The 62,405-nt window shown below is 46.8% G+C and overlaps 1 protein-coding gene across 1 annotated transcript; it reads left to right on the top strand.

Moving 5' to 3' along the window:
• The first annotated feature begins 52,237 nt into the window (after nucleotides 1–52,237).
• Nucleotides 52,238–58,073, top strand: LOC115319107. The gene is made up of 3 exons (XM_040207770.2): nucleotides 52,238–52,250; nucleotides 52,554–52,925; nucleotides 57,829–58,073. Exons 1-3 carry the CDS (start codon nucleotides 52,238–52,240, stop codon nucleotides 58,071–58,073), a joined length of 630 nt encoding a protein of 209 aa, XP_040063704.2.
• The last annotated feature ends 4,332 nt before the right edge of the window (nucleotides 58,074–62,405 follow it).

A 62,405-nucleotide genomic window follows, 5' to 3' on the forward strand; every position in this document is an offset into this window, starting at 1 on the left:
ATGGCTGAGCTTGGCGAAGCAAGCCTGATTTATGGATGTATTGCTCCGCTGCCCAATAAATAGGTGGCTGGTCAGCGCCGGCCGCGGATCGATGCGGTACGGCGCGAGCTTTTCCGACCGATGACCAGAGACTTTAGATTTCGGAGAGGTAGCAACTCAAACCACGGAGAGCGTTTGCAATTTAATGGCGGACGTCTCCTGGGCATATTTGTGGTAAGTGCGCCTGCACTGCGTTCTCGCGTGGCAAGGAGGAAGGCGGAAGGAGATGTTGACACGCTTGGAGACATTCGACGCGTTCGTCACAGCCTCGCCGCTCGTATTGCAGACGTTGCCCTTAAACCACGTGACCCCGACCGAGCAGTTGAAAACACTGATGGTGAATTCACGTGGTGCTTTCAGTTCTTCAGGGTGTGCTCTTGAGGGAGGGGAGCCTTCGAAATGAGCCACGCGGTAACGTCACCACGCTCTCTTGTCACCACAGGACCTGGCGCGCTCTCGAAAGAGCGCTCTAGAGCGCGCTAGAAGCTCCAAGCGAATCCATCACAAGAATTCTACGCACACTGTTGAGGACCGTAGGACCGCCATCTTGAGTCTTTATTTGTGCAATTGCGCTGCGTCTGGTGATTATGGATCGTGCATTGTCTCGGCTGTCCCTTGGGCGACCGGGAAAGCGGTGATACATGTTTTCGCCGATATCCATTCGACAAAGTTGGAGGCGCCATCGTGTTACACCATTATCGTATATTCCATTCACTATTTTGAGATCCTGACTTAAATCCCATTTCCACCGGTTTCGATCTAATCAATTGAATGTGTCCATGAGCGATTCCTGAAAAGACCAGATTCGTCATTTAAGGGGTGATGCAACGATTGTTGTACTTTGCGCAAATATCGCTTAAGAGGAATCCCTCGCGCTAATGTCGTATGAAACACGTGTTCATTTTTCACCACACAAACAATGAACTGGACAAAGAAATGAAAGAAAAAGGAGCGGCGTTTACTCGCTCAACTCGCAGCCAGAACAAGTGGGCACGTGATCTGTAGGCGATTATACACCGCCAATGTTGATCATACCACGCGCTGGGGTTGGCAAACAACAGGACCCGCGCTGAGTTCTCGACATAAGGGTTCGGCTATAGACCCTTTCCGAAATTCAGTACCATATGGTGGGTTGTAAAGCAGTTTAGGTTTTGCCATATCAATGGCGGAAATGAACTTGTATCGGCACCGTTACTTTCGCAAGTCAACGGCACGCGAGGAATTGTTCAGTGTGAGTTCTTTCTCGATCACTATGAGATCGATGGTGACCAAGAACCTGCGTTCAGAACAAAGCTCCAACCAACTCACGTGCCTCGAAAAATGTCTATACACCAAAGTGCTTTAAAGCCGATTGCGTGCCGCCCACAGATTGACTGAATCTGAGTTATTAGAAATAAACGCTCTTGTGTTCGATTTCTACGTCGCGTCGTACCGACACCCCGAATGTACAGGTCTCGCAAGATCCGCTTAGGAACATCTTCAACGTCTTTCTTTATCAGTTACTAGAAGGCCGCCATTGGTATGGCACACATGCCGTTCCATAGATGATGATAGTGATCAAAGTGGCCAGACTGAATTTCGGAAAGGGTCTATTGTCGTCATTGCAGTCAATGAGCATGGGTCACTTCCCGAATGCTTGTCAGCCCAAATCGAACGCTCGTGGAATGCTCGGGTCCAATCTAGCAGCCGTATTCAAATATCGTCCCTGGGGGGGTAGTGAGCAAGCACAGCTACGTCATTAAGTTCTGCTAAGAGATCGAAAGAAAACGCGCGCTTTCATGCTTAAAATTACAGCGTAACAAAAGCGCTTCTTGGTGAGTGTAGTTACGTGCGAGTGTGCTTGGTTCGCACTAGTGCCAGTAAGCTCGTGTAGTGTGAAAAACATTCCGAGCGGATGTCGCTGCACGACCTAGAGCGACATTCGCTCGTTGTTGTCTATACGTGCGTATAGACAACTGTCTATACGCGTTGTATAGACAGTTGTTTAACAACTGTCTAAACATGCGTTGCACGTGACCTCACTCAAAGAGCGCTCCGATGACCACCAGAGAAGAGAGGAAGAGGGAGCTCCCCGCTTATCGGGATCCTCTTTTGTGCCTCCCGGATTTCCACCAGTCGTCGCTACTCTCCTCCCAGAAGATTAAAGAAGAAAACCCGTCGCTCAAAATTCTTACAAAAGCAGCTTCCCTCTCCCCCTCTTACATGGTGGTCAAAAGTATGCGATGTGATGGCAGTCAATAGCCGCGGGCAATCCACGGCTGTTTGTTCAACATCAAAGGTACTTTTTTATTTTGCTTGCGGGCGGAAACAAAAACGACACATTGACGAAAGTTTAAGTAAGCGAGCAGGATTACAATCGCAACTATCCAAACAAGAGACAAATATAATCGAGCAATAAGCTGATGACCGCACACATTGCAAGCGCGGTAGAAAGAAAAGGAACTATGTATAGTCAACAAAAAAATAACGCCGGGCATAGCTCATTATGTTCACACTTCTTGTTCGGTGATTAGTAACTCGGCGTCCTTGTGAGCTATAACACAGCCTCAATAGCTGGGGAGTGATAATAAGATGTCTGAGACTCGCCGCACTTTTAGCTTCTCAAGTGGTCGTCGGCCATCGGTGACTCTATAATTATAAACAGCTCGGCGGGTTTTTATCGATCGAGTTAATTTCCTCCGCGGTCAGTTTTATTTTCACTCTCTCCGTATTCCTGTTGGGAACGCGGAGGAAGCCTGGTGGCGGGCTTATGAACGATTCCTGGAAGCCCAAAATGGTCACTTCAATTGGACAAGAATTAAGCGCAGCGGAAGCCTGCACGTTCTCCTGGTTCCCTCTCCACTTCCTCCTTTCCCTCCCGGCTATCTTTCCCTTTTTTCCCTTCGATCCCGCCGGCCCTATTTTGGCCTCACGCCACGCATCGTTCATTTTGGTGCATGTCGCTGTCACGCGCGATTCCGCGGTGTCCGACCGGAAATTAAGTGGTCTCTTAATTATGCCCGTGAGTTTGCGTAACGAGGAACCGCTTTTTTGGGGGAGGTGGAAATTAGGGGAAGCGCTTTATGATGGCAGTTGTTGTCGCCACCCACAGAAGGAGAACAGCGGGGCGGGTCTTTCGAACACCCGGCTTTCTAGCAAGCGGTCCGTGCCTCCCGCCATATATCCTTCAAACTGCGCGTGCGCGCTCGAGGTGCACGAAACTCTGAAGCATTGACGAAGGCCAGGAAGCTTACGCTGGACGCGGAAAAGCTTACGCTTCGCTACCCTGCCGTTCTCACCGTACTAGTCACTATAGAAGAGTCACGTGGAAACAATTGTAGCCTCATCTCTAAAGTAGCGTTCCTCTAGCTGCTAGCACATCGCACAAGAGACAGTCTGAAGAAGATGTCTAGGGCGCGTGTCTTGTATGACGATTGTGTCGCATTATTATACAAAACAATATCTGCATGCATATTCGAAGCCTGCATATGTATGACGCAAACGCGCTTCGAACATGCCTCAGGCGTTGTCCGCGGATATTTCTGTCATCGTGTCTGCGGAGAAACTCCGTGTCTCTTGTACGATCTGTGACCGGTGTGACCACGGATTAATGAGCACAAAAACTGGAATATCTGCAGTTCGCTCCCGGTGTGTGTACCGAATGCAAGTGAAGATCGTAGCCTACAACGACAGCTACGGCTCCTACGAAATGGCTCGTGCGAACGAAAGTGAGCGCAGAAAAACTGCTGGACATTGGTCAAAGATCGCGCCGTTTTCGAGTCCTTTTGACTACTTTCATTTTAGAGCGCAGCCCTTAAACTCCCGTTTTTGGATTGAGCCGCGACGTCGTCGCCGTCGCCCCACGCCGTATCAGTCGGCGTAACCACCCGTTGCATTATGGGACCTTTCCCATAATGACGTCACACGTGACCCTCCCCTCCTCCTCCTCAAGAGTTGCGCTCTATTTCGGCATTACAGAGAATTGTAAACGTGTTTCATTTTTTGATTTACGTTCTGTGAATGCGTTACTGTATATCGCTGACTTCGTGTATTTGATTCGTTTTCGCTCTTTTTTTTTTTTGTTTCCAAAGGGCCCGCGCAATCAGAAATCTATTATATCCAAAAAACACAATAGCGCCCTGCTCTGATTTTAGGCGCGCGCATTTTTTTAATGGCGTCCATTTGCATTCCTGCAGTGTTCTCGCTGCTTTCACCACATCCGCACCGAAACTTTCGAAAGTCGTCGATATTAACTCTTTAAATCGGTGTATCGCGTTGCTCGACGATTCTGCATCGAACGATCTGTAAGATTCGGCGACGCTCTGCTGAGCCAATGCGGGTAGAAATCGGGGGAGAGGAAGAGACGAGAGCGCCGGGACGCCAGAACGCCCAGCTCTGGTCCGAATGAATACTGGCATAGCCTCCTCTATACTCACAAAGCCTGGTAATTCTACGACGGAGCCATAGAGTACCAGGTCGGAGATTTGAAGCCCGAGGATCTGGTAGCACAGATCATCCAAGAGCCATTTCTCGGGGAACCTGGACGTCAACGCACAGCTTTTGCAGCGGCGAGGACCGGAAACACACTTGTTCGCTCGGAAGTATGTTTCGGCGTCTCGCCGCAGCGGGGCGCCCGTCACGTGGCTCTTCTATCATCCGTTGTCTGCCACTCCGCCTTTCAATTTCGGGGGCCGCTTCTCGTTGGGATCTGCAGTCTTTGTCTGTATAAAGGAGGCTATACTAGTGCGCAGACAAAAAGCTAGCTGCTTGTGTCTTTACTCAATCTTCGAACGCGTCTGAACGCCGGTTCGCGGTTAAACGCGTTCAAACAGCGAGGAGAGACAATGGCAGCTAGCTTTACACCTGCCCAGCTTTTGTAATTTTTACTTACCGCTTAAAAAACCCTGCGGAACACTAAAGAGCAAGCGGAAGAAGTTCTTGAACTTAAACAAACAGTACAATTTTCAATTTTGTCATTTAGATACCTTAACAGTTACGTGTCTTAAGTTTTATTTCAAATAACCAATTAAAATTTTGACGTAGACACGCCCGTTGCGTCGCGTCGACGATAGGAAAGAGCGAGAGCGAAGAGAAAAAACTAGCGGAAGTGACGTAATCAGCGGGGTCAGATGACCCGCGCTCGCCACTAAGCTGGCTCCGGGATGCCGTCAACGATCTCATAAAGCACTGTACAGATGACAGGTGACGGAGAGGATCACCGCTTGCCCTGCGGCAATCGCTGCACGTGTATTTTCAAAATAAAGGCGGTTTACATTTACTTTTTCCGAAGATAAGGGCGATAACTGAATTTACGGGACATAAAGCGATAAAGTCTGCTCTTAACTGAAATTTCGTTAAAAGTGATTCAGCTGGCTTTTAACCGTCCATCGGAAATGACGAATTTATGTGGGTGCAATATGTCTTCTGTAAAGTACGCACATTCGGAGTGCATAATATTCCGTGCATTAAACGCCGATACTAATCCTTTAGTCTTCGCGAATGTGACTGGCGCAAACCACGTGAATATTCGCGCAGCGGATTATCTTCGGTGGGGACAAAACTCCGTCTTCCCGGTGTCTACGAAAGGACTTAAACTCCCGAAAAGTGGTTCTCGAGCGACGGGCGATCATCGACTCCGAACAGTGAGCGTCCGCTGCCGCCGCCGCCGCTTCCTTGCCTCGAAAATGTCGGCGGTGGTGGCTTCGCGCTGAAGTGCCAAGGAAATGTAGTTAGGCGCATGTCTGTGAAGCCGTCAAAGTTTTACTCTGCAACTGCGGATGGGGGCTGGGGAAGCAGGCAGTCGTAAAACATGGCACCCTCTTTGTGCTGGTCGATGCTCGGTGCTCGTGCAGAAGGAGTGTATGAAGAAGGGGTTCGCCTTGCCGACACCCACAGACCAAGACGTCTCCAGCACACATCGAGTGAGGACGTCCAGTGTTCCCAAGAGATACCCGCTAACGCCAGCACTTCTGAGGGTCGCCTAGGCTCTATAAAAAGCGCCTCAACATTCATAACAATAATGAAAAAAAAAAAACAACACAAAGCGTCAGCGTCTTGCCCACTATAGACGGTGTGCAGGCCCGAATGTGAAGGTTTTATTCAGTAATGTCGGCTCTAAGTTTAGAGTTGTCGCGCGAAGGGGTCTCAGATTTAGTAAAATAAGTAATACAGCGTGCATTCCGAGGGCAAACAAAAAAATATTTTAAAAATTCAGTTTGAAATACGAATTTAGTTTTAAATGTAGGAGATTAAATACTACGGGACTACTTACTCGCGCATACCGACTTCATACCTCAGGGCGGTCTCTCTCTTATTAAAAAGCAGAAACGCACTTGCGCAGCGTACTGACACCTAAAGCCATTCCAGTTACTCTGTACGTATGTACGCGTCAGCCTCTAAATAAGGTCTTGAAAAACCACCCGCTAAATTTATATTACTCGACAATAAGAAAAAAAAAAAAACAGTAATTTTTAGACGACAGCTTTTCGTCAGTGTTGCCATTCCTAAAGCGTGTGTTGCAACATCTATTACAATCTGCAAGAACGCGCGCTACCCAGTTTTTTTGCGTTCAGTGCCCAGCCTGCTCCAAGCAAGATGTGCGGAGCAGAAAACGAAATAAAACGAGTCAACAAAGGCGTCCTCTAAATAGCTGGCGGCGTATCTGGCGCTCGCAGATTCAAATTTGGGGGCATCGGAGCCGAGCGACTGGCAATTTAGGCGCGCGCTGTTTGTACCCCGTATTGTCGCGCGAGGATGTCAAGCGGGAATGGGCATTGCGAGCAACCCTGCGCGTGCATTTTACTATTTGTTGCACATTTTTTTCGATTTATACTTTGCTAAATAAACGAGGACGCCTGTTACGCCTCGTTGGCTTTCAACGCGAGGCGGGAAGATTGCAGCACGGCATCTTAAAGAGCGGGAGAGGGGACGCCCTCTTCTGGGGGTTTCCCTAAATTTTCCCCAAATGGAACGCAATCTTCAAACAAAGGAATGCCTGAAATCGTTTTCGGGTGAGGATGTCAGAACGCCTGGCCTAATGCCGCAGATTGATTTCACGCTGAAATGAGTCTGAAACTTTAACAATCTATAAGGGGGTTAGGGCTTTGAGGTTTATTTTGATAGCACAATTATTAAAATGTGGATAGAGGTACAGATAACTGATACTGAGAAAGCACGTAAACCTTTTTTTTGTATTGTGCTTTTTGCGTTGCTTAAACTGGATATTTCGATTTCACAAAAAACAATTCGCAGATTGTGCTCCAGGTAAATGAATTTAGCTACACAACTGAGATTTCTATAATGAGACACGAGCAGGGAACACCGAAAGCCCGGGACGCAGACTGTAAGATTGTTTCCTTTATTTGCGACTGAGGTCCACCAGGCGTCGCAAATGAAGTAAACTATAATAATATATTAAATTTAGGTGATTTTATGGGAAATTTAAATCTAAAAAGCAACGAACGAACTGCCGCAATTAGCACCCGTGCTGTGATAAAGGGCCTGATACAATAGGAACATTTTTTTTTGCAATTGGAACTTTCTACATACGCCTAAAGTTAATTAAATTACTATTCTCGCACCAAAGTAACATTACTTGCCCCTTTTAGTATTGTTTAACCACGACTCTTAGTAACACTAACCCAGACTATAGGAATTGACTCTTTAAATGCTTTAATAGAGCAAGCGTGTGATAGGTGGGTGTGGCCTCACGTTCTTTGCTCTAAGTTGCTTGGATTCGTTTTTTCAATATGGCGCTAAATTTCTTTTTTTCAATAAGGTGCTAAAATATCTGGTTGGTAGCGGTGTAAAATAATGATATATCTAGCTTAAATCTAACTTGATGTAAAAAACGGGGTTACCAAGCCCCGCGACAAGCATCCTGGTAACGGCCGATTTGAGACCCTGACACAATGAATGAGATGTAGGCTCCCCACTTCGTACTGTATGGGCAGTTACAACACTCGAGACAGCCGTTTCTGCTGCGTCGCAGCCTAGCTTCTCTTTCGGCCCCACGCGACCTCCGGACAGTGGGTGGACAGCGCGTCTAGCGTGCGTGTTTCTTTACGCGAACTGTCCACACCACCAAGGGGCAGACTCCTGCTCGTGGCTTGAAAAATGTAGTGAATTACAATTACACATTACCGAGCCTCAAATGTAATGGATTACCGTTAGAAAATACTTTCGCTGAAAAGTAACGGATTTCTTTACTCGTTACGTTACAAATTACTGTCACGTTACTTTTTCCGTGCACTTATCAAGAAAACAATACAAACAATTTTGATATTTTTCAGAAATGTTCTACAAAACTCATTTCGTTTCTTAAGGCCTGTTCACACATACAGCGGAGCGCTAATTTTGCGCTACGTGAGCGCTCCAAGGAGCGCTAATGTGGCGCTTCCTAGCGCGTGGCTTAGTTCTAACATAGCGCGCGATTAGCGCTTCTGTAGCGCCTTGTTAGCGCTCCAGTAGCGCTTTGTTAGCGCCCCAGTAGCGCTTTGTTAGCGCTCCCGTAGCGCCGTGTTAGCGCTTCAGTAGCGCTTCTTGTACCGCGGTGCTGCGGATTAGCGCGTGCCCTGCGGTACCGGTTCCTGTGGTTGGGTGTGCATCAACAGCACCATGGCGGACATGTGGGATGCTGAAATAGAAATGCGACAAATGCTCTTAGATACGCGATTAGTGCATATGTGTGTGGACGGCTTAACGCCCAGAAGAGCCTTCTGCGTGCGCGAAATCTTTCGCCATCGATATACCGACAAGTACCCGGTGAACCTTGTTCCCAGGCTGAGGGACCGAGACACAAGCTCTTTCGAAGGCGATTATTTTTAACTGCGTGTCTTTGAACCCAGGGTCACGGATATCGAATAGAAAGCGATGAGGTCGTACCCAACCAATTAGTCGCTCAGAGTCCATGACTGTGGATCGCCTGCCCGACCCTTTGCTTGGAGAGCGGATCTTTTACTTCCTATTCTTTCGATGCCGAAAGAAAAACAATAAAGGAATCGTCGTGCACGCGCTGTCCCGCAGCAGCAAGCACGGCACAAGGAGCGTGAGAGCGCTAACAAAGCGCTTCTGTAGCGCTAACAGAGCGCTAACAAATCTCTTCTGAAGCGCTAACAGAGCGCTACATCACGCGCTATAGAAGCGCCACATGAGCGCTCCTTCGAGCGCTCACGTAGCGCTGACTTAGCGCTCCGCTGTATGTGTGAACCGGCCTTTATACGCCCGTATTATGGTAGTCCTTGTAGAAATAACATGTTGTATTTAAGAGAAAGAGTGTAGGTGCACTTCGTTCACCAGTAAGCTGACTAGGCACGGAAAGCTGAAACCACACCCACCACCACACTAGCTCACGGCCTGCGGAAATGATCCCTGGAAATGTGCAGACAAAGATAGCGATGCGCATGCTCAGTTGCAGCGTCTACCTCCGCTACGAGATTTGGAGCCAAAGAAGCGATCTACGAAAGCTCCCTTTTGACTTGGTTTTTTCACCTGTTATTCCCTCGAAAAGAAAAAACCTGGTTCTAACCTTACAATGTAAAGCCAATGCAGAATACAGGTGTCCCAGGTTACCTTGGTGTGTTTCCGTAGATTAGAGTTTTTTGTTCTTGCTGATGACAATGCGTGTTTTTTTGGCAAGCAAAGTATGCACTAAAACTCTAGGTTTCCATTCTCCTTAGTGCCCTGAATTTTGAACATCTCACTAAGAGATGGCCACGAAGACGACGGACACTACATGACCGAAAACTCGACCAGTCAGAAAAAAAGTTGCGGTTACGGGTTATCGATCCTCCATCGGTTCTCACTTTCATACCAATATTCGTGGAGGCCAAGGGAGAGGAGGGATAGCGAGCGAGAAAAGCGTGTGGCCATCGGTCACACAAAACAATACAGGATCACACCACTTTTGTGCGTTTTCTCTCTCTCTTGTCAGCACTCCTTAGATGGCCTAACACTCCTCCCTCCCTCCCTCCCCTTCCCCCTTCTATGTTGACAGTTGACTGTAAAGTGGGGAGTGGACTCGACCACCATGCCCAGGCAAGTAAACGAAAAGAAATAACCCTTAGCTCGCACCGAGCGCTTTTCACCCGTGCTTCAAGAGCGTGCTACACACTTAAAATTTTTACACCCTTATTCGTGTAAATGGCTCGTCCTCTGGCTAACGCCTTTATTCGTGTAAGGGTGTTAGCCGCCGGAGGTGGTGAAAATCGTGTTAACTGCTAACACCCTAAAAACAATATGGCGGCCAGTATGCGACAGGCGATACGAGCCTGGCGAGCCGTACGCGGCTTCTCGCCGGAGCAAGAGCATACGGCTCGCACGCTCGTTTGGTGTCATCTGTAGGCGCAAAAAACTTTCCAAACATCTCTATGTCCAAGCGCCAACACCGCAAATAACACGAGTAAGGCCGAAACCGCTGGAGACTGAACAGCCGAGACTGTCGCCGAAGTCTCGCTCGGCCTGCTCAATGCCGGTCGCATTTTCATCGCATCAGAAGCGCTTATAAAGAAGGGATAGCTTTACAAAACACTGACAGGCTGGCTTTATTGAACAAAACGCCCACTTGCCGTGGACGACAAGTTGACAACGAATCGCTCCGACACCCTCTGTCGACAGCGGCTAGGAGGTATCGCACTCGCGCTCCGTGTGGCTCTCGATTAACTATTGCCTGTGCTCACCTCTGTTACGTGCGTTATCCACTCATGAACGTTTGTGCGTGAACAGCGGCATTCAGCACCTAGAACACGCGCTGGGGAAGCCACCTAACCTCCTTTTGTTGCAATCAGGCAGCATAACACGGCGACACAGCGGAACCGAACAACTCGGAGCGATCAACACGACGGATGGACTAATGGCATCCAGCCCTCTAATAGCTATAGATCACCAACCGCCACATTTTTCAAATTGGGCGGCGACAACCCCCATCTAGCGACGAAAAAAAAAGTGATATTTGAAAAGAGAAAACAACAAGTTCTTTTTTTTTGGCTGCCTGCCGCGCGGTTACATCTACTCACGACATGGACATACACACAACACTGTACATACACACGGGGATACAAGCACCGATCAATTGCACAACACACAACAAATAGTACATACATCCTACTTATACAAACCAACAAGTGCCCCGAGCGGTATATATGCCCTCCTATTTCGCGCATCGGTTAGCCCAGTGACCACGCTAGTCTTAATCAAGATATGAAAAGATTACGCCAATTTTATTTCTCAATAATATTTTTTCTGCATTTGTCTTAGGTGGGTACACATATCCCTTAATAACTTCTTACAGCATAATGTATTATAATGATACGCGCCTAACTTCTAGTAACTCAACGTGAGTGACGAGAAAAAAAAAATCGCGTGAATTCTGTCTGGCAACCACACTCGCGGCGTGGTTGCTATGGCGACGCTGTCGGTACGCGCGCCGGCAGCCGTCCAGCTGGTTCGGCCGTCCGGCTACGGCCGAGTGCGCGAGTCCACAGTGAACGCCGCGAACGCAATCGAGAAAACAAAGCGTCGACTACTGAAGCTGTACGTAATCGAGTTTCCGCCCGTTCGCTGCCGAATTCTTCGTAGTCTTCTCCCGCCCGTTCGAAAGGGAACAGCCTACCAGTCCGATTACCGCCGTGGCTTCAGTGGCTTTATCTTCGGAGGGAACTGTCAACTGAATTAGTTCCAAAACGCGGGTGCATCAGGCAGCGCAACGTGGCGCGGTCCACGCACAAAGTCGGTAAGTAAACAAAACACTCAATGCTGTTCCATTTTTTTTTTTTTTTTTTTTTTTTTATTTACGGGCGCGCGCGGTGTTTCTGGGTGGCTCAAGGTATGGGAAAGCAACTGGAAAAATCGGCGCCTGATCGACCATGGGGTGAAAATTTCAAGGCGTATCGTATGCAAACGACAGCGTTTGCCGGCGGAAGACTCGGTCGTCCGTGGCGAACGCATTTTTAGTATTTTTAAGGATGTTCTAGCTGCAAAAGAAAGGAGCGCCTTAAAATTGCACAAGGTAAAATACACTGCTGAGGAAACGACGCCCCTTTGCGTGCGGGTGCCGATTTTTCCGGCAGAGTTTAGCGCGCTGTGAAATGCAGTGTGCACTTAGGGAGAGTTTTGGCATAATATAATGTTGCTCATTGGAAATAAAAAAAAGAAAAAAAAGAAATGCTGGCATCATATGTTTACACACTCTTAGTCATTTTTGGAATCTTAAGTACCCTTTTTGTGGCAGGTATTGGACGCCAGCGCATTTTACGTAGGAACAAAGAGTGGAATCCGGCCAATTCCCTTCCACATTAACATCAAATGAGTGCTGTGAAAGCAAAGAAGAAAGTGAGGGTGAAACAGTTCCTGCAGTAGTAAGTGCCAGAAACAAGAAAAGTGCCCCGAAGTGGAAAATATACTCCCTTGAAAAGGATCCAAAAGAAATAGAGGTTATCAGGTATACCGCCGAGCGTCACAGACCTGGACACTCCATTTCAGTTTTTTAAATGCCCATGCCCTGATGAGCTGTTTACAGCGATATTTAGGGGACCATCCTGTATGAACTCAATGCCACCATGAACACCATTTTCGGGTTCTGGTCACACCTCCACGCAGGATGTCCTGCTTCAGATCAAGGAGGATATCCTTGACAGAATCTCCTGTACGACAACACGGGCGGTCCTGGCCCTGGATATAAAGGGCGCCTTTGACAACGTCAGTCACACGCTGGTGTTCGAGAACTTGTCCTCAACTGGGTGCGGGCCCCGGATGTATGATTATGTGCGGGACTTCCTGAGCAACTGGATGGCCACCATCGGAATCGAGTCCATCCGTACAAGCACCATCCCGATACCGAGCAAGGGCAACCGGCAAGGCTCGGTCCTGTCACCCACCTTGTTACCTGGCGATGTGCAAGCCGCCTCCTCTACTGGAACGGATTCCCCGGATGAAGCATACACTCTATGCCACTCTACGTGGAGGACCTGACGATTTGGGCTACGTCGGGATCGGACAGCGGGAGGCAAGACGTCCTCGAAGAAGTCATCGAGACGGTGCAGAACTACCTCGAGGCCGGCAACCTCCAGCGCGCCCCCGATAAGTCTCAGCTGTTGCTCCTCCGCGCAGGCAAGCCAATTCCCGAAGAAGAAGAAGGCGGACATCCGCCTCACGTTAAAGGATGGTACCCCCGTGCCGGTGGTGAAGCGGGTTCGGATCCTGCGGCCTTCACCTCCAGCGGGACGGCGGAGCCAAGTACACGGTCGACCGACTCGTCAAGACAACCACGCAAGTCATGCGCATGGTGAGAAGGATAACGAGTCACAGACACAGGCTCGAGGAGTCGGACCTGATCCGGCTGACCCAATCACTCGTCGTGAGTCACATCACCTGCGCAAATCCGTATCTCAACCTGCTGTCGAGAGGTAAGGGCAAGATGGACGTGATTATTCGCAAGGGGTACTAGCTGGCACTGGGGGTGCCGCCGTACGCGTCGAACGCCAAGCTCCGGCGGCTAAGTGTAAACAACACCTTCCAGGAACTCATCAACATGCACCTAGCCAGTCAGTGGGAGCACCTGGCCCTCACACTGAGTGGGCGGCATGCCCCGAGCTCGCTCGGCATCCCCATCCCCGCATCGCAATGCGAGGCTATCCAGCTGCTGCTGGCCCTTTGGGACAAGATCCAGGTGGCACCAATCCCGTGGAAGCTGAATTCATCTTTGCATCCAGGTCGCTGGATGGCTCCCGGTCCCTTGATTCCGCTTAGTCCCGTCGTGTAGCATAGGGCCCCTGGTAGCAATTGGTTGCTAGCCCAGCATTTAAGCATACTCCAGCCTTTTTGTATGCAAAGCAAAACAATTATTGCAACTGAATACTTCTTACCTGACAATAATCATAGTTTGCACTGCTCAATGCCCTTCTGTTTTATCTAAAATACCGCAAGTAAGTACTCCGAGTACCGGTCAGAGTACTGCGGTGCAGGTGAAGTTTCTACTTCACCTGTTGCCCTTCTGTTTTATCTAAAGTACCGCAACTAAGTACTCCGAGTACCGGTCGGAGCTCTGCGATGCCAGGTGAAGTTTCTGCTTATAAAAAAGTGTCTGCCCAAAAGCTTGCTTCGGTACCACGAGCTGCAACAGGAAGCCTGATGCAGAGGCTTTAAGAGCAAGCTCCATGCTTTGAATGTTGCTAAGCATGCGTGCTTGTGCAGTGCAACTGTCGTTCAGGACAACATGCTCATTCTTGGCATTTCAGTTTCACTTGCACTTAAAGGGATGTTGAACCGAAATCTGGATTCCATAAAACACGGCTGCAAAAGCGTGTAACAAGATGCTACAAACACTAAAACATCACTCATACAGCGATATTTCGAATGGATGACCTTATTTTTAAAAAAAAGGAGGCGCATTTGACAGATTTGTTTGTCTTGTTTCTCCGAGAAGGAGAGGAAACGACCCCGCGTCTTCTCCGCCTCGCCGCCTTGAGGGGGCGAAGCAGAGAGAGGAGAAAACGAGATATCTCGACGTCACGCGCCTCATCGGCCTCGTTCAATTTCAACCTCTTTCTCCAAAAATACGGCCGTCCATTCGAGATATCGCCTTGTGACTACGAGTAGTGTTTTAGGGATTGTAGCGCCCCGCCTACGGCTTCTGCATCGTTTTCTGAAATCCAAATTTCGGTTCGCCAGCCCTTTAAAGCGAAACGGAGTGTGGCAGCGATGGGATGATTTCTTGTGTCAGCCGGAGTTGCCTACCATTACCACTGTAAGGCAGCAAAGGCTACAGGCATGCAAGAGCGACTTTGCGAAGCGCTTTCGCAGAACAAGAGCTTGCGATAGAGCGTGTACTAGCTCGCACTTGTCGCCTTCGACCGCGCTGTCACCCTGGCCCGCATTCTTCAAGAAAGCCACAATGTTATGAATATACCACAACAATGCCTGGCTTTTATTTTTTTCTAAAAAAGAGCATTTCTGAAACTTTGAAAATGCAGCAGTGCACGCTCATTACCTTCGGTACTGCTTAGTACGTGCTCACTCACGCTCACCTTATCCAGGCCGAAAAGCTTGTGCTCGGACGGGGCGAATTTGAACACTGGTGGTGTCTTTTGACTGAAGTAATATACAAAGTATGAACAGGATTGATAAAGAAACACAACATTTAATGCCGGTCATCTCCACTTTTAAAAAGTATCTTAAAGTGAGATTAATTTGACATTTCGTAGTAAGGGTGATGAATTCCACACAGGGTGACACAAACCGTTTTGATAAAAACGTAAAAACAGACTGTAACTACTCCATACAGGTGTCTAATAGTTTGATAACTAGGAAACAACACGGAGGACTAGAGAAATGTGATGAATATAAACGAATAAAGCTGGTCATGAATTGAAGCATACTTAGGTATGTGAGCCACACAACTTGCAGCTGCCATCTCAAGAAAAACAAACAAAGCCTTTAATGATTTCGAAAATCGGAACAATCCTGGCAGGAGTTTCACAGACTTTGGCAATTGCACTATGTGATCAGCAATCAGGCTACAGGTGTTTTCTTGATTGTATTAATCACCTTGATTGCAACTGGCCGTAGCTGTGAGTAGATTAGAATAAGACAAAGCCTCTCAAGAAGGCAGCTCGTATTGTACGTCTTCTGGCCATGGGCGAAGCCGAAAAGCCAGTAGGCCGCCATGACCACAGTAAAGCCTTCGAAAAGCCAAATGGTTCCCTCCTGCAAATGGTTCCCTCCTCAGTCAGAGAATAATAAAGGCCGCACTGATGAGTATGGTTTTAAGTATGAAATGCTTTTAGCTCCCGGCGACCAAACTGATGACATATCTTTTCGGGAACTAACGCCAAAAATCACTTCAAAACATCCCAGGTTTCGAAGTTGACTTTTGCGTTGGTTTTCTTATTTGAAACCGGCTTTGAAACCTACTGGGTCTCGAAGTCAGTTTTGGATCAGAAAGGTGTGCACTAGCAGGGTTCAAAATTTGCTGTCAAAATTTTGTTTCCTTGAGACAAGGGAACAAAAAGGAACATACACACCACCGTCTCAAAACCAGCACAGCATACAGCTGTCATTTATTTCCACAAGTCTTCTTCCTTGTCATCCCACACGCTACACATGCTATGGAACCTATTCCTACACACGCTATGAAACCTATTAATTCCGAACTACAGCTTTAAAAAAATTATCCAACATTCAAATTACTTTTTTGTATGCCATCTCACTACCGAATTCTAAACCAAGAGCGCATCATTCGTTTAAACCGTTTGAAGCAATGGCCTGACGAGGAGCCCGTTGTCGTCACGCTTTGACGGCGCACTTTAGTTCACCTTTCTGCCGCCGTCTTGGGGGGGGTCTCAGGCATCGTCCCCGCGCAAATATTACCACAACTGTTTAATTGATTGGTGCGGCACACAAACTTCTGTTCGGGCTGGAACTTGGTCAACAGTGTCTGAGATGAGCCCGACGCCCATTTTAGACGTCAAATAAAATTTCGAAATTGCTTTTATAATCTTTTTAAGAGTTTGAATGCATGCGTCTGGAATTCGCAAAATTTAGTGGCCGCGATTATGTCCTCTGTGACCGATTTGCAAAAATAAATGGTTTTACAGTAATGATTCAGATTGTGGTTTATTGGGAATTAACCAGTGCTGTGAATAACATGCTCTGTATTGTCCGCTCTGCTGTTGTTTTTTCTGCTGTCATTGCATCCACGAAGCTTGAAAGTGCACTGCTTTATGCGACATGTGGCACGCACACACCGTGGCACTCCACTTCATAGCGTGGCATGTGGTGGCAGCAAAAGCCTCTGCCAAAAACATGCTAAGCACAGCATTTGTGGCGGCAGAAAAGATACAAGGCTATTATCTTGTTCCCGAGAGTATAGTATGCTGCAGGTGAAGACGGTGCGGTGAGGGGAAGAAGCTCCGTCTACACTCTTTCCACTTTAGCAGAAAGGATGCTATAGAGAGAAGAAGGAAACCGCCAATCGTGGCAAGCAAACCCTTTTTGGACTGGCAGAAGTGATGGGAGACGCCAGGCAGTGTAAAAAAAGGGGAAGGGGGGGGGGGGGGGGGTGGACTGCAAACGTGTTTACCAAGAATAAAAAGGGGGAAGAGTGAAAAGAGGTATTCTTCTGTAGATTCCTTTTTCTCCCGGAGCTGTGAATGTGCCATGGCCGGACTGGGCTCAACTCAATGCCCCAAATCATATTTTAAAAAAAAAATATTGCCGGCAGAGTTTTGCGGACTCCTAAAATGCCTTTACGGAGAGGTTCCACAAACCCTCTTTCCAGAACCGTTGGCCTAGATTGCGGGCATGGGCATCTGCAGTACGCTTTGCAGGAAAAGGAGGGGGAGGGGGGCAAACCTCGTTTTCTTTCAAAGTTATAGGTTTGAAAGCTACACCCCTTCAGAATAATCCCCCCCCCCCCCTTTTCCGCCACTTTGTTGACGCCCATGATTGTGGGCACCTTATCACTTACAAAATGTTTCCTAGGACCCATGTGTAGAAAGTAGGAGCCACCATTCAAGCCCCTGTCATGACTACAGTGCAGACATATCACAATAGCAGGGAAGAACAATAAATAATAATGGACAGTCTGACCGGAAACAATACTGGTACAGTTTCAGACTCGCCGCTCAGCTTGCCAGCTGAGCCAGGCTAGAAAAACGAAATTGGCAAAGTGAATGAGTTGCGAGTATAAAGATGCAACAACAATGGAAATGGAAAAAGCACTCAGTAATTAAATCCAATACTCTTTCGGATAGTGAGATTGATATCGCGGTAAGGTGGGTGCTTGTCCCAAGCTCTTGTTTTAGCACCAGTGGGTGTCAAGTTACACACAGCCAGAAAACAAATCAGCATAGCCAAACGAAGCACAGGACAATCGCATCCGTAAAATAGCCGATGTTCCATATTTCAATTAGTTTTTGATCTCACTCTGCGCAGCACACAATTCATAGCAGACGAATGTCCCTTTTTGGCTCTGTTCGCAGATGACTTGCCAGTCTGTTCGTCGTTTTGTTTCTGTCAGAGAATGATACCTACCTAGTAGCAAACAAACTCATTATTATTCCCTCATGTTAGGAGACGATGCGTCTGGTAGCGGTATTTTATAGCGAGTTTGTTTCACACGCACTGGCACCGTTCGAGTTCTCTCCCAGAATGCATCGCACTCGCAGAGTGTTGCACGGAGAACTGGACTCAAACGAATTCGCCAAATGCACCAAGTGCAGAAGACTGATGCTGCCGCCATCTATCTTGTAGAAAGAATACCGACCTCAAACCGAAACTGGCGCCTTGCTGTTCGGAGTGTTGGGTGGGAATGCGAGAGTACAGTCGCTACCAACGAACGTTGGTCGCTGCAGCCTGTAGTTTATAGTTGCGATGACTTCGAGCAACTCGGCTGTCATAGGGATAGCTACAGACGGCGTAAATTTCCGCAACCAGCTGTCTACAAAGCAGCTGGTTGCGATCTTTCAATTCTCATAACCGTTCACACTGAAGAAAATGGATGATGCTGTCCGAGCAGAAGCTTGATCCATTTGAGTATGGCATTATGCGTGGACCACTGAAAGGGTACGCCTTAAAACTAGTCTGCTGGAATACCCAGCAAAACTTTTCCATTTCGATCGTCATTACAGGTGGATCAGATATTAGCTTTGGTGAGGGCGTCAAGAACGAGAGCTTTCTCGAACAAAATATGACGGGGCAAGTTAGCTGAAGTAGGTAAATGTTAAACATGATGATGTTGCCCAAGCCTCGGGTAAAATCACTAAATTTAGCTTTCTCTGATGCTTATTGGGCAGTCAAAGTTTCTGCTGGGACAGTTTTGTCGACAAATGTTAAATTTTTCACCCGCACACGTTGGTGATAAACATCTCGGGGGCCGCTGATGCATTTGTTCTGAGCATTTCTTTACACACTGGTATATTTCAGCGTTTTTACGGCAACAGAGCGACTTAAAACCTCCAAATAAAGCACGGTTTGTCAACTGCTTCCTTCATGAAATAGGAGACGCTCACAGTTCAAGCTCGCGTTTGATTCCGTTGCCCGCGGGACGCAATTTCTATCAGAAAATCTACTTTTTTTCCTTTCAGTTCCGCGACACATCGTAGCAGACAAACTTTCGTCATCTGCTCCAGCACCTTGCCGGCCTAGCCGGAGCGAGGCATGACGGGAGTGCATTTTGGCGCAATCTCGATTTTCTCAGTGCAGCGAGTGCATGCACGCGTGGGGTGTCAGCAATGAAACGAACTCGGAGAGTGCAACCACTCGTGGAGTGCCAGCTGAAACGAACCCGCTCCACGCTGCGAGTGGACACGCGTGGGCACGAGTGCCGTGAAACAAACTCGCTAATACTTCTTCAGTGCAAGCCGGTTGAGACCTCAATGACCAAAATCGGGCTCTCGGTGAGATGGAATGGCAAACTGAGAATGATTTCATAACCAGGGGCCAAACAAATAACAGGTGCATTGTATGGTGAGAGTATTAGCACCGAAAAGTTTGGGTGGCGACCTTTTACAGCGAGCCGGGGTGACGTCATGCTGAGGACAAAATTTACCCCCTCACTCGCCCTACAAAGGCCGAGACGGCGTTAGCTGTCGTCATATTACTTTCGTTTTTTTTTTTTTTTTTTTTTTGCGCATTTTACGTAGGAAATGTGAATTATTATATGCGGCCTTATTGAGGTATGGTCTGTAGCTGCAGGCGAAACTTCAACCAACATTCCGAGCATGGTTTCCAGGGCAGACAGTGCATGAATCACAGCTGGTATATGAAAAGGAAGAAATGCCACCACACTTGCAGGAGCATTGCAATATATTTACATCTCGCACAATCAACGCTGCTGATGATTTGAATAAATTAAGAGGTTTTTTCAACTTTGTTTCTAAACAAAAACGTCTCAGCGAAAAAGCTGCACTCTGCTCGAGCAACATGTTAAATATATTCTGGGCCATGGGGAGAAAATTACAAGTGAGACCGCCCAAAGGCCAAAGCGCGAGACAAATGGACGGCAGAATTGTCCGATCCGACAGTCCGAACGCCGCTCCGAATTGAGACACACGCACACGCTTCCGACCTTGCAAGCGACACAACGATCCGTTCGGCTCCGCCCAGGAGATCCAACTTCCAAGCCGTCTATGAACTTCCATCTATGAACGCGGACCTCCAGCGGAGGTCGGCGTTCATAGATCTCTGGTCCCAGATTGATGGTTTAGCTCGCATGAGCGAAGCTAGGAGCTCGTTCTTGTTAGCGCGTGCATTCTTTGCCGGGGCCATCTTTCGCGAATGGATCAGCGGGATCCACGCGTCCGGCTTCCCGTCGCCCGTCCCGTTTTCTTATTCGTCCCGACAGACCAAGTACGTCATCATGACGTTCGCGCTAGCTGTGCTGTCATTGGCCGGACACATCCGACAATCCGTCCGCTGTGCGAAACTATCTGGCGCGTTTGACGCATGTCGGATCGCCGATCTGACGCCTGAAGCGACCAAATTTTTCGAATCAGGCAGTAGTACTGTCGGATCGGACGTCGGATCGGATGGATTTTTCGCGCATGTGTCTCGCGCTTAACTCATGAATCTGCAAAGAACAGAATTTCAGTGTCTGAAACACTTACACCGCCGCTTCCACAACCCCTTGCACAACCGCTTTATATCGTGTGGAGGGGGCGGGGGGGTTCATCGACGGAGTTGCCTCCACCGATAGCTTTCCATACTTATAACCCAATTATAAAGGTAAACGTGACAAAAACGGTTGGAAAAGCTATGAAAATTCTGTCGGCATAAGTCTCACCCAGTGCCTTGTACACTGGGTAAACGAAGCCCCGCTTCTCAATGTGCTTACAGCTCACAATGGCCGATGTTGACGGTGCCTTTCCCATCCTTAGTCTGACTGTCCATGCTCTCTTTAATCTCGAAGTTTTCGGGTGGTAGAATATGATACCAGCTTCTTTTTGGAAATTGCATTGCAGCGCTGAACAGTAGGTCAGCATGATCACAAACCTCCGATCGTGAGGAAACGGGCGCAGGGAAGCCAGCCAGATGCCAGAACGCGAAGCGGAGTCCGTCACCAGACGTCACGGTGCACCTCACCCAATCAAGACGTGGCGACCGCAGCGACACTTGTGTTTGCTCTGAAGACTAATAGTACGCCGTGCAAGCAATACCATTGATCTCCACGACAATTTGCTGGATCGCGTGTCTCCGCTTGGTCGTTGCAGCTCAGGTGCGGCCACCGGATGGCCACCTTGGGACAAAGATTATCAGTCAACCTTTTGGAGCGTTGCGGAGGCTGGGCGGCAGTAAGCTGAAGACATGTTTTCTGCTCGTTCGTTGTCATTTACTGAAGAAGTTTGTTAAAATCCCGAACGGTGAGAATTGCGTTTGAGAACACGTGGAAATTTTTACGAAAGCTCAGCACCGCAAAAAAGAGGGGCAACTCGTCTAACGCAAGTCTTACCGTTCTGGCGGCATGATCAAAGCTTCCTTGGCATGCCAAAATGCTGCATCTTTGTCTTCGCACGCTTGAATACCGATCAAGAATTAACGCCGTGTGGATTTGTTTCGTGAGTGCAAAGTGCATGAAGATGCATGTGCCTCTGGAGCAGCATTTTACTTTACTCTTACGACTGTATTTGTAACTTGCGGCACTTGCAGTCCAGAAACGGGCATGATCCAGTGGCGACAAAGGAGGGGTGGGAGGCTATGGCGACGGCGACAGATTGCACACAACCATATGGACGGGCCACGTTTGACAAACTTCAGATATCGCCGCTTCAAACTTTTCCCTTTGAAAACCTACCTTCTTCCACAGCATTGATCTATTTGTGCTGTCATGTGATCCATTTGAGTAGATTTGGAACATAGCCATGGTTAATACATAATAGCAACCACCGATTTCGTTTCCTATTGATAGCAACTCGCTGGAACAGCTGGGTGATAGAGAAGACGCCTATGTGCGACATACCTTCAAAGCTCTGCCATGGCATCGATTCTTGATAAGTATCCAAGCGTGAAAAGGCACAGAGACGCAGCAGTTTGGCAGGCCAAGGAAGCTTTGATCACGCCGCAAGACCGGCGAGACTCGACGTTCGGCAAGTTGTGCCTTTTTCTTGCGGTGCCACGCTGTTGCAAAAAAATTTCATGCGTTTTCAAAGGAAATTCTCATTTTTTACACATTGCGAGCGTTTGGCACTCCTTTCACTAAACAGAGGGGAGCGCCGCCGGAGACTGACACTCGAGCGTGCTCTTCGTGCTCCGAGCATTTCTTGGAGCACAAGTGACTTCTTTGCGCTCCATGATGTCACGTCCACAAACAAGATGGCTGTGATATTGTTGAGATTGTTGAAACAAAAGGCGTAGCCGGACAGCTGCTCCTTTTCAGTCCATTAGTGGCTAATCCAGCAGGTAAAAACAATTTGATTTGAAAGCCAAGACAACAATTAGCATTCCGGAAAAGGTTTGTTCATGTGCCTTGCCTGAGAACAAAGTGATCTATCGAACGAGCGTGCTGATAGCTCAGCGACAGAAAATTTGCCGAGAAGACAGTGGGACGGCTGCCCTTTTTAAACTGCTTAGTCCAGCTGCAGCGAATAAAGATACTTAGATTGGAAAGCCGAAGCATCAGTTAGCATTGCGGGAAAGGTTTGTTCGTGCATCTCGCCTGAAAACGAATTCATCTATTGAACGGAAGGTTACCGACAGCACAGCGACAGAAAAGTTGTTGAGATGAGAAGACAGTCGGAGCGCTGCCCTTTCTAGGATGCTTTGCCCAGAGAATCAAGATACTTTGAATGGAAAGCCGAAACATCATGTTCATGTCTCGCCTGAAACGAATTGACGTGCTATCTATTGAACGACAGTGTTCCGGTATCGGCATAGCACATCAACAGCTTCCATCGCATTCCGTCTCGCTGCAATACGGAACCACGAAATATCTGGCAAGTGTAAGGGTTTCGTGCGCCGACAAACGGGTTCAAGAATGTTGTCTTTAATTCAAATATAAACAGCTTGCACGGTCAATAAATAGATCAGCCAAGGTGCCTTTCCCCGCACGTGCTCGAAGCGAGTCTCCAAACCTCTCAGAAATACTTAAACGTTCGTAGAAACTTCATAACGTCGCCGTCTCTTTTACTTTGTACCCTGCCGCTCTACACTGGCTTTAATTAATTTACCACCGACATAATTTTGGCTTCTCCCACCCGTATCCACGGGATGCCAGGTTCGTCATAGCCATGCGGTGGGAAGGAGCTTGTGCGGCTCGTCAATAGATTCGGTGTGTCGTGCTCCTGTACGCCATGCGCCGTTTAGTTGCTGTGCCTGGAGTATGAAACTCGGAGTGTCAGAGTAGGAGTAAAGGAGTGTGGACTTAAAGGGGAGCTGCAATCATACTTAAGCGTCTACCTCTTTTGCGGTTTCCACGTCTCTTTGGGTTCGGGCAAGCCAGCGGGCATGGAGAGAATAACTAAATATCAGTGAGTCATATTTTAACCGGACGACGCGGAAACCTCCACCACCTACGAGAGCGACCCGCGTTGCCGAAAGCGCGGAATATGTAACGTCTTTGGTCCTGGGCTTACTACTGGTCAGAGCCGCTAAAAGCTTTTTTTTTTAGTCGATACAAAATATAAGTGTCGCGAACCGTTTCAATTATGTATGAAAGTAGTTTTTGTTCAGTATTTTAGATCAGAAAAGAAGCAAATGCAGTTTATAAAGTACGGAAACAAGAAAAGACCCGTCGACAAACCCGCCACCAAGCGGTGAAAAAAACGGCACATACAGCAAAAACCTTGTTATAACAAAGTTGAAGGAGCGGTCGTAATTATTTCGTTATAACCATTAGTTTGTTATAGCCAATGTCCATTTCTTCCCACTATTAGCAAGCAAGGGGAATTATGATTGCTTTGTTATATCTATTAGTTTGTTATATCCCGTTTTGTTATAACGAGGTTTTACTGTACTAGAAAGGCGTAGTGGGATGAGGCTCCGACGAACAATGGGCTTAGAAAGGTCCCGGATGTACGCGGTGGCGCTGCGGTCGTATACCGGCTCGAGGATCCGACCGGTTCCGAGCGTTCCCAAGGCTTTCGGCGCGGGCTTGGCCAGCGATTTGACCCTTTGGCGGTATGGCAGCGCGAAGTGGCCCCCGTTCTGAACTGATCTTCACCCCGTGTTTGCCGTCGTTTGTGGCCAATGAAGTGTTATGCCGAATTAGTCTTTAATCGCGCGGCAAATGCAATGCGAGCTGCCCTGGCCGCCCGCTTCATACAGCCTAGTCAACACGTGCTTTAGTGGCACCCTCTCGAGCCGTCGACACTGAGTACGGCAGCCGTGAGCGCTCGATGAGCTCACTACTTCACGGCCACTCAAGCCAGAACCTACGACGTCATGAAGGATGTTATTTTTTGCTTGTTTTTGTAAGTCTAATTTGCCTATAACTTTTAAAATAAAGCGAAATTGGAGAAAAGTTTTTTTAAATTACTACGTTCAGTGCGCTCAGGTTCGGTCCAAATTAAAAACCAGTCCAAAAGTTATTGCAGGGCCACTTTAACGCTCCCAATGACGAGAAACGAGCAAAAAACATGTCTTCAGCACGCTGCCGGCCAGCCTCTGCAACGCTCCAAAAGGTTAATTTTCCGTGTCCCAAGATGGTCGTCCGGCAGCCGCAATCACGGAGCGGGGAAGCGCAATTTAGCAATTGTCGTAGAGATCAGTAAAAAAATATGGAATGCATACCCTCCTAGCATCCATCAGGTAGGGATAAGCATTCTGTGCAGTCTATATACCCATCAATATCAACGCATGTAGCCATTTGCAGGCAGTCGCATCCATTCGAAGATCAATCTGGCCTTCGTCAGGCACCAGCTTTCGCTCTCAGCACACAGCCACTGTTGGTGGGCTTCGAGGCTGCTCGCATCTTCACCCTCCACAGGCGGGGCAGCCCCGGTCTGTAAATGTAGAATATGAATATGGCAGGTATTATTTGATAACACTTTATGTTTTGGCCGTGTAAAGAAAATCTGCATTCCATTTTCTAACATATCTGTTATGGAATAACAAGGTCAGGTGGAACGGCTCGAGTTCGCTGACTGAAAGACAGAGGGCTTAGCCTGAACCAATATCCTAGCAGCCTTCGATATTGGTGTGGGGGGAGAGAAGGCTGAACCTCTAAAGATGTCTTCAAATGATTCTCTAATTGCTTAACTCCAAAGTTTCAGGCTGCTGCACTTCAATATTCTGAACTTTTTCCAACATATATATGCGCTGTCGCTAACCATGTTCCATTTGCCAATTTTTTGCACGCCCCTTCTCCTCCAATCAGAACAGCACGAGAGTCCGCCGTGAACAGACTTGGCATCATCGTGTGTCATATATCCCCGATGATTGCCTTCCCCACTAAGATGCATTAAAGCCAAGGCTCGAGCACAAGCTCATAGCATCGCTAGATGGTCGCACTGCACGAACCCTCGTGCAGCTTGAGTATCTACTAGTACTGGTAAAAGCGAGCGAGTTGAAAATGAATACTTAAAATCGAAAAAATAAAGCGCGAGGGACAAGCACAGGACAACCACGCAAAGCCTGGTTCAAACAGTTGCGTTTGACCGCGTTGCGGCTGCGAGAAACCAGGACATCCCTGCTGCTTATATCGCGTGCCAAGATGATTCTTTGAATTGGAATCCACGCTTCATACGAAGCCCAGATGTGCCGGTGACTCGTTTTCGGTTCTAAACGCAACGCAGACAAACACACTCAAACGCAAATGTCGGAACCGACCTTTACGGTACAGGCTCACAGTAAAGCTGTGAGCCCGAACCGTCTCGCACGTCTAGCCTTCGCTTTAGTACATCTCAGGATGACACGGAATGTATCATAATAGAACCGATGTGGTCTCACCATTCTCAGTAGAAGTGCGTGACTAACCGATGCTATTTCCGTGGTCGCTTGCACGTAAGCAACCAAGGAGCTTGTACACAACGCCGGCATTCATCTGGCTTGAAAACAACTTGAGCGTTGGCTTGGCTTGGATGTCAGCTGCCCTTTGTGCTTACTTGAACTTCACGAAATTCTCTAAATTGAGCAGGCTGCTTCTTGACTTCTGCTGTCGGCGCGTATGTCTGCAATTCGGCGGTTTCCGAGTTCGACGACTCGGAAATCATGGGTGTACCACCGCAACACCCTCTTAACACGATTTCTGTAGCCGTAGGGTGTAAAAAGGATGTACGAAGGGTGTAGGCCTTTCCGTACACCCTTGAATATTCAAAAATCATGTAAAAATGGTGTAGGAAGGGTGTGAGCTCGGAAAAACACCCTTTTAACACGAACATGGGTGTTGAAATTTTGGCACATTGATACTTTAGACCCATGTTGTTGTAAAAAAAACTATCTCCAAACTCCGGTCTAAAAACATGCTTTTCGTGTAAGGCTCGTCAAATTATGAGGCGCTGGAGAAATGCAGCCTTCTGCGTTAAGTCCTTATTTCGAACTCTTTTTGTTCACCTTCCGCCCATTGAAAAGCATGCGGGAAGGGCCTTAGAACGCACCTGGTATCGCTGCGCCGAGCGTTCTTCCGCATCAAAAAGTTCGTCTGCTTTCCTCGCCGTCACTATGGCAACGAACACCGAATGAATAGAAGCACGAGCGGTACCGCCGCGTGAAGCCAGCAACAGCTGACGCCATATAACGAACGCCGTCTGCTAGCCAAAGCTGAACGCGGTGTGTCAGATCAACCGCCTCCGCCGGTGCGCCGTTGGCAAAGACGAAGCTGAGACACGTCGACGGCGATCGAGCAATCAACAACACCGCGGGACGACTGCAACGGCGGCATTTATTCGGATCAAAGGCCGGCTTCGCTGGTGCGCCGCTAGCAAAGACGACGAAGCTGAGGCACGCCGACGGCGAATGGGCGAACAACAGCAGCGCGGGACGACTGCAACGGCGGCATTTATTCGGATCAAAGGCCGGCTTCGCTGGTGCGCCGCTAGCAAAGACGACGAAGCTGAGGCACGCCGACGGCGAATGGGCGAACAACAGCACCGCGGGACGACTGCAACGGCGGCATTTATTTTGATCACAGGCGCGAAATAACCAAGAACAATTTTTATTTGAATCATAGGTGAGCACGGGGGCACCGCCAACATGCAAACAACTCATGGAACGCTCTTCTTGTTCGTACAGGTCATGGCAAGCATCTCAGTCTCGGCTTTCGGGCCGATAACAGCCGTGGATGGAGCGGCGCCAACATTTCGTCAAGTACGCGTGGCGAGTTTCTTCAATCACAGTGACGGTGATTCCCTACTTCGTGAAAGTACGTCTATTCTGCTGACAAGTCGCCGTACGAACATTGGCCAATTGCTCGACCTCCCGTCATCGTCAACAGCCGCAACGACATCGCGACCATCATTTAGCGCGGCTATATACGCCTGGCATCACCTCGCTACTCGGAGTGAGCACGGGGGCACCGCCAACATGCAAACAACTCATGGAACGCTCTTCTTGTTCGTACAGGTTGGTACAACCCCTTCACTACACGCAAAGCGATCTAGCGTCGTTTTTTTTGCTGGTGTTCCCGTGCTCAAAAGTGCTGCTTGTTACCTTGTATGAGTGTGTTGACGTCATTAGTCTGCTTCTACTAACTTCCGGGGATGTGGAAACTAACCCAGGCCCAATGAGTGACAGCCAACTAAAACTGTTTAACGAAATGCATGGAATGCTGGTCGATCTTAATACACGATCGGTACAAATTCAAGAATCCCAATCAGGAATCCTATCATCCATCAACGAAATTAAACAAAACCAGGAATCACTGCGTGCTACTGTAGCTGATATGAACTTGAGACTCGTCACAGTGGAATCCAATGCCTTAAATGTAGAGCAGCTTAAAGCCGCGGTAGTCGAGGTGAGAGGTGTTGCTAATAACGCACAAAAGGAAAACCGCGTCTTGCAGGCACGGCTTGACGAGGCGGAAGACCAATCTCGTCGAGATAACTTAATATTTTTTGGGGTTAGCGACACCGTATCTGAGACGTGGGCGCAGACTGAAGCACGAATTTTGAGTACTTTTCAAACATCACTCAATGTACAAATCACGGGTGACTCGATAGTTCGTGCTCATCGGCTAGGAAACTTTACACAAAACAAATGCCGACCAATCATTGTAAAGTTTGCGTCATTCAAACTAAGAGATCAAATACTACTCGCTAGAACTGGATTAAAAGCACTCCGTATCTCAGTCAGCGAGGATTTCTCGCTCGCCACACGTAATGCCAGAAAGCAGTTAATTGAATTTGGTAAAGCAAACGGAGGTGTATTTAAACTACGCTACAACAAATTGCATATTAATAACAAGTGTTACGCGATCGATCAAACAACTAAAGAAATTTATGAGCTAGGTCCTTCTCGACTGTCTGCAGCCCCCAACGCGCAGCAAACCGCCCCTCAATCACCGTCATCATTTGCTCGGAGTTCTAATCAGGCGCCCTCGCCGATATAGGATCTGTCGAGGGGTAGGGCATGCGTGTCACGGTCTTCGGATATTTCTGTTGTTTTCACCAACATAAGAAGTGTCCTGAAAAAACGCGACGAATTGTGTTCCATTGTAGATACCACCGATGCTGATGTCATTGTACTAACCGAAACGTGGCTTTCCGGGAAAATACAAAACTGTGAACTGTTCGATGGAAACAAAACGTTCAATGTTTACAGACATGATAGACAGGAAAGATGTGGCGGTGGAGTGTTAATTGCAATCGCTGATCATATCAAACCCTTTTCTGTGGACGTTATATGCGAGTTGGAAATAACGTGGGTTGGCCTGCTTGTTAACCATAAGAAGTGGATTATGGGAGTTTGTTATCGGCCACCCTCGTATTCGTTGCCATTTGTCGAAGCGTTACATAATACACTTAACACCATTATGGTGCGTTTTCCGGGTGCTCCAATTTTTCTTCTCGGCGACTTCAATTTCCCATCTATATCATGGTCAAACGACGTTCCTTGTGTAAATGTACATTCTGAGGAATGTATTTCGTTTATTAACCTATGTCTAGATTTTAGCCTTTCACAACTTGTTCTCCATCCCACCAGAGTTACCCAGTCGACAGCCAATGTATTAGACCTCATTTTGACCAATCATCCTGAGTATGCAACTCCCATAACATATCTGCCCGAGATTAGTGATCACAAAGTGCTGCATTTTTCTCTAAAAGCGTCGGCAACGAGACCCACATTTCAGCCAAAACAAATTCGTGATTACGGAAAGGCCAACTTTGAGCAAATTAATAATGACCTTGCCATTTTCTTGAACCAGTATCTAACAACTTCTTCGGGGCGTTCTGTCGAAGATAACTGGAATATCATAAAGTTGAAATTTATCTCTCTTATCAACAAGCATGTCCCACTAAGAAATATATTCGAAAATACCCAGTCACCATGGTTTACGAAAGCCCTAAAACGGTTATCAAATAAAAAAAAACGCTTATATCGTGCTGCGAAGTTTTCAACGTGTGGGCATCGCTGGGCTGCGTATCAGTTGTCTGCAGAAGTATATAAAAAGGCGATTGCAGATGCGAAATCAATTTTTTTTTTCAAATACTCTCCCAAATATGTTAATAAATGACCCCAAAAGGTTTTGGAACACTGTCAGCAAGAAAGACACTTTTTCAATTTTACTCAAAACGTCAAGTAGTGATAGTGCCTCTAGTGATGACTGCGCTAATATACTAAATAATGTGTTTATTGAATCATTTTCCAATATTAGTAACATAAGCTACCCTTCAATTGTGTGTGCCGGTTATTTACCAATGGATGCTATTCTTGTTGACCCTATTGGTATAGTTAAGATTATAGATGGGCTGAAATTGTCTTCTTCTTCAGGAGTGGACGGCATTAATTCAAAATTTCTTAAAAGCACCAAGTTATATTCTTCAATTATTCTTGCTAAATTATTCGAACAGTCACTCCAAGAGGGTGACCTACCCTCGGACTGGAAGGTGGGGAAGGTGGTCCCTATTCCAAAAGCTGGTGACAAACATTCTCCTCATAACTATCGTCCCATTTCGTTAACCAGCATCCCATGTAAACTTCTCGAGCACATCATATTTTCCCATCTTGTAAACTTCCTAGAAATGAATAATTTTTTCACCACAGCTCAGCACGGATTTCGTAAATCATTGTCATGTGAAACTCAGCTTCTATCTTTCACTCACGACATTCATTCTCTCATTGACCAAGGCTCCCAGGTGGACTGCATCTTCTTGGATTTTGCAAAAGCTTTTGATAAAGTGTGTCATAAACTATTACTATTGAAACTTGCTAAACTTAACATTGACCCTAACGTTCTTGCATGGATTCATTCTTTTCTTACTAATCGTTCGCAATTTGTAACAGTCAATAATGAAAACTCTCCACTTGCGTCAGTAAACTCTGGTGTTCCCCAGGGGTCTGTTCTAGGCCCCTTACTATTCTTAATTTATATTAACGACCTACCAGTTAATATGTCATCATCCGTCTGTCTCTATGCCGATGATTGCGTAATATACCGTGAAATCCGAAGTAACCAAGACACGCTCACACTTCAGTCTGATATTAACTCTGTGTCTCGTTGGTGTGAGTTGTGGCTAATGAAACTAAACACTAGTAAATGTAAACACATGAGAGTAACCCGTCAGTTTAGTGAGAGTCCTTCTTACTACCTTGATGGCAACTCCTTGGAACAAGTGTCGTCATACAAGTATCTTGGTGTTAACTTAACTTCTAACCTTTCATGGAAACCCCATATAGAATATGTCACTAATCGTGCTAACTGCATGCTGGGTTATTTAAAACGGAATTTTTCTTTAGCACCTGTTTCACTTAAATTGGTCCTCTATAAAACATTAATAAGACCTAAGCTTGAGTATGCAGCATCCATCTGGGATCCCGATCATATTACCCTCATCACTGCTTTAGAATCCATTCAAAATAGATCAGCTCGTTTCATTCTATCGAACTATCACCGCACCGCCAGTGTCTCGTCAATGAAGAATAATTTATCTTTACCATCTCTTTCACTTCGCCGTAAAATTTCACGCTTATGCCTTTTTCATAAAATTTATTTTCATAATCCCCTATTACGCGACCATTTCATAACTCCCCCCTATTACATCTCGCCTCGTGTAGATCACCAGCACAAAGTTGGAGTCCCAAGCTCATTAACCAACACATTTCATTCATCTTTTCTACCACGCACAGCTCAAGAATGGAACCACCTTCCCGGTTTAATTGCTGCCATAACAGACTCTAATCTTTTTCGAAGTGCCATAAATAACCATTTTTGCGCTGATTTCTGACCTGTTTGTTCACTTTTTATTTGTTTTAGTATTGCTGAATTGTTATATTTTCCCTGCCTACGCTCTCCCCCTCTGTAATGCCTTCGGGCCCTGAGGGTACAATAAATAAATAAATAAATAAATAAATAAATAAATAAATAAATAACACCCGATATCCAAGTTGGGGACCACATACCTTTGCTGGGTCTTTCCTGTGAACTTTTTACAGAGACATGGGGTGCCGCATTAAAAACACAGCTCCGTTTGCAAAATATGGGGGCTCTGAAAAGGACCGTTTAGACCGCTACCAGAACCTATAACTGACGTAACGAGCACTTGACGAGCGGTTGGCGCATAAGTCGTCTTTATGCATGCAGGCGGGTGACGGGCTCAGCGCAGCGGATCCCTCGAAGTCACCGGGGCCGTCAGAATCCTCGCCCTGTCTGCGTCGGGGCTCTAGATTTTGGCGGCCGCGGCGACGAACGACTGGAGTCTATCAATGTTTCCGCGCGCCTTGTCTCTCCTCCAAAACATGAAACTTTGCAAGGTGACCAGCGAAATGGTGGCTCTCGCGCCGTCCAGATGGAAGAGAGTTTTTGACGTGGGCCCAGGTGCAATCCACCGTATTGGTGTGCGCACCAGTGTTCGCGTCGACAAAGTTAAGCTTATGGTTGACGGTGAGGTGCGTGAAGCGAGCGTCATCTGCAAGCTCGCGATAGCGAGCCCAACAATCAGTGATTATTCTTGTTTCAGGGCGGACCCACTCGGCTATTAGCCCTTGCAGGGATTTAGCGTCACGGGTCTCCACGGGAACAAGAAAGCAGCACCCGCTGCAACGCGCCACACCGTTGAAAACCCACTGGCCAGGCCTTAAATACCCGCGATGGTACTTGTGCCGACCGAACATACTCTCGTCTGGTTCTACAGTCACGCCGTCGCCACCAATTATGTCTGAATGCTTAAAGACGGCATTTTACCACACCTCCCGACAAAAGGCTCGCCCAATCAGTTATTGTCTTACTTGCGATATCAGCCTCCCGCTGAATGACGGCGCACGGTAGGTTCTGGCATCCGGAGGATGATTTTCATGAGTTGGAGAAGCGTCAGGTGCGTGCGATCCTTCGAAAAGGGAACCGTTCCGTATCGAGACTTCGCCCCGGCACTGAACTTTGACCGACTTCCTCTTGGGCACCTCACGAATCATCGACACACCGCACCCGCACCCCCCCCCCCCCCACTCCCCCCCCCCCCCCCCCCCCCCCCCCCCCCCCCCCCCCCCCGTGTAGCCATCCGCAGATCTAGCGCAGACTTGCAGCTTGTCATCGCAGCTTCGCACTCTGGACACGCACGAAACCCCAGGAGCCAGGAGCAGGCCAACGCGCTGAAGCAAATTAATTGCTTCAAGAGGGTCTTTCATGGCGCCAAGAAGACGGCACAAGTTGAACGCCATGGCACTGCGATGCTCGCCTCTGGAAGAACAAAGCGCCGAGGGGGAACTGCGCGCTTCTTTGCATTTATTATATTTATTTCATCCGCCATTTTATACCTCGTGACACAATTCTCACAAACTCATTGGTTGATCGGTCAAACCACACCATCGCGTAACAAAAAAAAAAAAAAAAAACGCCAAACGTTTGTCCACGGACGGCATCGTCACTGAGAAGGGAGCAGTCGAACACAACAACAAAATGAAGTAACGAAGTGAATAAAAAAAAAAAAATAAGAAGGGAGCCGTTGGTGTTTCGGACGGCGTCTTCTTTGATGAGAGGAGCTGCTCTGGCCAGAGCGGTCAGAGTAGCCGTGCTGCTCTGGCTGCTCGGAATATTCCTTTTTGTTCTTTTTCTTACTCTACAGGGTGCCACGACCCCTTATTTGAAGCTGATTTGTTAAATTAATAACAAACAACGCGTTGGAACGGAGGAGGTAGAGAGAGTCTTGGCGTCAGAATTTGACGTGGTAGAAAAGAAAAGAAAATAACGAATGCACAATACATACCGTATGCCAAGACCCGTTATACTCAGCACTTGGCGAGGCCTTATGACGCAGCCGACGACCGTAAGGCTATTTATTTTGTTTCTTTTGATTTTTTTATCGTGACGACTACTCCACTGTGCCTCGGAGTCTCCAGCGGAGATCCGGCAGTTTTTAATAATTATTGTTATTGTCGTTTGAAGGGCACTCTTCGTATACTGCATCGTTTCTGAGGCCATAAAAATATGGGTCGGGATTACTTTGCACCACGTATAAAAAAAAATAAAAAAAGTTTAGTTCATGGTCGGATTGGTTTGTGGATACAATTTGTCCAATAAAATTAGTCCAATAATTGATAAGTACGATTATTTAGCTTCATTATTAGCATCTTTTGTGTGCATGCGTGAAATACAACACCCAACAAGAAGACACGAGAACGACGCTGCAACTGATGGACCATAGACCACTTTTGAGAAAATGCGCCGCAAGACAGGGAGGGAGTAAGGGATACAAAAAGTAGCCTATTTAATGTCACCAAATTCCTGGGCAGGGAAGCACTTGGCGGTATCAGTGTATCGTTTTGAAAAGCGATACAAAAACACGTCGGGGACACTGGACTTCTGGACCAACTTTGAGTGCGTGCGCGTCTGATGTGTGTTTATGCCATTCTTTCTTGTTAGATTGTTGGCGGGAAAAATCCACACGGACTAGAGCCTGAGTAATGCAGAGTTGTTACTCAGGCCCCAGTCAGTGTGGATTTTTCGCGCCTATAATCTAAACAGAAAGAATAATTTTTTTTGGCGTCAGGAACGAAGCAGCATAGAAAGAGTGCCCTTCAAACGACAATAAGAATAATTATTAAAAACTGCCGGATCTCCGCTGGAGACTTCGAGGCACAGTGGAGTTGTCGTCACGATAAAAAATCAAAAGAAACAAAATAAATAGCCTTACGGCCGTCGGCTGCGTCATAAGGCCTCGGCCAGGTGCGGAGTATAAGTCTTGGCATACGGCATGTATTGTGCATTCGTTATTTTCTTTTCTTTTCTACCACGTCAAATTCTGACGCCAAGACTCTCTACCTCCTTTGTTCCAACGCGTTGTTTGTTATTAATTTAAACAAATCAGCTTCAAATAAGGGTTCGTGGCACCCTGTAGAGTAAGAAAAAGAACAAAAGGGGAATATTCCGAGCAGCCAGAGCAGCACGCGCTGCTCTGACCGCTCTGGCCAGAGCAGCTCCTCTCATCAAAGAAGACGCCGTCCGAAACTCCAACTGCTCCCCTTCTTATTTTTTTTTATTTTTATTTACTTTGTTACTTCATTTTGTTGTTGGGTTCGACTGCTCCCTTCTCTGTGACGATGCCGTCCGTAAACATACGTTTTGGCGTTTTTTTTTTTTTGTTTTTTTTTTTTTGTCACGCGATGGTGTGGTCCGACAGATCAACCAATGGGTTTGTTAGAATTGTGTCACGAGGTATAAAAAGGCGGATGAAATAAATATAATAAATGCAAAGAAGCGCGCAGTTCCCCCTCGACGCTTTGTTCTTCCAGAGGCGAGCATCGCCAGTGCCATGGCGTTCAACTTGTGCCGTCTTCTTGGCGCCATGAATGACCCTCTTGAAGCAATTAATTTGCTTCAGCGCGTTGGCCTGCTCCTGGCTCCTGGGGTTTCGTGCGTGTCCAGAGTGCGAAGCTGCGATGACAAGCTGCAAGTCTGCGCTAGATCTGCGGATGGCTACACGGGGGGGGGGGGGGGGGGGGGGGGGGGGGGGGGGGGGGGGGGGTGGGTGCGGGTGCGGTGTGTGGATGATTCGTGAGGTGCCCCAAGAGGAAGTCGGTCAAAGTTCAGTGCGGGGCGAAGTCTCGATACGGAGCGGTTCCCTTTTCGAAGGATCGCACGCACCTGACGCTTCTCCAACTCATGAAAATCATCCTCCGGATGCCAGAACCTACCGTGCGCCGTCATTCAGCGGAAGGCTGATATCGCAAGTAAGGCAATAACTGATTGGGCGAGCCTTTGTCGGGAGGTTGTGGTAAATGCCGTCTTTAAGCATTCAGACATGATTGGTGGCGACGGCGTGACTGCAGAACCAGACGAGAGTATGTTCGGTCGGCACAAGTACCATCGCGGGTATTTAAGGCCTGGCCAGTGGGTTTTCGGCGGTGTGGCGAGTTGCAGCGGGTGCTGCTTTCTTGTTCCCGTGGAGACCCGTGACGCTAAATCCCTGCAAGGGCTAATAGCCGAGTGGGTCCGCCCTGAAACAAGAATAATCACTGATTGTTGGGCTCGCTATCGCGAGCTTGCAGATGACGCTCGCTTCACGCACCTCACCGTCAACCATAAGCTTAAAGGGCCCATGAAACGATTTTTGGGTTGGGATAAATCATTTTACATTGGGATTTTACTAATAGCACATCGTTCAGTGGACCAAAAGAAAAAAGGTTGAAAGTCAAAAGCCTGACTTTCAGTGCGAAAATTTGAAAACAGAGCGGACTATTTCGTACCTCCTCCCCTTCGCAACCTCTCTGCCTTTTCACTGTGATACATCCGCGGTCCCAAAAGCGTGTCATCGGGTCCAAACTGACGTCACACGCAACCGGACCTCACTTATTCCTTTCAGCCCTAAGCTGACATTGTGGTGGATGCTACGCGCTTGCCGGACCAATCAGCCGCCTCCCTTTCATCACCTGACTTCATTCTCTGCAGCCACATTTGCCACGCTCACGTGGCAAGTGTGGCTGGCCCAACGAGAACGTAGCTTCCACAGCACTGTCAGCTTCGGAATGAACGGGGTGGGGAAAGCAACTTTTGTCGGAATTTTGAGCGACGGGCTAATCTTCTAGGGAGAGAATGGATGCGTCCGGATTACACAAACGAGAGTGCGAGTAAGAGGGGACTCCCCCTTTTCGTCTTCTTTGACTGTTTGGTGGAATGCGCGATTTATGAGTTGAGGAGGAAAGCTAAACAGGAAAAAGTTGGAAAAGCGTTTCATGACCCCTTTAACTTTGTCGACGCGAACACTGGTGCGCACACCAATACGGTGGATTGCACCTGGGCCCACGTCAAAAACTCTCTTCCATCTGGACGGCGCGAGAGCCACCATTTCACTGGTCACCTTGCAAAGTTTCATGTTTTGGAGGAGGGGAGGCACTCACTTGATCGAATGACGTTTTAGCGAACGCCCACGTTTCATCGAACGACACTTTAGCGAATAGTCGGACGCCGCGAAGCGGCGTTTTGGGGTGGGCCAAGTGAGTTCATATTTTTGTAATGAGTTGCCGCAGACTGTCGCCGCGAAGCGGCGTAAAGCGCAGCTCGACGGATGGGTTAACGCGCGCCCCCGTTATTCGCTAAAACGACCATTCGCTCAAATGTCGCCGTTCGCTAAAATGTCATTCGCTCTTGTGATATGGACCCGCATGCATAAAGACGACTTATGCGCCAACCGCTCGTCAAGTGCTCGTTGCGTCAGTTATAGGTTCTGGTAGCGGTCTAAACGGTCCTTTTCAGGGCCCCCATATTTTGCAAACGGAGCTGTGTTTTGAATGCGGCACCCCGTGTCTCTGTAAAAAGTTCACAGGAAAGACCCAGCAAAGGTATGTGGTCCCCAACTTGGATATCGGGTGTTATGATTCAAATAAAAATTGTTCTTGGTTATTTCGCGCCTTTGATCCCAATAAATGCCGCCGTTGCAGTCGTCCCGCGGTGCTGTTGTTCGCCCATTCGCCGTCGGCGTGGCTCAGCCGCTCAGCTTCGTCGTCTTTGCTAGCGGCGCACCGGCGAAGCCGGCCTTTGATCCGAATAAATGCCGCCATTGCAGTCGTCCCGCGGTGTTGTTGCTTGCTCGATCGCCGTCGGCGTGTCTCAGCTTCGTCGGCTTCGTCGTCTTTGCCAACGGCGCACCGGCGGAGGCGGTTGATCTGACACACCGCGTTCGGATGTGGCTAGCAGACGGCGTTCGTAATATGGCGTCAGCTGTTGCTGGCTTCACGCGGCGGTACCGCTCGTGCTTCTATTCATTCGGTGTTCGTTGCCATGGTGACGGCGAGGAAAGCAGACGAACTTTTTGATGCGGAAGAACGCTGCGGCGCAGCGATACCAGGTGCGTTCTAAGGCCCTTCCCGCATGCTTTTCAATGGGCGGAAGGCGAACAAAAAGAGTTCGAAATAAGGACTTAAAGCAGAAGGCTGCATTTCTCCAGCGCCTCATAATTTGACGAGCCTTGCACGAAAAGCATGTTTTTTTGGCCATCCCGCGTCCTGTTTTTTTTATCCGGAACATGGGTCTAAAGTATCAAACTGCCGAAAATTTTTCTTACCCGGAAGCGCGCCGTCGCTTTGCGTTCTTGCGCAAGGGTGGCTATGCGCAAGGGGTGCAGCGGGGACCTGCACCACTGAAGGTTGCAGTGGCAACCCAGACGTCGTCGACACTCTCGCCCACACTCCCTGGAGAGAGCATCATCGAGGGAGCGGCATGGCTCTCGTGCCGCACCTGCAGCGCCTAAGGGTTAGGAACGGGTAGACTTGGGCGACGCTTCGCCCAGCACCTCCTCTGCCCCCTTGACTGGTCGTGGGTGGGGCATGGCGCCCCGTTCTTCAAACCCAAACAAACCTAGAGGAAAAGCCTCGCCTCAGGAAACTGAGGCCATGGATGAGTGTGAAGTCTCCACTCCTGCGTCTGACCAAGACGACATGGAGTGGCAGACTACTAAGACTAAGCACAAAAGTAAAAAACCCGTGATCCCACGAAAGTGATGTTGTACATTCTTTATTGCCCTGCGCGGCAGAGTTGACGTTTTTACATTTACTTGTACCTTACTACTTTTACTGATTTACTAATTTTAACTTTGTTTTAGAATAATGGCTAAATTTACTTTTATGCACTGGAATTGCCGCCGCCTTTTACAGAATATTGACAATGTTAACTCTTTTATGGACGACCTCCATCCTATAGCTCTCTCTTTACAAGAGACGCACCTTAATGATCATCATGTGTCTTTTTTGTGTCGTCACCAAGTTTTTAGAAAAGATCGTTCCACATCAAACTCATCTGGTGGAGTAGCGGTAATCGTCCAAAGTGGAGTTGCTTGTTCTCAGATTCCTCTTTCTACACCCCTTGAGGCCGTAGCGGTACACCTCCTCTTGGACCGCTTTATCACCGTTGTTTTCATCTATATTCCACCAAATGTTCCACTGCCTATTCATGATCTCCATGATTTAGTTACTCAGCTCCCTCACCCCTTTTTACTTTTAAAAGATTTTAATGCCCACCATCCCTTGTGGGGTGGTACACGCCAGGACTCGCGTGGTGGGGTCATTAAACGTTTTTTACTGTCATCTAATCTGTGTCTTTTGAACAGCAGAGAACCTACCTTTTTTAGCGCAGCTCACAACTCATTTACGTCCATTGATCTTTCCATTTCATCCCCATCCTTGGTGTCGTGTTTCACATGGAGCGTTTTAAATAATCCTTTTGGAAGCGACCACTTTCCGGTTGCTCCGGAGAGCGTGAAATCTATTCCCAGTCTCATGAAACGGACTCCGCGATGGAAGCTAGAAAGAGCTGACTGGAATCATTTTAGCCAAAAATCCAAGCTTGTTCCCTCTATGTTCTCTTCATTAACTCATGACGATGCCACAGCCTACATCACAGAGCATATAATTGGTGCTGCTCCTTGCTCCATCCCTCGAACTTCTTCGAACATCCCCAAGAAATGTAAGCCATGGTGGAATGAGAATTGTTCCACCACAAAGAATAACCAAGATAAGGCTTGGGGTGTCTTTCGTAGATACCCGACATCTGTGAACTTGATTGAATTCAAGAGGTGCAGAGCTTGTGCCCGCTGGACTCGGAAGCAGGCTAAAGGAAAGTCTTGGAGAGGTTACTTGTCCTCCATCAGCAGCTATGTTCCAGCAAAGGAAGTGCGAGACCGACTTCACAAGGTCGAGGGGAAATACCGTTGTTTTACGATCTCCCTTTTTCTTTCTTCTGGAGCCACATTGTTGGACCAGGCTAACGTGTTGAGCTCTCACTTCACTGCTGTTTCAAGCTCCGCACATTACTCTCCTGCATTCCTGAAGCGTAAGGCAAGCATGGAAAAGACGAGGCTCTGCTTCACAGGGGGAGCGTCTGCACCTTACGATCAGCCATTTACAATGGTTGAGCTTGAAGTGGCTTTGAACTCCCGAAAGAATTCTGCCTCCGGTCCTGATGGAATTCGCTACGACATGATCCGACACTTATCTAGAGAGTCACTCTGCGCTCTTCTCGCGTACTTCAATGGCCTGTGGTGTGATGCCTACTTCCCTGTTAAGTGGAAACTGGCTGAAGTTATACCGCTGTTGAAACCTGGCAAGGACCCTTCCCTCCCTGCAAGTTACAGACCAATACCATTGTCAAGTTGTCTGGGGAAAACCTTTGAACGATTAATTAACAGGCGTCTTATTTATTTTCTCGAGCAGCATGATATCTTGGATATCAATCAGTGTGGGTGTCGGCCTGAACGCTCTACAGCAGACCAGTTGGTGCGGCTGGAGACCTTTGTGCGCGAGGCATTCGTCAACAGGCAGCATTGTGTATCTGTTTTCTTTGATCAGGACAAGGCCTATGACACCACTTGGAAGTATGGCATCTTGCACGACCTTTCTATGTACGGAATACGCGGTAGAATGCTTCAGTGTATAAAGAGCTTTTTGTGTAAACGCACTTTTCGAGTTCGGTTGGGAACAACTTTATCAGACTGGTTCATTCAAGAGAATGGTGTTCCTCAGGGTGGAGTCTTAAGTGTCACACTCTTTGCAATAAAAATTAACTATATGAGTAAAGTCATTCCTCCTTCGCTATATGTCGATGACATTCAGATATCTGTAGCGTCCTGTAATATGTCTAGCTGTGAGCGGCAGCTACAACTGGCCATAAAGAAAATGAGTACATGGGCTGAAGAGAACGGTTTTAGGTTCTCTCCAGAGAAAACTGTTTGTGTTCCTTTTTCTTTCCTCTGTTTAGATGCTGCACTTCTTTTAAATGGAAACAATATTGCTGTCAAAATGAAGCACAAATTTCTAGGTATTGCTTTCGACCCTAAACTTACCTTTGTTTCGCATCTCAAACAGCTCAAGCAAAAAACTCTGCAGGCATCGAACATACTCAAAGTTCTTTCGCACAAGTCGCGGGGCTCAGATAAGAAATGTCTCGTTCTTCTATATTCTTCTCTCATTCGATCGCGCCTTGATTATGGCTCAATTGGCTACGCCTCTGCGAGACCGTCTGCTTTAAAAATGCTGGACCCAGTACATCACCTTGGGCTACGTTTGGCATCTGGTGCTTTTCGCACCTCCCCTGTACTTAGCTTGTATGTTGACTGTCATGAAATGTCGCTTGGAAAAAGGCGACAGCTGCTTAGCCTCACCTATGCTTACAAAATTTTGTCGGACCCCAGCTCCCCCGCTTATAATTGTCTTCAAAACTCTAGGTTTCTCGCCTCTTTAACCATAAACCAACTGTTGTGCGATCTTTAAGTCTTCGTGTCGAGAGTCTTCGCTCCTTCCTCAATCTGACTCATGATTTTAACCTCTTGGATAGTTCATACTGTACTGCTCCATGGAATGTCAAACCCATTTTTTGTGACTGGTGCTTCACAAAATTCAGGAAGCAAAGAGTCTCACCTTTAATTTTACAGCAGGAATTCTTTGCATTGGAGAAAAAATTCAAAGATTATAATCATTTTTATACCGATGGCGCAAAGTCGTCAATGTTGGTTGGTGCAGCTGTATACTCTTCTCGTTTTTCCAAAGTCACTCGTCTAAACACTCTTGCCAGTATTTTTACTGCCGGGCTATACGGGGTCATGATGGCGCTTGACTATACAGTTCAGAGTAAAACAAAGAAAGCCATCATCTTCGTAGGTTCCCAGAGTGTCGTTAGGGCTGTGTGTTCTGTTTTATCAACAAAGAATCGGCTGACCCTAACTGTGCGTGTTAAGGTGCAGCAGGGCCTACAGGATGGGCATGATATTAGGTTTTGCTGGATTCCTAGCCACGTGGGCATTGCTGGCAACGAGGCTGCAGATAAACTGGCCGTCTCTTCGCAAAATCTTCCGGTGTCACATGTACGTATCCCTCACCAAGACTTAAAAATGCCTTCATGACTTGCAGTCTTGCGATCGTGGCAGTCCGAGTGGGATGCAGAGGTTAGCAATAAGCTTCACACCATCCAGCCAGATCTTGGTATTTGGGAAACATCTTTTGACAAAAATAGATTCCACGAGGTCCTCTTATGCCGCCTGAGAATTGGCCACACCTACCTTACACATAGCTACCTACTTACTGGTGGAGAACCTCCATCCTGTGAGCGCTGTGGTGAACCTTTGACTGTTCTTCGTATTTTATTTCTTTGTCCTGGTCTTCGGCAGCAGCACAAATTCTTTTTTTTCTGATCTTTTCAAATATCACATTTCATTTCACCCTGCCTTGCTACTTGGTGAGTGACCAGTGATTTCATTCAAATGTCTTTTTGACTTTCTTGAAAATATTGGATTTTTAAACAAATTATAGAACTATCCCCCCATAGTTTAATTCAACTCGCCCTTGTTATTACCTTGTTTGGCGCAGTATGGCCACTGTTGCTCTTGCGCCATTAAAACCGTAAACAACAACAACCGAATGACCGACTGTCATTACTGGACTGTTACCCTGCTCACCGAGTCACACCGATCGCAGCTGCTTCTGCATGCACGGCTGCCGTATTCGGCGCCCTCGGCTCATCGTCTTCGTCCATGGAGGAAACCACTATCCTAATTGGTATGTCATTCGTGGGGAAAAGTGCATCCTGCTTTCCTGGCATCTTTTTGTTGGTAAATTTTCAGCGCGGTTCTAGGGCAGTCGTCGCTCCCAAACCGAACTCGGCGTTTCGATCGCTAGCGAAATTGGGGATCTCTAGTGAAATTTAGGATCGCTAGTGTAATTGAGGATTGAACGAAACCAGGATGGCACGAATTACGGCATGTGAATTTGCAATGAACTCGAGTTGTCGGAGCTTGGGGGCGCCGGGAACATTTGAACTGACTGCGCGGTTAGCGGCTGAGACCTGCGCTGCCACGTCTGCTTTAATTGCAATGGTAGAAACCTCAAAATTAAATATGAATTGATGTATATATATATATATATATATATATATACATATATATATATATATATATATATATATATATATATATATATATATATATATATATATATTGTGGCGTGGGAAGCACAATCGTCAGTGCGCGGGACTGCGCGCCGCTGGGGCTGGGACACGAGACTCGGGTAGCGCGTGCTGATATAGATCTCGACCAGGAAACAACCGGAATTTGTCTTCTTCTTGAAGCGACCAAAAACACCCTCACAATCTGGTGGAGGTGCGGAGTTTTCCTTCCCATACTCCAGAGGAAAGTACGATCGGCTGAATTCCGCTCCCATTTGACCAACCTGGAGCTACGAACTCGGACACTACCCCCAGCACAAGGTATGTCGACAACATCTCCTGTCATGACGTCCACTTCTTCATCACTGCTCACGGTGCCAACGACCTCCCCGCCTACCCTCACCGCGGCAATACAAATCCCACTCACATCGACCATCGGGACAACGGGAACTCTCGGATCAACTCCTCCTCATCTGATGGGCATTCCACCGCAGCCACCGCTGCTCTACATGTCCTCTCGCCAACGAGACCCCCGTGTGTTTTCTGGCATCGGCGACGAAGATGTCGAAGAATGGGTGGATTTCTACTCAAGAGTAAGCCTGCACAACAAGTGGGACGACCACACTAAATTGGCGAACGTTGTTTTCTATCTCAGCGACGTCGCCAAGACATGGTTCCTTAATCATGAATCCGATATCACATCATGGGAGGCATTTTCATCTCGTGTTCACGAGGTCTTCGGACGCCCTGAGGACCGTAAGGCCGCTGCGCGCAGGCGCTTGACTGTCCGAGCCCAGCTTCCGACTGAAGGATACACTTCCTACATTGAAGATATACTTACCCTGTACCGCAAAGTCGACCCTGCTATGCCTGAAGTAGACCGTGTGCGCCTTGTTTTAAAAGGTACTGCTGAAGAAGCACTTCACCTTTTTGTGCTGCAGCCTCCCACTGACGTCAATTCCATCCGATCTCTCTGCCAATCATTAGAGGCAGCACGACGGCGAAGGATCTCCACCACCGATACGTTGCCGGCATCCAAGGCAGCTATTTCTCCCTCGCCTCAAGGCGATCTGCTCCACAACACTATCCGAACCATCATCCGAGAGGAACTCGCATGATATTTTGGACCCCTCCCAACCCTCAACACCTCTCCCACCGCGGAACTGCGTACCATTATTAGAGATGAACTTACGCAGGTTGCCCGTCCTTCCATTGCTACACCTGTGTCATTCACCCCACAACCACCTGCCTACGAAGAGAATCGGCAGCCGCCGCTAGCACCCACTCCAAACCAAGCTTCATCACATATCCCACAAGTCGCAGCTTTTACCTCCTCTAATTACGAACGTCCCTCATCATTCAGGACGTACACGACACCAAATAGCCGCCCAATGTGTTTTTATTGCGGCATTCCTGGGCACGTAGCACGATTTTGTCGACGTCGTCACGCTGATGAAAATGCCACATGGCAAAGCAGACCAAGCTACGAAAGACACTACAACTCCCAGCCCTCTCAAACATGGCCGAAGAGATACTACTTCAACAGAAATTACAACGACGAACACCAGCGCCCAGACTCACCTCCACGCTACGAAAGCCCACGATCCCCGTCTCCTCGTCGTAGAGATCGGTCAATCTCGCCAATGATCCCCGCACGCCACCGATCGTCTTCTCGTCCGGAAAACTAATCCTTGCAGTTTCCGGAGGTAAAACTGCAAGCACTCAATTCCAATATAACCCTCCTCGTTCCCCCAGAAACCTCATCGACATTACAATCAATAATCATCATTTCACTGCACTTGCGGATACCGGTGCGGCAGTATCTGTTATGCACATCGACGTATGCAACCAACTACGCAAAGTAAAAACTCCTTTGAGAAACTCTTTCCTACGCAGCGCTGGAAGCGAGCTGATTCCAGCCTCCGCCATTTGCAGAGCCACCATAGTCATCCAAGACCGCCTCTACATTGTAGAATTCATAGTTTTGCCAAAATGTACGTACGACATTATTCTTGGTTGCGACTTTCTTAAATCTGCACATGCGATCATTGATTACAGAACTTTAGAATTATCGACAGACGCAGATACGTACGCTCACGCGGTTCATTCAGAACAAGACAACAAGCTACGCCTCATCGAAGATATAGAACTTTTGCCCCACCAAACGTCGTTGCTTTACTTGAAGACACCCCCTCACTTGACAGGGGATATTCTCCTAGCACCACACCACGACGTCCTTTTGGGAAAGGGAATAATTGTGCCCTATACACTCGCCACTGTTTCTTCGAGGCGTGTTACGCTCGCCGCCACCAATACGACTAATCAACGCGTACTTTTACCAGTCAGCTTTTCTCTTGCAAGTGCTGAGTCTACTCAGAATGCAACCATCGCCACGCTCAATGAACAGGAAGCTGCAACGTCGGCTAAAACGCCTTTCTCGCCGTCTACATCAAACCTACTTTGGAACACAATTGATTCATCGCTATCCAGTACAGAACAACACCAGCTATTTACTGTATTGAACAAATACAGAAGTATATTTGACAAATCATCCCCTTCTCTCGGAAAAACTAATCTCGTAGAACACCGCATTGAAACCGGAGACTCCGCAACTATCCGACACCGACCATACCGCGTTTCTCTCAGCGAGCGTAAAATAATTCAAGAACACGTTGACAAGATGCTTCAAAAAGGTGTTGTACGACATTCGTCAAGCCCATGGTCATCACCTGTAGTTTTAGTCCGAAAAAAAGACGGGTCGGTACGTTTTTGCATTGACTACCGCCGTCTAAACAAAGTTACCCGCCGGGACGTTTATCCGCTTCCACGCATTGATGACGCCCTGGATTCCTTACAAGGTTCCTTATACTTCTCATCACTTGACTTACGATCGGGATATTGGCAAATCCCAATGGCCGAGAAAGACAAAAAGAAAACTGCCTTCACGACGCCAGATGGACTTTACGAATTTAATGTAATGCCTTTCGGACTTTCTAACGCACCCGCCACGTTTGAAAGAATGATAGATGCAGTTCTTGCGGCATGAAATGGAAGACCTGTTTGTGCTATTTAGACGACATTATTGTGTTTTCTGCTATGTTCTACGATCACTTGCTTCGACTATCCCAAGTTTTGTCGTGCCTTACTAATGCGGGTCTTCAGCTCAACACCAAGAAATGTAACTTTGGTGCAAAAAAAGTGAAAGTTCTCGGCCACATCGTCAGCGAAGCAGGTGTTAGCCCAGACACTGAAAAAATTCGTGCGGTTACCCATTTCCCTTGCCCCACAAACGTGAGGGAACTGAGAAGCTTCCTAGGCCTCGCTTCCTATTTCCGTCGTTTCGTCCGAGCAATCGCAGCTCCGTTGCATCGGCTGCTTCAAACAGACGTGCCATTTGTATGGACCGAACCTTGCTCAACTGCGTTTACTTCTCTTCAAGCCATACTCACATCACCGCCTGTTTTGTGCTTTTTCGATCCCACGGCCGCTACAGCCCTCCACACAGACGCAAGTGGACACGGATTAGGAGCTGTGCTGGTGCAGCAGCAAAATAACTCATCTCTAGAACAGGTCATTGCATATGCCAGTCGAACCCTAACGAAACCAGAAACCAATTACTCAACTACTGAACGAGAATGTCTTGCCGTAGTGTGGGCAATAAACAAATTTAGACCTTACCTATACGGCCGCCACTACAAGGTAGTAACCGATCACCACGCTCTCTGCTGGCTTTCGTCCATCAAGAACGTCTCCGGCCGTCTTGGACGCTGGGTACTTCGTCTTCAGGAATATGATTTCGCAGTAATACATAAATCAGGGCGTAAACACAATGATGCTGATGCACTTTCACGCTGCCCTGTTCCACCGAGCACCATGCACGACGCAGAAGTGTCGACCACCGTCCCACCTTCGATTCTCGCCACCATTTCATCTCACAACTTTCTCTCCGCCCAACATTCTGACCCCTGGATACGACCAATACTTCAACACCTCAATGGAACCTTCCCCTCTACTAAACAGAAATTTATTAAGAAGACTCAAAACTTCTGTCTAATTGGCGGTCATCTCTATCGCCGGAATTACATGCCCGAAGGTCGGCGCTGGTTACTGGCTGTTCCATCCGAATTCCGTAGCGAAATCCTTCATCATTTTCATGACGACCTCACTGCAGGACATCTTGGTCTTTTCAAGACCTACACTCGCATCCGCAACCGTTTCTTCTGGCCCGGTATGTATACCGCACCATTTGCAAATATGTCCGTTCCTGCCCACAATGTCAACGCTACAAGCGTTCATCATCGGCACCCACTGGTCTCCTGCAACCGCTAACTCCACCGCCCAAACCTTTCGACGTACTGGGCGTGGACCTCCTTGGCCCTCTTCCCCAGTCCACCACAGGGAACCTTTGGATCCTCGTAGCCATCGATCAATCCACTCGATTCGTGGAAACAGCAGCCCTTCCCGATGCAACTGCCGAGTGCGTTGCACGATTCCTTCTGCACCACATCATCCTACGACATGGCGCCCCCCAGCTCCTAATCACAGACCGGGGACACTCCTTTCTGGCACAAACAGTCGAAGCTCTCCTCCAAGCATGCAAGGTGGACCATCGCACGACATCGCCTTACCATCCACAAACAAACGGCCTCACCGAGCGCTTTAATCACACCCTAACAAAAATGATTTCAATCTATATCAATTCGGACCATTCCAACTGGGACACTATTCTTCCCTTTGATACGTTCGCCTACAACACGGCAGTTCAGACAACGACTGGATTTTCCCCATTTTATTTGCTTTACGGCCGTGACCCATCCTCAACCCTCGACACAATCCTACCTTATCCTAACGAACATCCCGACAACGACCTCATGACTCAATTCACGTCCAGTTCCGAAGCTTCTCGTCAGCTTGCACGATCTCGCGCACTGCAACAGCAAGACGCATCAAAACTTCGTTACGACGCCCAACACCGTGACGTACACTATCTTCCAGGTGACCTCGTTTTAATCTTCTTCCCGTTCCGTCAAACTGGTCGCTGCGAAAAATTTCTCCCAAAGTTCAAGGGCCCATACAAAGTCATTCGTCAGACCTCCCCGGTCAACTACCTAGTTGAGCCTGTCAACCCACCATCTGATCGTCGAACCACCGGTCGACACATCGAACATGTTGGCCGCCTCAAGATGTTTTATCAGCGTCTCCCTCCCTCCTGATCTCTTAAGGCCAGCATGGCCTTTTCTTCGAAGGGGGCATTTGTGGCGTGGGAAGCACAATCGTCAGTGCGCGGGACTGCGCGCCGCTGGGGCTGGGACACGAGACTCGGGTAGCGCGTGCTGATATAGATCTCGACCAGGAAACAACCGGCATTTGTCTTCGTCTTGAAGCGACCAAAAACACCCTCACAATATATATATATATATATATATATATATATATATATATATATATATATATATACCGAGTACAGATAGCAAGTGTGACGGATCCGTCTTTTTTTCTGATTAGGAATCCACTGTCGCAATATTGGCACATTGATGTGCCTCTCTGTAATCGCCTCGCGTGAGAATTATTTGTGGGCAAACTGTGTCGCGGCGTGTACTATTAAGTCAGTAGACTAGAAGTGATGCAACTTTTTCTTTTTCTCTTTTTTCTCTGCTTACCTTTCGGTCGTAGCCCAGGCGTAGGAACGGCACGGGGTTCTCCGCAGTTCGCTGGCCGCCCAGGAAATGGGCGGAGCTCACACGACTGCTCTTCGATGGCAGGAAATCTTTCCTGTTTAAATTCGCCAGCCACCGGTGTCGCAGGTCCAGAGCACCGGGGAACTGGTGCAGTATAAACATGCCGCACCCAGATTCATCCTGTTTGACAGCGTGGGTCTCGCACACTAAATCGGCGTTTATTTTACCTTTTTTTTTTTGGTGGTTTGTACAACCAATTACAGCACAGTGCTGCCCGGTCGATTCTTTTCTTGCATAGGCCATGCCACACGCGAAAACGCGCTACAATATCAAACCGGCGCCTAGCATTGTCGAAACAACTTGCCTCCGTACACTGCGCACGTGCTTTCTAACAGTCCACTCCGTGAAGCAGACGAGCTTTCGAGGGAAAGGGCGCTGCGCTCTGGTGCGAGTGTGTTTTTCCCTTTCTGCATCGACCTACTTGGAACGGTCACAGAGGAACGGGATTTATCCTGTTGCGTTCTAGTCCGTTGCAACACTTATGTTATCGCCATGTTTACCCGTCCATCTTAACATTTTATTTTGTTATTTTTCTGTTCAGCGAACTCAAGCACGAAATAAGCAGTTTTGCAATACATTTCCGAAAAATATAATTTTTTTCGATACTACACGAATTTTTGAAAAAGAAAATGGTTTTCTCAAGCAAAACATTTGCAGCCAGATAATTAAAAAAAAAAAAACTACTTTCTAACATACTCCTAAGATTTGTTTATCATCGTACACAAAACATGCCAGGACTTGAATACGTAATCATGTTGATGCATTTGTTTTATATTAGATTTAGAAACTCCTGAGGTTTAGAAACCTTCAAAAAGTTTCCTGACATCTTCAAACATAAATTGTTTAAACGGACTGTGCGATATTGGGTAGGAACGCTTCTAATTTTACACCAGCTTACTGGCACCGGTGGTACACAAGTATACTCAAACGCAACGCCACTGACCAAGACGCGTCTTCGTCGTGGTGCAATTGCAAGGATAAAATCTGACCTTTTCTTTTATTCTCTGCTCAAAACATGGTATCGGAACATGTGGGGACGATGCGAACAATGCGATCCAGAGGAGTGCGTCATGAAGTTTTGCGATCCCAGCTGCGTTAAATGCCGCTCATAGATTGGACACGACGACTGCGTAGGCATTCGATTTTGGCTCGTGGCAATCCAGATACTTCGAAATGCATTCGGATAGTGGCTCGTGCCCAATCGTTGGGTTTACGGAAATAAGCGGTACATTAATAATGCGTGGAATTTAGCGCGCGCCAATTTGAGAGGGTTCGAGTTGAGAGGGTAAATTGTGTTCGTTTTCCCCCGATTTTGTTTCTGCGACTGCCATTACGTAGAGAGAAAAAAAAAAGAAGCCATGCATATTTCATAGATCATAAATGTCAAGAAAAAAATGCTAAGTTGTAATTATTAGTAGTAGAAAAATGTTTGCATCGGTCATGTTAAACTTTTCTAATATGTCCCTTTTATGAATAAATGTAAAATGGCGGTCGCAAAAACTCCAACAAATCTGGTGGTGTAAAAAATAGAAAGGATCGGAAAGCAGGAGCCTCGTTGCGCTGTTCTACAGCCTTTTCTCCTTGTTGCCTTAATTCATAAATCCCGAATGGGAAATAAAGTTTATTATTAGTATGAATAGTAAAGCATCTATACATTTACTCAGTGGACATGTTGCTTTTTTCTTCTAAAGGTCATCTTAGCGTTTGAGCTATAGGTATTTTCTAACTTCACACATTTTGCTTTTGAAAAATTGTTTCTAGCTAGAGATTATACTTCCTTCTTCCGTGTTTACTGCCGTAACTGTGAAATGACGCTAAAGCATAGAGAAATCTATACATATTCAGATTGTAAACGCTTCCTGTTCGTTTGTTTCCTGCTCCAAATGCGCTGAACCGATCTCGTCACGTCATGATTGTTAAACTCCGCCAAATGTTTTGTAAGCAAAGGTTAGGGGGATTGAAGTTCATATATTACGCATTAATATCCACAGCGCTTTTGCTTTTGCTCCTGCTCATGATACATTCCAGAAGGGTAGAGACGTACTCAACCGTAATACATTCCACTGTGTGCGGGTGATATTATAGGTAAGAAATAATATTTTGTGTATTTTCTGCTAAAAAGAGAGTAACCGATTTAAACGCCATTGTTAATGCTTTAAGCATCGTTTTCCTCTAGAATATTGTTTTTTTATTGAACTGCATTGTCCCCTGATAGATTGAAATCTCAAATCACATGGATGCCACAAGGATTTTGTGGATTTCATTTCAAGTCTTTTTCGTGACCAGCGATGAGTGTAAGTCTGTCATGTTTAATCATCAGGCAGTTTTCGATACTTTATTTAGTCAAATTGGCCCTCATTATCAGATTTTGCCAACAAAGCCTTCAAAGCGCTCTGTGGTGTATGCTGTTCTTCTACTAGCCCTTTGCGTTTTTAGCTCTTTTAAATTTCTACAATGAATCACCAACTCGCCCAAATTCATACCATCCTGACCCTCCTCAAAGTTATGAATCGAGTGATGCAAGCTTCAGACGCATATATGGTCTTATAAATAGCGAGCAGCTGTTGTCTGCCAACTTTATTATACTAGTCTTACGGAAAAAAAAAATTATACGAAATTATGTGTTACCTGATTCAGGAGCGTTATAATCTGCGAACGCGGACGATAGTTTTATCCTCTGCATTTCGCACTCCCAGCCTTCCGCATGTTGCACAGGTGGTAAATTTAACGAAACCCAGCGCCCTGTCTGTGTGTTTCTTCGACCTCGTCCTTCGTCCTTTTTGCGCTGTTCCCTTCAAACAGTACGTACCACCAACTAGCCCAACTACATGCCTTGCTTAACGAAACCCGCGCTTTTTATGGGCTGCAAGCATGTCTAAAACGTACTGATTTAGATTACGCTCAGAGAGCTCTAAATTTGAACGATGTTTAATTTTTACTAATTAAAAGTTAATGACCAATTTTAGGTAATTATACGACTTATCGTAACGGTTAGCCTCCTATATTAGGGAGTTTTAGCGAGTCGTTTTTCAAGCACACGGTTCCGAAATCACGAACGGTACAGCTAGTCCGTTCCGTGAAACCGTACGTCAAATTTCACATACTTTAGCGAATCGTAAAAGTGGCGCGACCGTGTAAACGATGATGATGATAGTGCTTAATGGTGGCGCCATCTTCTAGTAAACATGTGAAACATTCTGCAACTTGTAAATCCGGGCCGACGGTGGCGGACACCGTCGTGGCGGCTCGCGTTTCCGGCGTACGACTGATGTAAGCAAGACGGCCGACGTAACATTTGCCGGTCAGAATTTCAAGAACTCCGAAGCTAGATAGAGTAAAAGGTGTCTGAACGATCGTAAAGGTATGTGGTGTGTCTCCGTCTTCTTGAACTTGAACGATCGTTCACATTGTGTGCCGTCAAACCAAATCATTTCGTCTGCTCGCGGTCGCCACGGCAGCTAGTCTGCCCGCAGATCGCAAAAATTTACTAGCATGCGCAGTTTACAGCATTCACGATCGCTTACCATTGTGAGCAGTCCTCGAAATGATTTGGTTCAACCTCTCAATTGAAGCAGACTAACAGGACGGCAAATCACCTCCCGGTGTCCTAAGCCTAACGCTCGGTTGGGTCGGCGAAGGCGGTCGCTGAACCGACCGCCATCTTTTTTTTTACCCGAGTCGTGAACGGTGCTGGCTGCGTTGCGGTGACGACTCCAGCGGCCGGAATGGGAGAAACGAACGAGAAGAGCCTCCCGACTTCCCGAACGACTCGCGCGCGCATGCGCAGTGGCGTCGCGGATGCGTTCGAGGGCGAACCGTTCGTGTGGAAACGACCTGCTAAAACTCCCTATTCTCTCCCCCCGGCCGAACAGCTCACACGTACAAAATGTATAAATGTAGCATTTACGTTTTGCTTTTTTTTGTTTTTTCATATAGTCTGAATTAAAATCAAACACCCAGTATATTCTGAACAATATTGTTCTAAGGTAAGGGGTAGAAAGTGCGAGAAACATTCGTGCTCGGCCTTTTCCGTCTTTGTAATATGTCAAAACCGAGTACGTAATTGATAGCAATACTTTTTTATCACTCGTCTCGAGTAGAAGGTATATGCACCGTAAATAATTTTTTATATTATTCACTACATATTTAAAAAAATGGGCGCTTTTATGCACTGGGTATAATTGTCTCAAATAAAATTGAAAAACGCCACCACCGTAAGAACATTTCAAAATATAGTTTTCACAAAGCATAGCAACACTGTTGATACATTCATGGTTTTATTTGTGATGTCTTCGTTTTTTGTACATTACAGCAGATTACGCCATGTATTGACGAGCCACTGTAACCTTATTTTCCAGACAGCGGACCCGCAACAAGTAATCTCGACCAATATATCGATAATGTAACCGACAGCTTATACTCTGCAGTTCAGGAGATGATTCCAGATACTGACCCCGTAACCGTTTCGAACGTGCAACTATTTCTCAGCAATTCTGCGACGCCCACCACTTTCAGCAGTTTTTCTCTTGGAACTTTCTCTGGCCTTGGAACTTCATTTCATCGCTCCGCGCCTTGCTCTGTTCGATATAAGAACATCGAATCAAGAGTAACCTGCAAAGTGAGTTTCACGAATTTGCAGGCTACGCTACCAAAGTTGAAAGATGACGAAGATGTCAAATATGATCTTTTAATAAACGCCTCAGGTCTTCTTATCCTCTCTTTGCCCAAGGGTAAGCCAATTGTTTTATACCTTAAAGTAAAAAGAGTTTGTGATCCATGATATGTAAAGTTAAGATGTTTCGCTGCATGCACGAAGCCATTGGGCGTAGTTAGGTAATCGCGATTTCGTACTGACGACACTACTGAATTATTGGCGCTTGTGAGGAACAAAATAAGGGCAATGCGTGAGCCACGACATATACGAGGATCATACTAAGGAACTGACTCAGAAATGCAAGAGTTAGAATCATGTTAATCAGACACACACATGGGAATGTTTTCTGGTCACATGTATTTCCTGCTTTTTAAAAAGTATTTCGCTTACAACTGACACTATTCCTGAAACCATGACTCACTCCGAAATACTAAGTAGTCCACACAGGAGTAGATGATTGAGCATTTTGTGCAGTTCTGTCGGAGATTCGATGCTGCTCGCCCTTCCTCCTCCTGAAACCGCTACAATACTATGTTGACTAAATGTACGGATAAATATGCTTTACCAAGAAGGACATAAATGAAGGGAAAAGTTTGAGCATAAAGACAAAGTGTATTAGACAATCTTTCGGTAAACAAGAAAGGCTTGTCTAGGAGCGTTACAGTGACTTTAGTGTTGTTTGAAAGGAATTTACACGAAAATTAAACGAATATATTATTCTTGAAATTAAATTTTTATAGGCTACTTAGTATATACACCAAGTTACGCGATTTTTAGAGCTCTGGTAATTGCAATAAGCAATTTACGAATTTTCATCATTTTCGTCTGGCGACCAGGCAACACTGCCCAAGTTAGTCACGCAATGGTGTCCATAAGGCACGTATGATCACGTGGTTTGTGAATACAATGGTGTGACTAACGTTCTCTCATTCTAGGCACCCCCGTTATCGCCCAAGCTCTCCTCGCCGCGGTACGATCAGAACCGCTTTCGCAACTCGGTAACCCGAACCCTATTCTCGCTCTCGCCCCCGGCCCGTTGACCTTCCACCCTGCATGCGCCTGCGAGATATTCCCGGACGACGGTGACCATGGCGAGTTCGTCCGTAACTCGCTGTCACTAGAGCTGGTCGCCAGCGTGTCGCAGTCAAAATCAACAACTTCCAACATATCTTGATAGCAATTACCTTCATCGCTGCTGCGATCAATGTCGGACACTTTGATAAAGCGAGTGATGCCGTAGACGTAATCATCACGTACCGCATGCTCGAAACGTGGAAGGTAAACGAGGAAGCTGAAGCTCGAGACGCCATGAGAGCCAAGTCCGCGAGTGCGTGCAAGGGGACGTCGCGCGGGAGGCTGGCTACGTCACCAGCCTACGACACCAGCCGTGGCGTTTTTGATTGGGGCGGATTCGAAACTATCGCACCATTTTGGTGCGAAATGGCACGAAACTATTGTGCCATTTTCAAAACAAATTTAGCAGGATTATAGGATCATACAATGGGTCCTAGGAGTATTCTTATCTCATATTTTATTTTCGGCGTGTCATAGCCCCTTGCTTAGTAACCTTAGTAACTAGTCTAAAGCTTATTGCGTTCATAATAAAATCCTCGATACTATTACGTCAGATTAAGTCAAGACTACAGTCCTGTTTTTTATGACAGCTTTCAACTCCCCCCCCCCCCCCTTCCCGAGATAATAATGATGAATGACAACTTACAACAACAGGGACCGAACTTTGCTTCTAAATGAGCCAGTGAATTGTAATCATACATACGATTTCTATATTGTTCTCGGAAGTCGCATAGTTTACAGTTTCTCGGGTGTCGCCTATTTCGAAGCTCTCGGGAGTCGCCTAGCTCGCAGTTCACATAAAATATTTTGCGAAAATGTAATAGTTATTCAGATATAAATTGATAAATATTTACGTTCTTAGCCCAGTTTAAAAATTGCACGGAAACATGGCGCTGCGCTGCAGGCCTTGCTCCCGATCTCGCTTACAAGAGTGAAGTAGTTGTTTCAGTCACATCGTCACTTGTGCCATCGGCACACCTACCATGGACACGCTGCCAAGATAGGGACGGCATGCTTGAAACGACTAGGCCACTCTTCCAATATAGAATTTATCAATTAATATCTAGAAAACGATTACATTTTCGCAAAATGTTTTTATTGTCTGTCCTCTAGTTGTAATTGTTGTCAATACTGCAATGGCAACACCCCTAAAATTAATAACTAAAAAGGTTAATGAACGGGTTTTAGCTAGTTAACTATCTTTCCATGACGTTTACTTCCTCATCTAGTATCCGCCGAGCCTCATAAATCAATGGGAAAGAAAGCAAGTCTAACCTAAGCCCCTTTAAAAAAATCTGTTCCAATAAACTTTTAACGCCTTTTATATTATTTGCAAAACACCACAGCTCTGTATACAGTATACTTGAAGGGTTTACAATTAAGAAATATAATGTATAAAGATAATTAGTTTTAAAAAATACTCCTTTTGTTTAACTGAAAAATAGCCATGTCGTTTTCTGCAACAGCATGCAGTGTCCTAAGTGTGCTGTCCACATTCTGTAGAAAAATTGACAACATAGTTTTACTGAATATACGAACGGTATGTAATGAGACCGTATTGCAGCAATTTATTAAGCAGTTTCCAGAGACCTGGGTAATAGAGTGCGTTCATACGCCAATGAAGAATAAATTTTAGCAGGACATGGCGCATGGGTGACACCGGAAACACCATCATTCGGTGACACCGGAAACACCATCATTCGGTGACACCGGAAACACTATCATTCGGTGACACCGGAAACACCATCTGTAAAAAAAATATATATATATATATATATGTATGTGGATATATATATATATATATATGTGTGCAGAAAACGCACTTGAGAGGGTTGTTGGAGTTTTCAAAACACATATGTATTGCCCCGCACCTCGGCGAGCGAGCGCATGCGCGGTCGAGTTGTTACCGCGCTTGACTGTCGTGCGGAAGCCCAGGGTTCGATTCTTGGGAGCGACTCGTCTTTTATTTATTCTTTCAATTTAAATTTCTAGTCGATTCGAGAACCCTGTTTGACCTATTTTTCGACGCGCCGAACGTTCTAGGCAGAATGTTTTGTTTTGGGCAGAAGTTCGCCCCATTAAACGTTTAGTTTCTTCAGTTATTCTTCGCCTCGTCTTTTGTCATTCGTGACAATATAAGACAGGAAAGGAGGGGATACGAAGAACTTAACTTTCATCATCCGAACATCCCCGAGAACTTTTGTTTCACATGTGCTTCTGCTCGTTAAAATTAATTGTTTGAAGTGAATTACGTATATCAAAATGCTCTTTCGAATTAGCTTGAATAGTAATAATAATAAACCACTTTAGTGTACCTCCTTTGGTGCATTTGAATTAAAATACTTTCTTATTTATTACTATATTACGTTTATTTTATTTTTCTCAAGAAAAAAGTGTACGCAGGCGACAAATATACTCGACTAATTCTATTTTTTTACCGAAGTTTATACTCAATAGTCGCATATTTTTGAACTGAAGCTCCCGGAACAGTTTTAGTTTAGAAACATTAATCCAATATTGACGCTTCACTCTTTATAAAAGATACATTAAACAAGTAGTGCTTACGTACAATCGGCCGTAAAAAAAAATGGCACAAGAGAGCGATTGCCTGTCCGGCGTTAAGGCGACACGTGGCGCTTTGGTAGCGTAAGCACACTGGGGCCGCGATTGCTGGATTAGTCCACTCTTGGATGAACCGGGGACGTCGGCACACCAGAGCCGTTCCCCAAGCGCACTTTCGAAACGACACAGCGTGACTGCGCACATGTACTCTGGTTTTGCACGCTCTACGCACAGCTCATATATGAAACGCGGTGTGCTTATAATGTAACAATATTTCAACAAAAAAAAAAACTAGGAAAAAAAAACGTCGTCTCACACGTGACCCGTCACCTTCGAAAAAAGATTGACCGCAAGCTAAAAATATTGCTACGAACGCTAACTCTATTTCTCCAAGCACCCCCGCGATTCAAAGGTGGGAACGTCCTGGCCACTCTCGCTCCCCGTGTAGTCGCAAAATACAACGCTGCATGTGGCGGTTTCACCGCACTGGCCACCAATCACTTCTGCTAATATTTTTTTTGCTGCCGAATGTACAGCCTTAAACTTATTTATCAGTGTCAAGGCAGCCTACATTGTTTTGACTTGTCGGCCAGTAGATTACAGGTGTTATAGTAACTTATCATCAGTATTCTAATGGTGGCACCGATCAAACGGCACCGCTCAGAAAAAATACTGAGTGGTTTTCTGTTTCGCATAAAGTTGGTTTTTAAAAATGAATAGTGGGTCAGATGGTACCTGATATGTTGTCTGAAGTTGTACAAGTTCCTTGGGGAGGCCCTGAAATAGAGGGTGCAAAGAATACGGAAGCAGAATGAAATACAATTTATAGATCACGAATAAAAGCAGGCAGTGTACCAAATGCCGTAGTACAATTTTTACGAGTTAGTGGATTTGTTTCATTCGGGAATCAAAGCATTTTGATAATGAGGTTTATTTACTGTGGAGGGAGACCTGTGTGTTCCCCATTCATGTATAGAAGGTCGTCTCGGCCGCCGGTCCCGACTAACGTCCCTATACAGAGGGACCTCAGCTTGCAGAATATGTTTCAATACCCTTCTGCCACTCGGCGCTTTTGCACTGGCGCCCCCGCTACGAGCTTGGTTGTATTATTTTCTTGCTTTCAAGACCCAGTCCTTTTTATTTTTTTTAAATAGACCAATAATCATAACCGCAGTGGAATAATTCACGTTTTAAGAGCATGTTGTTGCACTTTGTAGGCCTTTGATAAAGAATGCTTGCTTGCGAACAAAGCAAGTTTTTTTTTTTTTTTGTGAATGCCAGAATGACTGTGTTTAAAGGTTAAATACAAAGCTGCGTGCGACTAAAACATTTTTTTCCTCCAGATCAACGCAACGCAACCGTAAAGTTGATGACGCTATCCAGCGTGAACTTTAAGATGCAAGTAACTGGAACTGCATTAAAGAAGAATGAACCGACTAGTACGCCATCAATGTACAACCTTGATGAACATAACCCAACGAATTTTAAACAAACATACCGACTCGTCTTTGAGAAGTTTGTAACAGATGGCAAATTTATAAAAGCACTAGATGCTGCGCTTGCTAGTGTTCCCAAAGTGAATTTGTAAGTCTTTGAATCACCAAAAAAGTAGAATAGACCCAATTCAACAAAACATAACAATAAAATATCTCAGTATAGATGATCTAGAGCGTAATTAGTTTGCGCCAATTTCTGCACCTCATCTTGGAGCTCTGTTTGTTCTTTCAAGCAAAATAAAGTGGTATGCCGCGTACAACTAACTTCCCCTGCTTCTTGCTCACGTCGTGTGTTTGTGTACCCTCCAAACTCGCCATCGTTATTTTGTTTTCCTCCGACTAAACTATTGACGGTGAGCGCTCGGCTGCCGTGTCATCACGCGTTTTCTGCGCATTATTTATGTTGCCCTTCGATTGACGTGCTCCTCCTTGCGTTCTGATGCGCTGAAGACACATTTTGGAACACCTGCTCGTCCTATAATCTGAATAAATTTTTACTTCAGCGTTTAAATCGTAAATATGGCAGTAATAATGAAGAATTTCTACTTTGTTTTAACCTAAATTAAAGCCCAGTTGACTTTACAACCTAAAAAAACAATAGTTTCTAAGGACCGATGGAAGTATTTGGTCCTCAAAACTCACATTTGCTCTCCAAAAAGATCATCTGGTTCGATTTAGGTACCATGCGCAAAAGCTGGGGACTAATGCACTCGACTGGTACTAACCGACGGACGTGCGCGAGCAAAAACATCCCTCTTTAAACAGGGTGCTTCTGTATGTTTTAGACCCCGAAGGCAAACGGAATCTTCGCCAGGAAGGCAGCTGGTAGACCGATCGCCATGGGGATCGGCGCCACTTAGCTCAGCACGGCTGAAAGTGGCGGCGAAACTGGCGAATTTCTTTAAAGTGAAACGATCGTTCAGACATTACACCGTGCACTGACCTTCGCGCGTGGTATGAATGCGAGTTAAGGATAGTGTTGACTCGCATTCACCCAACTATCTCGTAAACAATGACGCGCCATCTGACACGCCCCCCATTTATAAGCACCACTGACGTAATTGGCCCTCGCGCAAATACATGAGCACTTATCGAAGCTGAACACCTTCAAATACTAACACATTAGGTGTTTTTTTTTTATTAAACAACCTTAAGAGTCTGTAGAAGACGCACTTTCATCACCGGAGTCTCGCAGTCACGGTAAATGGGTGTTTCAATCGCTAAATCTGAGTTACTGAGAACAACTCAAGACTCGTCTCTGCGTCTGTCCGTGGCCGACATTTCTGGGTAGTCCTCCCGAACTAAAAATCCGCTATGACACAGTTGATGCGCGGCACGTTCCACTCAGAAAGCATATTCAGGTGTGGTATGCAGACGCCTTCATGCCGTCGTCGCTGTTTCACATAACATTTCAGATGAACAACGAAGAACGAACTCAATGCGGCCCCAACATTACCCATTTTAACACCGTGTCCGTCGCCGTAAAAAGACCAATGTGAACTAAAAAAAAAAAAAGAAAGAAAAAGAAACAATCCAGAAGATTAAAAATGTGGACAAGAAAATAACAAAAAAAAATAAGAGAATCCAACGCGTTCGCTTGAAAATAAAGAGCATGACATGATTGCTTATAGATAGATACGACAGTAGCGCATTGAATTTAGTTAGCGTATAGAATCGTCCCATGTAAACACCTCAATCCGCTAGCCAAGCGCGTCAAATTGTGTACGATCAGATTCGTTTGAAGAGCTTGATTTGAGATTTTCAAACCGAATAGAAACCTCTGTGTAAATTCTAGCAAATCGAATCGCCTGTCTGAAGGACGGAGAAGCGGGAGAAGGAGGGAGGGGAGGAAGGCTAAGATGATCTTCAAGCTTTGCTCCCCTCCCCCTCTCTTTTTTCTGCCACCGTCCTGAGCGCGTAGTCACCGATGGACTCCATTAATCTCTCCCCCCCCCCCCCCCCCACACACACACACACTGGTTACGTGGGGTGCGCTGTAATAATTCGACGCGAGGTGTCGCCACCGGTCGATTCAAATTCACGTAAACGCAGTGAATTCAATGCGCTACGGTCGCATCCGTGTAAACGTAGCCTATACTCCGTTCATGCTTATAGCGCGGTGGCATCTACGCACTCCCGCACGACAGAATTAATCCAACTAAAATGTTTGTTTCTTTTTTTTAATTTTTTTATGGCATTATACACGCAGCCGTGTCGATCTACAAAGGTCTTAACAGCCGAAAATATTGGACCACACCACAGCATAGCCGAACTGCATGGGTATTTTCCGCTCAAAACATGAAATTCAACCAGTCTTATATCAGTCGAACAACATACAGTATATTGTACGTACCCCACGGTGCCGCGTTATCCGAACAGGACTTGAGAATGATCTCAAATAACACAGCGTATCCGATATACAGTGTCGACGATAGTCACTTCACAACTATCGGGAGGAATCCGGCATGTCTTTGGGCACGTTTTGAAGAGCGCTCTCTTTAGCACAGCACCAAAACAAATGAACGAACGTGTCTATTCCTTACACTTCACAACGCACAATTCCGTCGCCACACCCCAGATCCTATCAGCTATTTTACGTGAAAACCGGGAACAGCCGGGAAGTTTTTTCGGAGATTATCTCAAAGAAAATAATCCTAAAAGCACAGTCGAACGGCCCGTGGCGCGGGCTGCTTGATGTTACTCTCTTCGGTCGTTTCCTGGGAAGGCCGAGCAGGCTACGAGCCTGGTATTCCCTGGTTCTCACACTAGAATATAACACAAAAGTGTAAGCATCCTAAGCAGGCAAATAAAGTAAAACTGTCAAGCCGGTGAAATTCGAATGTGCAATGCAGGTGGGGAGTCGTGCTGACCGGGTTTCCACAGCTCAGGCAGGTGGCAGAAATTTCTGGCTGATAGGGGTCGCTGGAGTCGCAAAAAGGCGGCGTCCAGAGAGCTCTTTTCTAAAAGGTCTTGGACCATTCCATTTGCCATTTTGTTAGACCGCAGCGCCCACTCCACACATCCGGGAAGTTCAGCAGCTTCGGCGGGGTAAAACGAGAGAGAGGGCACGCGCCCGGACAAACCGGGAAGTCGCCGTTCTCCATTTTTTGGCTGTACCGGCGGGCCGTACCGAACATCGAACTCTCGCTCGTGGCTGCCGTTATGAAGTGGTTCGCGTTCTTACAATATTTATGGCTACTCCAAAATCAGCTTTTAGCGCTTTGTTGTTTTATTTCAGTAAGTGATCGACTAGCGTATCTTTGTTCCGTTACTTCAATAGCAGTGGAGTCAGCCGGCAACTCAACCACGGCGTCTATTGCGCCTGGAGAGCACGTTTTTATTTATTATTTCATACTTCTAGTATGAGGTGCTACTTGTAACGATCAGTCGGCTAATTAGATAGAATTCCTTAATTAACTTTTTAATAATGAATATAGACATCTAGTTCCAATTAGAAACTTGCTCAGCGGGAAGTCGGTTGCGTTTTTGAGCCTCGCTCTTCTGGATCAACATTTTAATATTATAAGACGGCCTAAAACATTCGAACTTCATTCGAACGTTGCCTACTCCTGTCCACGGTGAGGTCTGCCGCACTGGGGCTTGCCCTGGTGCCCGTGAATCGACCATGGCCATGTCTACTGGGCCAACGCCACCTTCGCCACATTCCAGTCATCGCGCCTCCACTGACCAGTACAGCCTGCCTTCGTCCGTCTGTGGCAGCTCAATCGCTGAATCACAACAGGACACACCCATGAATAGCGCAGAGGACATCACTCCAGGTCAGCAATGCGCTACAACCTCTTCGCGGCGAGTCATTGTGCCATCCAGTGACATAGAACTCTCCGATTTTGACGACTTGGATTGGATTGATGTCGCCAGGAAAAAGCGAAAAAAGAGCAGCCCTAATTCCAGCCCAAGCGCTGAAACAGTCCGCAGTACTGCAGTAGTACCTGAAGGACTTACTGTTATATTTACGCCAGTCGAACAGGACCAAGTTATTACGTCGCTGAGCAGCCTGAGACTCTCCAATACTCTGGCGAAGACGTTCCTGGAATGCATCCTGGAGATCAGGTACAACAGCCGCCTCAATCTCGTTGCCGTGGACGTGAGAAACGGACAGACAACACGAGGATTGCTACGCTGCACAGAGCTCTGCGGAATCAAAGTCAGAGCATACGAGCCTCTCCCCAGACACTGCGCCACAGGTGTAATCAAAGATGTGGACACTATACGCTGACTGACGAGGAGATCACCAACAACTTAAGATCTCCTGAAAACAGAGTTGCACGTTTGCGACGGCTAGGTAAAAGTTCGGCAATTAAGATCTCTTTCTGCGGATCTTCGCTGCCAAGCTTCGTCTACCTTGGTCTTGTTCGGCATCCAGTTACTCCATTCCAAGAGAAACCTGTCCAGTGCCGCAAGTG

Source organism: Ixodes scapularis, unplaced genomic scaffold, assembly GCF_016920785.2.
Source record: "Ixodes scapularis isolate PalLabHiFi unplaced genomic scaffold, ASM1692078v2 PGA_scaffold1__304_contigs__length_218370807, whole genome shotgun sequence".
NCBI classification, from domain to species: domain Eukaryota; kingdom Metazoa; phylum Arthropoda; class Arachnida; order Ixodida; family Ixodidae; genus Ixodes; species Ixodes scapularis.

What these genes read in the sequence shown, in the direction of transcription:
- LOC115319107 (XM_040207770.2), top strand. An exon ending in TATCCTCTCTTTGCCCAAGG is followed by an intron (nt 52,926 to 57,828) that starts GTAAGCCAATTG and finishes TTTTTCCTCCAG; the next exon opens with ATCAACGCAACGCAACCGTA.